The 71191-nt window shown below is 48.8% G+C and overlaps 1 protein-coding gene across 2 annotated transcripts; it reads left to right on the top strand.

Moving 5' to 3' along the window:
* Positions 1-46391: 46391 nt before the first annotated feature.
* Positions 46392-52278, top strand: MSX2 (msh homeobox 2). Of its 2 annotated transcripts, none has more exons than XM_042907222.1 (2): positions 46392-46838; positions 50664-52278. In XM_042907222.1, exons 1-2 carry the CDS (start codon positions 46460-46462, stop codon positions 51086-51088), a joined length of 804 nt encoding a protein of 267 aa, XP_042763156.1. In that variant the 5' UTR covers positions 46392-46459; the 3' UTR covers positions 51089-52278. The 2 variants fall into 2 exon arrangements, with proteins under 2 accessions (XP_042763156.1, XP_042763161.1); XM_042907227.1 differs by having other exon boundaries at positions 46392-46866; positions 50664-50735.
* Positions 52279-71191: the final 18913 nt, after the last annotated feature.

Raw genomic sequence — 71191 nt, 5'->3', positions numbered from 1 at the left:
GGAAGCATTGCGCCCACCCCCGCGGGGCTCAGGTCTAGGAGAAAACTCGAACAAATCCATAAACTACAGCAGGAGGAAGTAATACAGCGCTCTGGGGGGAAGACGTACAGAGGAGTGGGGAGGCGGACTTCCAGGAGAGAGGTGAGCCTTGAATGCAGCTACTCATGAGTGCTGAGGAAGAAGGGGCAGAGGGGACAGCATGAGTGAAGGCACACATGCACGGAAGACCACGGAAGTGGTTTCGTGAGACCCGGATGCAGGCAGTGAACCGAGTGAAATGCTGAAAAGGTGAGCTGGAATGAGGTGAGGTCAGGGGCAAGATCCCTAATACTTACAAGGGTCCGGGTGGGCAGCAAAACTGAAAAGAGGGTATCAGGTGTTCAGTGACTAATAGCATCTATATCTAGCTCAATGTCAATGGACAAAACTAATTGCCTCCAGAGAGTTGCGACCATGCAGGAAGGCTGGCCCAATGTTGCCAGATCTTAGAATTTATCAAGAAAACCTGGAAATCTGAACCTCTGGGTGACATCTCCCAATATGTAAGCAGCAGTAACTGATTCATATCTTAAATACCTCGTGTTACGACACCGTATGCATCAAACAAAATCTGTCGGAAGATCCAGCCTTACGCCGCCTGTTTGCAACCTCTCGGTTTGCTGCAAAGGACTAAAAGTTTAGACTTGATTCCATCGGTAAATAGGAAGCCGTTGACCATTTAAAACTGGACAGAGCGACACGATCAGATCTGAACACTAGCAAGATTACTCTCAAGGAGAGGTTGGATAGGGGAGTTGAGCAGGATCCCGGAGACCAACGAGGATATATTACAAGAGTCCAGACAATGAAAGCCGACCTCTGACAACAGCCTTAGAAATGGAGAGAAGAGAATTGCAAACAAGCATGCTTAAGGGCGGAATAAATAGAAGTCGTGTTTCTCCTCCTGGAGTGGGAGTCCCATGGGGATAAGTCTTCGTTCTGCCTCATTCGCTACTGTATCCCAATACATCCATAAGCACTTGTCAGTTTCACAGATGCTTCTGGTCCCGGCGACAGGACGGACCGTGGTGCCAGTCATTGAGAAGGGGATCGCTGGGAGAGAAGAGGAGGAGCTCCCTGGCTGGAGATGCCCAGGAGACAACTGGACAAATCAGAAGAGAGATCAGTTCTGACTTGGATATTTAACGGAGAATGGCCTTCGAATCAATCTGTAATCATTTAGTGAGTATCTGCAATGTGCAAAACACCGTGAACGGCCCCGGGGCCCAACGTAGCGCAAGGCAGCTGTGTGGTAATGGCTGGGAAGGAAGGGAGACACATTCATTCGAGTGCCTGGCCTCTGCAAACTCTACCCAGAGCTAGGCACTCTCCAGATGTCCTTAAAGGACAGAAGATCTGCATCATTCCTATGATTCATGTTTTCCAGAGGAGACGGCTGAGCCTTAGGGAGATTCAGAAACCTACAGAAGGTCACACAGATAGGAAGCTCTCCGGATTCGAACCCACATCTGCTTTGCTCCAAAGCCCTGGCATTCGTCTACACTCTGCTTCCTCCCATCCAACCAGCCTCCAACTGAGAGGTATTTGCCTTTGGGGTCTGTGGTCAAAGCGTGTCAGTTTCTAGGCATCATTCTGCCTCTCTGGCCTCTTTCTCCCCGTTAGACTCGGTCACAATCTCTTTCTTCCCGATCAACACATGATCCTGACGTTGATTTATGTTTCCTTTCTGGGGGTAGCTGGCACATGACACTATCACTGCTAAAAACCTTCCTTAAAATGTCTCCTCCCATCATGGGGCTTTGGAAGAAAAATAGGCAGAGGCGGTGCCCCCTTCCCGGCCTCCCCCCAACCCCCCGCCCTCAGTCCCTGACTCAGACCATCGCTGGATCACTGACGTCAGCACCAGAAGCCCTAAGAAGTTCACCCACGTTAGCACCAGGACTGGAAATCAAAGGTAGCTATTTTTGGACCTGACTTCAATCGCTTTCCCTTGGAACCCCCTCAAGGCCAAGAGAGCAAATAATTTAATATGATTAGATTGAAACAATCCCAGAAATTGGTCTGTTTACACACCTTGGCACCATTTTTGACAAGGGTATGAGAGTATTCCAAATAAATGGACTTGGCTGGGCGGGTGTGAAGTGTTCCACTTACTGGAGACTGGAATGACATCCCGGGGCTGGGGACAAAGCCTCCTTGCTGAGAAGGAACGGCAAAGGAAAATTCCTAGTGTGGGCAGGAGTGACAAGTCCTGTCCGCTGGGCTCTCCCCTCACCTGCCTTGGATCTGATTTCGGGGACAGCTGCCTCTTTGAGGCCATGCGTGTTCCTCCCACTCAGTAGGTTTTTTTTCCGGCTTTTTTGCTCCTGGTGATTGTGTCCCCACTGAGCTCTCAGATCTCTGTGAACATGCCTCCTTCCCTCCCTCTCTGCTTCCTTCCAAGGTCACTGGGTGCATGGGGATCTTGGGAAGGTTCAGAAGGGATCCCTCTTTTCCTCTCCTCCTGCAGCTGCCACAGTCCTTGGTCCCCCATCCCGGACCCAGACCACCACGGTACCTTTCCCACCACGGCCTCTGACCCTCAGTCTGCCAGTCCTCTCCTGACCAAAGGGACAACCTTCTTCCTGCTGAAGGCCAAGCTCCTTCTTTTTTAAAATTTTTTAACTTTTATTTATTTTTGAGAGAGAGAGAGGGAGAGAGAGAGAGAGAGAGAGAGGGAGGGAGAGAGAGAATGAGATGGGGAGGGGCAGAGAGAGAGAGAGAGAGAGGGAGACACAGAATCCGAAGCAGGCTCCAGGCTCCAAGCTGCCAGTACTGAGCCAGATGCAGGGCTTGAACCCACAGACCATGAGATCATGACCTGAGCTGACGTCGGATGCTTAGCCAACTGAGTCACCCAGGCGCCCCAGCCAAGCTCTTTCTTAGCGCATCTGTCCACTTGAGCCCAGGAGAGGAGCAAGGCCTGGGATGGGGAGTCCTGGCACACTGGAGCTACACGGAGCGCCCCCGACCCCCATGTGCCACCAGAATCCATGGTTCTCCAACACTTCTCTCCCCATCAGAACCTGAACTTCCCACAAATGCTCTCTTCCATTCCCCAGATGTGCCAGGTCTGTCCTCCAGCAGTTCCTATTTTGTTTTGGAAAGTGTTTAAAAACGCATAAAGAATAATATGTTCACCAGCTGGAATTTAAATAAAAACTTGCAACAAACAAACAAAAAAGAACGGTGTGAAAACCTCCCGTACCCCCTGTAATATTTTGTGCTTGCTTTCAGTCTCTTTCTTTTTGTTTTTCTTTCAGTCTCTTTCTTTTTTTTTTTTTTTAATTTTTTTTTAACATTTATTTATTTTTGAGACAGAGAGAGACAGAGCATGAACGGGGGAGGGTCAAAGAGAGAGAGGGAGACACAGAATCTGAAACAGGCTCCAGGCTCTGAGCAGTCAGCACAGAGCCCGATGCGGGGCTTGAACTCACAGACCGTGAGATCATGACCTGAGCCGAAGTCGGACGCTTAACCAACTGAGCCACCCAGGCGCCCCTCTTTCAGTCTCTTTCTTAAAAGAAATGAATCATTACAGATAAAACCAGGTTCCCCTTGACCATCTACTACCATGGCAATCTCTTCCTTCCTTCCGTGAAGCAAAACCCAGCCTGGCAGTTCGTTTCCTAAACTTTCACATACACGCGCGTACCACGGAATCCACGGTCGCATGCACGCGTACACAGATCGCACATTTCGTGTCTTTGCAATGTGGCTTTATGAGGCCGAATGCACGTATCTCAGCCACAATGTAAGACACAAGAGAGCAAGTAGAGAGGCGAGGAAGTTTCCCCTCAGCCTTGTCCCCGAGACCGCTAATGTCTGAGGCCATTTATCTGGCACTTTCTTTTGCCCGGATTCCTCATTTGTCCTGCCCCTGGGTGTCCCCCCTCACTGGCCAGAGGACTCTCTCAGCAGCACCTGTGTGTCCTCCCTGCACCCCGTGCTGACCCTTCCCTCCCACCCACACCCCTGGTCTGGCGGTGGAGAGGGGCTGATGTGTGCCTACAGCAGGAAGAGGGGCCGGCCCTCGCACACTCACTCAGCCTCTCCCCTGCCTCCAACAAAGCTCTTTCTGACACTGGCTTTGAACCCCTTTGCCAAAAGCTATTCATTAGCCTTAGCAAATTGCTTTGCTGACACTTTTCCTGAGTGTGCCTCAAACCCAAATGGCATATGTCTGTATTTGTGCCTTCATTAAATCTGGATCAAAGATTAGTTTAATCCGGCCAATGTTTTTGAGCTCAACTGGGAGCAAGTGAAGAAATCATTTTTAAGAAATGCGTTTGTGCCGCTGCTGCCACCCGGGAGGGAGCAGGCAGCTTTCCGCGGAGAGCGCGTGGGGGTCCGCTGGAAGTATGACTTTTGGGGTGGAAATACCTCTGAGAACTTGTGCAGGCAGATCCCCTCCCCTTCCCCCCTCCCCCCTAGCCTCCTATGTTGCTCTGGATCTTGAGAGAGAGGTCGGTTCTCCAAAAGGGAAGAGACCCTCCTACTATATTAGGTTTGCTAGCACAGAAATTGGGAGTAGTTCGTTAGCACGCCTTGGCTAATGAAAACTGTTACTCATTCAGTGCAGCAACTTTTAAGGACCATCTGCTGTATGTCAGATACTGTGACACATTCCTCCTAACAACCTGAGAAGAATATTAACATTACTGCCGCTGTGACTGTTACTATTACTGTGAATGTTACTATTATGTTGTCGGAAACCAATGGTATGGTTAAGAGTCTGGACGAATCACTTCCTGTCTGTGACTCTTGACGCTCCCCCCCCCCGCCCCCCCCCCCCCCGCCCTCTTCCCCCCGCCCTCCTCCTCCCCCCCAGCCCCCCCCCGCCCTCCTCTCCCCCCCCCCCCGGCCCCCAGCCAAGCAATCATGGACATCACTCAGTTGGGACCACCCAGCCTCGCGCTCTCTTCCATTAATGGCACTTTGATTTTTTTTTTTTCCTTCTGGCCACTCTACGGTCCACCTGCAGTCCTCTCCTTCAAAGATCGTGATGAGGGTTAAAGGCCTAACGCACGTAAAATGCATCTGTCACAACTTCTCGCACAGGGTAAACACTCAGCATGTGTTGGTACTTACTATATAATCATAATTCCGTATAATATGTAACGCAGGTAATATAACGTGTGTAGGTACAATTACCTGAGGCAGGGGGGAGGCGGCGAACTCAAGGCCTTTGCCTGAAAGCCTGGGCTTCTTACTCACAGGTCACAATGGCTCGGGTTGGGCCAATCCGGGTTGAGCGAACCCATCTACCGCTCTCTGTGTGTTCCTGAAGCCAGACGGGTTGTTCCACTGAGCGGCTCCCACTGAGTCAGTCACTGTGGCCATCAACTGCTGAGTGACGAAGGTATCCATTTCCGTTTGCAGCCTTTGACAATTCTGCCCCAGAGATCCGGGGCCCCTGAGATCGCTTTCATTTTCCAAAAGATACTTCCCTGCAGACAAACAGTTCGAATTCCCCTCTGCACCCACGGCCTCCGCATTTGAAATCCATGTGGTTAGTTATGGAAGGAAAGAAAATGATTTTAGAAGGCCCTCCCTAACAAAAAAAGAAACTAAATGGAAGACACGATCTCTCGAGAGCCGTTGCTTAAAATATCTCAGCCTCACTGTTAGCTTCCAGAGGCATTGACTTTGCATGTGGGATTCAGAACCACGTTCCTCGCTCGACCCTCCTGAACCTTCTGGGCCCCCGGGGAGACCCCGTGGTACAAGGGAGAGAAGACGGGCCCCCTGGAGGTGGATGGAGCTTACTGGTGAGAAGGCGGGCCAAAGTTCAGGTTTTGTAGATGTCAGGGTGCTAGATAAACAAGCCCAGAGGCCCCCGAGCCATCCCAAACAGCCCGCTGAGGGGTCATCTAGCCTCCCCCAGGCTGAAATTCACGCATGGGTTGACTGTTTGTGTCCGTCCTGGAAAGTGGATTTCACTGTATGAAATGTGAGCCGACAAAGTCCTCTGTGGCCCTTGCGAACGAACGTCCACCTCTAGCTCACTCTAGAAATGAACTCGCTTAAAAATGACGGAGTCAGCTTTCGGGTTCATCCCCAGAGGAAGGAGCCTGGGATTTGAGGGTAGTCCGCACGTACGAAGTGACGGGCGAAGTGGAGCAATTATCCAGTGAATCTGATTAATGCGGACAGCTGGGGGCAGGGACCCGGCCTCCTTGCCTAATGAGGAGTGAGGACACCGTGAGTGTGAAATGGATGCCCCACCTGGACAACTGCGCAGTGCGTTCCTTCCGAAGTCCTGCAGGACTTTCTCTCCCGTATACAATTTCACGAAGTACCCGTGACAGCTCCAACATCATTACCATCATTACTGAGAACCTCCCGTGTTCCAGGCCTTGGGCTAGGCAATTTGCACGTGTTATTTCCAATCCTATTCCAACCCCACGGGGCCGGGAGGCCCTGTTTCCTGCAGCCTCTGGATGAGGAAACGGAGGCCAATACACGTGGCGACTGCACGGTGGGTAATGGGATGCAGATCCTTTCTGGTTCGTTTTTATATCGTGGCTTAATTTTGCTCTTTAAAAATAATACCAAGGTGGGGCGCCTGGGTGGCTCAGTCAGTTGGGTATCTGACTTCGGCTCAGGTCATGTTCTCCCGTTTCATGAGTTCGAGCCCCACATCGGGCTCTGTGCTGACAGCTGAGAGCCTGGAGCCTGCTTCGGATTCTGTGTCTCCTTCTCTCCCTGCCCCACCCCCGCTTGCACTCTGTCTCTCTGTCTCCCTGTCTCTCTCAAAAAAAACATTAAAAAAAAAATAATAATAATAATAATACCAAGGGGCGCCTGGCTGGCTCAGCCGGCGAAGCATCCAACTTCGGCTCGGGTCACGATCTCACGGTTCATGAGTTCGAGCCCTTGTGCTGACAGCACAGAGCCTGGAGCCCGCTTCGAATTCTGGGACTCCCTCTCCCTCTGTCCCTCCCCTGCTCGCGCATGCTCTCGTTGTCTCAAAACTAAATAAACCTTAAAAAAAAAATTTTTTAAGGAAAAATAAAAATAAAAATAATACATGCGTAAGTTTCTTTTGAAGTAGGAGAGGGGCGCCTGGGTGGCGCAGTCGGTTAAGCGTCCGACTTCAGCCAGGTCACGATCTCGCGGTCCGTGAGTTCGAGCCCCGCGTCAGGCTCTGGGCTGATGGCTCGGAGCCTGGAGCCTGTTTCCGATTCTGTGTCTCCCTCTCTCTCTGCCCCTCCCCCGTTCATGCTCTGTCTCTCTCTGTCCCAAAAATAAATAAAAAATGTTGAAAAAAAAAAAAAAAAAAAAATTGAAGTAGGAGAGAGTACAACTCCCCCTCACTCCTGAACTTTCTTCCAAAAAACATTCTGTGCCTGTGGCAGCGCATGGCCTGTGTGTGTGCGTGTGGACACATAGAGCCCCTGCCTTGATGCAGGTGGCGGCATTCCTTAAAAACTGTTCTGCCTCGTGCATTTTCAAAAACACGTTATCGTGGAAATTTGCCAAGCCTCTGCAAAAGCAGACACATAACAACGTGAGTTCCCATGTGTCCATCAGGCGGCTCCAACAAATGCCAATTCTTCGCCCGTCTTGCTCATTCCACACCTCCGCCCGCCTCCCACCCACCCCACCCTGCCCCAGACTGTTTTGAAGCAAATATCAAACACCATATTACTTCAACTACAAGCAGTTCAGGTTGTGTATCTAAAAGATAAAGATTCCTTTCAGGCATACACCCAACACTACTCTCATACCTTAAAAAACAAGAGTAAGTCCTTAACGGGTCTCGGAGAGAAAGCTAGAGTTCTCGCACTTTCGCAAAGGTAACTCATCCACGCAGAAGCCACAACCGCCCACTTTCCTGTTGGCCAGCACTCAGGTCGGGGCCAAGCCTTTGCCTACCAGTAAGGTGCACTGTATGAAATCATCAATATTTGATCATTTTTTGACTGTGAGCTCTCCTAGGACTTGGATCACCAAGGAACAAACAGCACGAAATTTCCAGTCCTCTTGCCTCGGCCTGGCCCATCTTCCTGCTTCCAAAGTCTGCGTCTAGCTGCTCTATCCCGTCCATGGGATCATCTCTGCTGGGCACACCTCATTATGTCCCCTCCCTGCTTGAAACCTTCCATGGCTCCTATTACCCTTAGAATAAAAAACTGAACCTCCTTAAGCTGGCCTTCAAGGACTTTCACAAGCTGGCCTAACCTGTCTTTCCAGCTGTTTCCAGCCACTTCCCCATATTTCAGCCATCCAACTGAATCACCATTATCCAGTTAAACAAACCTCATGTTAAGATGTTTGTGTCTTTGCCCAGGCTGTTCCCTCTGCTTAAAATGCCCTTCCCCTAGTCTCTGGCTAGAAAACTCTTATTCATCCTTCAAAACCCAACATCTCTGTGCCTTCTTCTGTGAAACCTGTTCTGAGTCTTCCGGGTAGAATCAGGCACATTCCCCTTGGTACGTAACCTGATGTTCAAGAGATGACTATATGGGGTTTTCGGTTTGCGTGTCTATGATATCCAGTGAAGCATTGATCTCTCTCCTGAACAGCAAATCCATACATCCAACACTTTGACTAGAAGGTGGGATAGCCGCAAGCCAATAGATAAAGAATTACGGGTCTTGGATTCAAAGAGGAAATCTAGGAGCTAATGGGGTCATCAGGTTGTTAAAAAACATCCTCATTCCTTTAGGATAGGCACTCAGAGGGCTAGAAAGGAGCTCACCCGAGAGTTTTTGAGGTTTTGATTTGTTGGATTTGGTTTTACTCACTCAGCGGCTGTTTGTGCCCTTTGTAATTCTTGGTTCTGTAGCTCAGTATCTCTCCTCGGTAATCAAACCTTGCCTCCGGCCATCCTGCTTTTCTACTTCCTTTCTTTGTCTTTATTTTAAAAATTACAATATGATGGGGCACCTGGGTGGCTCAGTCGGTGAAGCGTATGACTTCGGCTCAGTTCGTGATCTCGTGGTTCATGAGTTCGAGCCCCCCATCAGGCTCTGTGCTGACAGCTCAGAACCTGGAGACTGCTTTGGATTCTGTGTCTCCCTCCCTCTGCCCTTCCTCCATTTGCACTCTGTCTCTCTTTCTCTCAAAAATAAAGATTTTGTAAAAAATTTAACAATAAAATAAAATAAAATTACAATACGAAACTTGTTGATAGGAAAAAAATACTATCATTGGTCTAAATGACCACTAACGGGAGACAATTCAAATAAATTATGACACATGCATGCCACGGAATAAAATGTAGCCATTACAAGGAATAAGGCAGCTTGGAGTTCCACATAAGTGCATATAGTATGATATTACTGTGTTAAAAACACACACATATGGGGCGCCTGGGTGGCTCTGTTAGTTAAGCATCCCACTTCGGCTCAGGTCATGATCTTGCGGTCCGTGAGTTCGAGCCCCGCGTCGGGCTCTGTGCTGACAGCTCAGAGCCTGGAACCTGCTTCGGATTCTGTGTCTCCCTCTCTCTCTGCCCTTCCTCCACTCATGCTCTGTCTCTCTCTCTCAAAAATAAATAAACGTTAAAAATTTTTTTTCAAAAACCACACACATATAATGTATACGTTTTTATTATGTAAATAAAAATATCCTATTACGCAAATAAAAACAAAGCTTTCTTTTAAACTTTTGAAGATTACACACACACAAAAACTGTCAAGTATATTTAGGTCTGTAGGATAAGAAAGGTGGATCAGAAGAGAGTTTGTTTTGTTTTGTTCTGTTTTGTCTGGTTTTGTTTTGTTTATTTTGAGAGAGAGACAGTGCGAGTGGGGGAGAGGAGCGGAGAGAGAGAGAGAGAATCCCAAGCAGGCTCCATGCTCAGCAGGGACCCCGATGTGGGGCTTGATCCCACAACCCTGGGATCACGATCTGAGCCGAACTCAAGACCTGGACACCGACCCGGCTGAACCACCCAGGCGCCCCTGAAGAGAGGAAGAATTCTGTTTTTCATGTAATGCTCTTTGGCTGCGTCCTTCGAAAAGATGGAAAAACACAATACATTTCTTGTATTCGCTTTGGAAAACGTACCAAAATCCAAGGAAGATATTGCAAATCTCGTGACTCCGTTATTGATTGCCTCCATTAACATTTAATGAAGTAATGAGTTTGCCAGGCCGTAACTTGCAGTTTCCAAGTGCAGATGGCTCATGGACACCTGACGTCACTACGTATTCTTCCACGGCCTCGCTTTTATTGGCTGCTAAGAATTCCGTCCTTTCTTTCCTCCCTCCCTCCTAAGCTTCCAGTCTTTATTCCTTCCAATACCTGAGTTTAGCTGTAGGGGGTGCAGCCGGCTGACCCAGAAGGATGCTATTCCTAATCAGAAGAGCGGGCCTTACTTGCTTACATGCACACCGGCTCACAAACACCCCCAGTTCCATGAAGACAGGTTGTGCTGAGTGTCTCTGAAGTCCCCCCAGGGCTGGCGGTGGGATTTTGCAGCCTGCCTGGACGATGAGACTTGTGCACACTATGCACCAGGCAAACACAAGGAGTCTCCCCAAAACAACCCCAAAATGCATTCAACCCACAAAACGACTGGTGAGTCACCCTTGCACTTCTATTTAAACACCAGCACCCTGGAGGAAAGATTCCCATCTGTCAAAGGAAGAGCTCCACCTCTAGAACCTCCTAAGAGCCTTTGGAGGGCTCCACTGGGGGAGAGGGTTGGTGTTTTCTCTCTACAAGTCTTAGGAAAGACCTCAGCTTCAGAAGCCATAGAAGGTTGGAGTCAGAAGAAAGAAAAGGGGGGACCGGGGGGCAAGCAATTGGTCAGGATTAGCCAGGTGAAGAGCCGTTTCCAACCTGCTGCCAGAAGCAAACGAGTTTCCCAAAGGCCTCAAGTGCTAACGTCAAACCCATGGAAGAGGGCAAGTCACATGACAGGAGACACAGCCTGAGGGTCTGGGGAGACAGCCTGGCTCACGGGATCTGCATGAGTCCGGAATGTTAGCTCGTTGATCCTTTACCCCTCCTCCTTCAGCCTCCCGGACCAGGCACCCAAGAAAGCCTCCTGCAAACCCACTCTCCCTGATAAAACTGGGCTGCATTGAGACCGGTCACCACTACCTCCTGGCCATGTGGCTACTTGTCACACCCATGCACTGAAATCCTCTTGCATGCCTAGCATTGCATTTATCTGGTGTGGCAAGTGTTTACTGGGTCTGCTGATTGCCTCGTCCCTAATGGCGAAGCAGAAATAACATCTGAGTACATACTGGGTGCTTCGAATTAACAAACTAACCAATGGAATGAGCCCGAACTGAGTGCCTACTGTACCCCAGGCAATGTCTGAGGAAACGGAGTCGTTTCGTTCCTCACATGCCCACATGGAAATACTGATAATGACACCCATTTCTCTCTTGGGGGCTGTGTCTTTCTTTCTTTTTTTTTTTTTTAATTTTTTTTTTTAACGTTTATTTCTTTTTGAGACAGAGAGAGACAGAGCATGAACGGGGGAGGGTCAGAGAGAGGGAGACACAGAATCTGAAACAGGCTTCAGGCTCCGAGCTGTCAGCACAGAGCCCGACGCGGGGCTCGAACTCACAGACCGCGAGATCGTGACCTGAGCCGAAGTTGGCCGCTTAACCAACTGAGCCACCCGGGTGCCCCGGGGGCTGTGTCTTTCATTCTCTGGACCACCAGCCTCAGAATCTCCTGGAATACTTATTAAAAATGCAGATTCCTAGAACCCGCCTCCTGCCCCACTAACTCATAATCTCAATGGGTGGGTCCAGGCGTCTTTCAGTCATACGAGCTCCCAAGGGAATCTTGTGCAACATGAAGTGTGAGAATCACCACTCGGGGGCCTGGAGAGGAACTCCTATTCGTGTTAGCGAGCCCAGAGAGGTCAAGAATTCAGTATGCTCATTCACCCACTTTTAGGCTCGGTGATCTCCCTACAACATGAGAATCTGAGACCCCAGCTGATAAGCACAGAAGGGCAAGAACTGGTTATTACCACAGGGGGGAAATCCAACTGGTTTGCTAATACACGGGAAAATCATCGGTACCTCGAGGACTCATAAAATATAACCAGAAAGAAAAGATGACTGTTGCCTACCCAAATCCAAGATCTTCTAAAAAGAAAACCTCTCGTCCTGGCAGTGTGATGGAATTGGAACGCACGTGTCACTGCTGCTGACCTGGGGGGGCATCAACTTTCTGGAGAACAAGGTGGCATTATGCATCAAGGGCCTTAAAAACGTTCCCGTGGTGTAGGAATTCTCTTTTTATTTTTTTTTCAATATATGAAATTTATTGTCAAATGGGTTTCCATACAACACCCAGTGCTCATCCCGAAAGGTGCCCTCCTCGATACCCATCACCCACCCTCCCCTCCCTCCCACCCCCTCCCATCAGGAATTCTCTTTTTAGAACTCCCTTCTGAGAAATGAGATTAATCATAGAGGAAAAACAAAACAAAACCGTTTTTGAATGATGATTATTACCATTACACAATTAGTTATAATGATGATAAGTGGACAGCAGGAAGGACTGATCCAGAAGACCATGGGTATATGCTCTGTATTGTACCTGAAATTGGCATTGGTGGAGAGTTTACAAAGGTGTGAAAGCTGCGTAGGTTCTATGATCCCAACCAAAGCAAGAAAGAATCTACACCCAGGAAAGTTTAGAAAGAAATCCACCCAGCTCTGGCTGTGCTTATTTTGGGGGGAGGAGGGGTTGGGGCGATCTTCTTTTTCTGACTTCATTTTCCAGAGGCTTGCTAAAGACATATATCATTTTTGTAAGCAAACATACAAGCGAATGGGTTTTGTGAAGGATGCAAAGCAAAATCAAACCCAACAACAGTGATGGTTGCTTGAGCCCCACCCATTAGATGCAGCACTGTGGGCCCCCAGGAGGAAAGGTAAAGCATGATTTGCTGGGGTCAGGTGACTGATCCCCTTCTTGTGGCACCTGTCTGAGGTCTCTCTCCACAGTTGTTTCCCCCACGTTCTCAGAACCAGCACCAAATTCATCTCTGTGTTGCCAGTTTGGGGGAGAAGGATTTTGATCAGCTCATCAACAACCTTTCAGTCCCCCTCGACATCTTTCCCTCTGATAAGAGAAAGAATATTTAATAAGAGGTTATGGTATGTGGGGCACCTGGGTGGCTCAGTCAGTCAAGCATCCGACTCTTGATTTCAGCTCAAGTCGTGATCTCGGTTCATGAGTTCAAGCTCTACACCCGCAATGTGGAGCCTGCTTGGGATTCTCTCTCTCCCTCTCTCTCTGCCCTTCCCCTGCTCATTCTCTCTCTTTCTCTCTCTCTCTCTCCCTCCCTCCCTCCCTCTCTCTCTCAAAATGAATACATCTTTTAAAAAGTTGAAAAGGGGCGCCTGGGTGGCTCAGTCGGTTAAGCGTCCGACTTCGGCTCAGGTCATGATCTCACGATCTGTGAGTTCGAGCGCCGCGTCGGGCTCTGGGCTGATGGCTCAGAGCCTGGAGCCTGCTTCCGATTCTGTGTCTCCCTCTCTCTCTGCCCCTCCCCTGTTCATGCTCTGTCTCTCTCTGTCTCAAAAATAAATAAACGTTAAAAAAAAAAAAATAAAAAAAATCCCTTTAAAAAGTTGAAAAAAATAATTTAAAAAATGAGGCTATTCTATGCTAGTTAGCTTCCAATCAACCTGCAAAATGGGTACTTTTAAAATTCTTTTTAAAATTTTTGCTGACGTTTCTTTTTATTTATTCTGAGAGACAGATAGAGAGCGAGCCACCAGGCACGCCATGGTTGTTGTTTTTTTTTTTTTAAATCCACTTTATCTAGGGTGCAAATTGCACGATAAAAATGCACCCATTTTAAGCATACGGTTCAAAGAAGTTTGACAAATGTATGTACCGGTGAAACTCACTTACACGATCAAGACAACATTTCCATTACCCCGAAGAATCCTGTGCCCCCTCTCAGTCATTTCCTGCCCCCTCCCATACCAAAATCACCACTGTTCAGATTTCTTTTCCCGAAGGTTCATTTTCCTTATTTTTGAAATTTCTATACACGGAACCCTACTGTGCATACTCTTTGGAGTGTGGCTTCTTTGGGCCAATGTTGTGTTGTTGTGTGCTTTGGGTTTTGTTCATTCTCACTGCCGTATAGTATTCCAACGTAGGAACCTATCACAGTTCATTTAGGAATCCCCCCCCCCCCCCCACAACCGCCATCTGACTGGTTCCAGGTCTGGAGCTGTTACAAAGAGTGATGCTCTCCGTACTCCTGCCTCCGATAGACACATGGACTCTGATCTCTCGTGTAGGTCTCCAGAATGGAATTAGTAAGTAGGTCATGAGGCTTTTGCTGATATTGTCAACAATTTCCATGGTGGTTTTACCAGCTCGCACGCCCCCACTGGCAATGCGTGAGAGTTCTCTCTGCTCTCCACTGTCTTTTTTTATTGTCGCCATTCTGGCTGCAAATATGCATGTTTTTGAATATCGGTTCTGCCCAGGGGTCAGTTTCGGAGAGAGAATTTCCTAGGCAGCCAGCTTGAGTTGGATTGTAACTGGTTTGCTTCCGTCTTTCAATAAGGAGGGTAATGTGTCTGATGTTTTTAACATTACCTTATTGAGGTATATAATTGGGGCACATGAAAGGAACAAATCTTGTCTACAGCTCAATGGATTTTTCATTGACTTTGTACACAGTCATGACCATCATCTGTGTAGACTTTCAGAACACCATCCCGGAAAGTTCTCTTACAGTCTCTTTCGAGACTATTCCTATCATCTCCCAAGAGATAACCACTGATGTTATTTCTTTTGCCATACATGTATTTTGTCTTTTCTAGAACGTCATACAAATGGTATCATACAGTGTGTGGTCTTTTGAGTATGGCTTCTTTTGCTCACAGTAATGCTTTCGAGATACCTCTGGGTTGTTGCCTACATCACCAGTTTGTTTCTTTTTATTGCTGGGATGCATCTGCAGTTTGGTGATGCCAGAGTTTGCCCATTCACCTTCTGATGGACATTTGGGTTGCTTCCAGGGTTTGGCTATTATATGAAGAAAGCTGCTGTAAACGTTCATGTACAAGTTCCCTCTCTCTTTTTTTTTTTTTTTTTTTTTTGAGTAACAGGTTAGAAATGGAATTCCTAGGTCATATAATAGATGTATGTTTAATTTTATGAAAAAGAAACTGCCGAATTCTTTTCTTCTAAGTCGTTGAGCCATGATACATTTCCTATTGCTATGTGTGAGTTTCCATTGTTTCATACTCTGGCCAGCATGGGTGCCTTTGCCTTCTTTAAATTTTTTTTTTTTTAACATTTATTTATTTTTGAGACAGAGAGAGACAGAGCATGAACGGGGGAGGGGCAGAGAGAGAGGGAGACACAGAATCCGAAACAGGCTCCAGGCTCTGAGCTGTCAGCACAGAGCCTGACAGGGGGCTTGAACTCACGAACCACAAGATCATGACCTGAGCCGAAGTCAGACGCTTCACCAACTGAGCCACCCAGGCACCCCGTTTGCCTTCTTGATTTAAGCCGTTTTAATGTGTGGAGTGGTTTATCATTGTGGTTTGAATTTGCAATTCTCCGAGGATTAGTCATGTTGAGCCTCATTTCATGGGCTGAGCGGCCATTTGATGAAAAGTCCAAATCTTTTGCTGATTTTTTTTAAAAAAGTATATTTATTTTTGACAGAGGGAGTGTGTGTGTGCACAAGGAGGAGAGGGGCAGAGAGAGAGAGAGAGAGAGAGAGAGAGAGAATCCCCAGCAGCCTCGGTGCTGAGAGTGTGGAGCCCGACGCGGGGCTCAATCTCACAAATGTGAAATCATGACCTGAACTGAAACCAAGAATCTGATGTTTACTCCACTGAGCCACCCAGGCACCCTTCTTTTGCTGATTTTTTAATTGGGCTATCTGTGTTATTATTATTGAGTTGAAAGAGCTCTTTATATATTCTGATTACAAATCCCATGTCAAATATATGCATCCCAAATATTTTCTTCCGGTCTCCAACTGCGTTTTCATTTTCTTTTCTTAAATATTTTTTTAATGTTTATTTATTTTTGAGACAGAGAGAGGCAGAGCATGAGCAGGGAAGGGGCAGAGAGAGGGAGACACGGAATGTGAAGCAGGCTCCAAGCTCTGAGCTGTCAGCACAGAGCCCGACACGGGGTTCGAACTCATGAACTGTGAGATCATGACCCAAGCCGAAGTCGGACCCTCAACCGACTGAGCCACCCAGGAGCCTCTGCCTTTTCATTTTCTTAGCAGTGTCTTTCGTCAAGGGTTTTTGTTTGTTTGTTTTCTAAGGAAGCTTGTGGGTGGTTTTTTTTTTTTTAATGTTTTATTTATTTTTGAGAGAGAGAGAGAGAGAGAGAGAGAGAATGGGAGTGGGGGAGGGGCAGAGAGAGAGGGACCCAGATGATCCGAAGCAGGCTCCGCCCTGACAGCAGCCAGCCTGATGCTCACAAACCCTGAGATCATGACCCGAGCCGAAGTCAGCCGCTCAACCAACTGAGCCACCCAGGCGCCCCTGGGTTGTTTTTATTAACCAGCTCCTGCACAGTATTTGTTTTAAGAAATAAATATGTCAAATCCCCATTTTCCAGGTAGGAAGAGTGAGGCCCACCCAGAGAGTGCAAACGCCTTCCCAAACCCACACACCATTATAGGGCAGGACCCTCATTCAAAGTCCAGCCCTCTGTCAGGGCTGCAGGTTCAAATTCCAGTCAAACCTAGAAAACCAAAGGCAATTGTACAAGGTGGTTTGTAGTCAGTATATTATTTAACACAAACACAGAATGACTCAGGGCCAGGAATAAGAAACGCAACGAGGGCCTCCTATACTTTGGGATATATTCTTCACAGAGAAACCGAGCTGTTAAAGGCAGGGCGGGCCCTCCCTTCTTGAAAGAAATCAAAATGTGATCGCTCTCTGCACTGTAATCTCTGATGAGAACATTTAATCAATTAGCATTGCTGTTGTCAAAACTTGCTTCCCACCGAGCTGGGAAGCCGCTGGCGGCCTATCCTGGTGGGGCCCCAGCCTCCTTCCTCCAGGGCTGGGATCCGCCCCGGCAAGAAACGTCATGTTTTCTCTCCCAGACTACGTTCCTGCAGCCCCAGATGTAAAACCAGAGGCCTCTTATCTGGCATTATTTATCTCTATGCTAATAAAATGTCAATCCCCGGGGGGAAGACTTAAAAAGAACCCTGCTTTCTTCTCTGCTCCCAAGGGGCTGGGCACCTTGTTTACTGGCTCACTTCACCCGCACTGTTGGCCTGGCCAATATTTCAGGGCTCTGAGTAGGAATGAGCCTCTGAAGCGGGCAAGGCCATGTTTTCTATTTCCTCTTTCACAGGGTTCCCTGGGTTTCAGGGGTGAGCAAGCGGGAAGGAGACAAGAATCCGTAGTTATCCGGTGCTTAAAGTCCCAAGTCCTTATAGTCAGCTTGGCCATTTTATTGATGAAAAAACTGAGGCCCCAAGAATAATCTCTTTTTAAAAAGGTCGGGGCAGGCGGGGGCGGGGGGGGGGGGGCGGGGAATTATGTGTTACTTAACGTTGGCTGACATTTGTGGACCATTCTGTGCTCTGTACTTTACAGTGTTGTATTCACACCTCATCACAGGCCCATGAAGTAAATAGTGTCATTGCCCATATTTCACACCTGGAAAGAGCCAAGGCTCAGAGTAGGTGACGGCCGGCCGTTCACCTGCTCTTGGCAACTGTGACTTCTCCAGAAGTCTGAGCAGAGCCAACTGAGACGTCACATTTTGATGCCCCTGGTTTTGTGATTTAAGAAAAAAAATCAGGGGCGCCTGGGTGGCTTGGTCGGTTCAGCGTCCGACTTGGGCTCAGGTCATGATCTCACGGTCCGTGAGTTCGAGCCCCGCATCAGGCTCTGTGCTGACAGCTCAGAGCCTGGAGCCTGCTTCCGATTCTGTGTCTCCCTCTCTCTCTGACCCTCCCCCATTCATGCTCTGTCTCTCTCTGTCTCAAAAATAAATAAACGTTAAAAAAAAATTAAAAAAAAAAAAAAATCAGTTCAAGGGCTGAATTAATGTATAAATTCTCCATGACATAAATATGAGAGATAAGCTATTTAAGCAACAAATGTGATCATCATGGCCCTTTGAGATTGATGCCTACGTTATCAGGGACAGTAAATGATCTTACTTCTGTATGACAGTAAGTAATCCAAGCCGGTGAACATGCAATCATTGGGAATCATTGTCAAAATGGTAAATTATCAAAAATAAAACGAACATATGGAAGGGCACCTGGATGGCTCAGTCAGTTAAGGGTCCAACTCTTGGTCTGAGCTCAGGTATTGATCTCAGGGTCCTGAGTTCAAGCCCCACATTGGGCTCCTTGCTGGGCACGAAGGCTGCTAAAAACAAAACAAAACAAAACAAAACAAAAAAAACACACGGAATCAAGCCAATAACAAAAATATATAAATCGTTATAAGAAATTAGATAATAGGGGCATCTGAGTGGCTCGGTTGGTTAAATGTCCGATTTCAGCTCAGGTCATGATCTCATATGGTGTGAGTTTGAGGCCTGAGCTGGGCTCTGTGCTCGTGGTACAGACCTGCTTGGGATTCCGTCTTTTTCTCTCCCTCTCTGCCCCTCCTCCACCTCTCTCAAATTAAGTAAATAAACTTAAAAAAAAAAAAAAAAGAAATGAGATCATAAACAGTAGTAAATAAAATAAAAGTCATAAGTGGTAATGATGAGAAATAAAGCAATCATTGAAAGCAAACTCAAGTCGACAATAGAAATAATAATTAGCAGCTCTGTGCCAGCCACTCTCCTAAGCACTTTTCTTGCATTTGTTCATTTAATTCTAAAAACAGCTCTATGAGGTAAGGAGTGTTGTAAAGTCCCATTTAGTAGATGGGAAAACTGAGGCATCGAGAAATCCGGGGCTTGTTTCTCAGCATGACAAACCCAATAGGGTCCCATTTCTCAAGCCAGGAAAAGTTCGGGAAGGGCAGGACAAAGATTGAGTCCCTGCACTAGGCTAGAGACCTTGGTTTGGGGATCCTCTCAAAATGCTTAGAAAACACAAGGAAGCCCTAAAAGTCAAGCCAGCCAATGCCTATGGGGGACTCTTAAATGCTATGAGCAGAAAGTCCAGTCACAGCCCAGTGGGACTTAGACATTGTCCCCTGAACGCTGAAGAACTGACTGCTTGAGACTGAGGGAATCAGAGCCGAATGGGGGCGGGGGGTGGGGGGTGGCTCTCCTTGTTCCAGAGGAACCTGCACCTCCAGTGACAGATCAGGCAGAGACAATGAAGCTGTGGCAAGCAGCGAGGATGGTGAGATAGGGAGAGATCCAAGCAGGTCAGGAAAGGGAACAGAGGACCGTATCCTGGCCCGCAAACCTAGAGAGCACACAGGTTCTGACCTCAGACCATTCATTTTAACAACAAGTTCTGCTTCCTTGGCTGCTTCTTTCTTTAACATAACCACCTGCCCCTTCATGCTCCTGTCTCTCCCCCCTTGGTTCCCTGCTAATCCCCTCCTACCTCTGTTCCCTCATCTTCCACATGCTCACCTCTGCCCTCCTCCCCTGTTTACAAACTTCTGGCCAGCCCCCACCCCTTTCTTTTTTAATGTTTACGTTTTGAGAGAGAGAGAGAGACAGAGTGTGAGTGGGAGAGGGGCAGAAACAGAGGGAGACCCAGAATCCGAAGCAGGCTCCAGGCTCTGAGCCGTTAGCAGGGAGCCCGATGAGAGGCTCGAACACACAAACTGCGAGATCATGACCTGAGCCAAAGTCAGACCTTAACCGACTGAGCCATCCAGGTGGCCCCAGGCCCCTTTTTTATATTCCCACACTCAGTCCATGTTTTTGGACACCTGCTCTGTTCCAGAGCCTGACCTGATGATGGCAGGGAGTGCGACAATGACAAGGCCCCTGTCCCCTCTGCTGAAGGTCCCACCTGATTCTCTGCCGGGCAGCTGCCCGTTAGTGACGGGAGGAATCCCATCCCCCTGGTCACAGGCACTGCTTTGTGGTTCAATGTCTTCTTCACCGCTTTAAAAAAACCACATGGCTGGTCCTGCACACTGACTGCTCCCCTCCAATGCATGTGGGAATATTAATTTTGGAGTTAAAATATCCCAATGCTTACAGATGATGCGTGGGGGGAAAAATAGTCACTGTGGAGGTCACAGCATAAGGGCACTTAAGTTATTCAAATCCAATGTTAACTTGAGGGACTTAAATAGGGTGGGGTGCCGCTGAGCATGTTGCCCCGAGGGGCCGGATGCTAGTGTTTGAAGATATGAAATATTCACATAACCTGTCCTCTAAACACCAGGTAAGTGTTTCATCTGATGTCCAAAGCAATAGAACATGTCCAATGTGGTCGTTACTGTCTTCATTATGTATATGTGTGTTTATTGCTATACAGCGTTTTGCACGCATATCCACATGTACAGGGCTTTAGGAACAATTGAAGGAATTTCCCAGAGTGATTTGGACTACAGGTGACCCTCTTTCTCTGCTAAATGCAGGATGTAATTTAGCAGGATGTGTACTCTCTCCACACACACACACACACACACGCATCAAGATTTGCTTTTGCAATAGGCATTTGCAGATGAGGTACGACGTAGCCCTTAATTATTCCACAAACTGTACTACAAATAAGAAGCAATACAAAAACTACCTATAAACCCAGGAATGTCATCAAATCAATCCGTGGCTAATGAATCAAAGATTAAGGCAACCACAACCACAGGTTGCTGGGGCTTAAGTAAATCAAAAAGGAAGTAAGATCACTGTCAGTCTTCCCATTAGAGGAAGGGCTGCTCATCTCTCTAACGTGCTCCTCAGACCCTAATGAGGTCATCAGGGTCACTTCCCTCTGGGCCCAGGAGGCTGCCCGTCGTGCACGGATGAGGAAACTGAGTCACGGAGAGAGAAGGTGAGGGCGAGAAGTTCACAGCTCTCGTCTTTGCAGAGGTCCCAGGCGTCGGGCCAAACTGAGGTTAGAAAGCAGGACAGAGATCCCTCCTCAGAAGCCTTTAGAGACGTTGAGAAGGATTTTAGGACAAGGGCGAAACAAGACAAGTGTTCATGGGAACCCAGATAGAGTGACTTCTCAGCACCAGGACCTCACTGGGAAACCGCATCAGAAAGAAAAGACGCCGGTCTCAATCTTTATTTCTTCCCCAAGCATGAAACTCAGGATTTCCATCCAGCTCTTTCTGCCTCTGAAAGAAACAAGAAAAAGATGTTGCAGGGTAGCTCTTCCTACAGTGAAAAAAGAAAGAAAAGAGAGAAGAAAATCATTTGGGGTCTCCTTCCCCTTTATCGATAATTTTGAAAGGGTCGCTGTAAGACACTGACTAATGACACGTGACCTTTGGATTCTCCACGAGGCAGCAGGCGCGGGCCCCAGGCCCAGCGGGGACCCCTCTGCCAGTTAGGGGTCACTCTCTCCATTCAATGCTTTATTAGCTCCCTCCAGTCTCAGGGCGAAGTCCTGCTGCTTGCAGACTTTTACAGCTTTGATTGCAGAAAGCTATTCAGGGCAGGGGAGAGGATCTGTTTGTTTTCAGGAGGAAACCTCTGAGAGTTTGCCCCCTCCCCCCTGTGTTTCCAGAGTTGCTGGAAAGATAAAAGCCATACCTCCTTTTGACCTTCATTGGACAGTAGAAGCCCCGACTCAGCGTGGAATAATAAAGGCATATCATGCTGCATAAATTATCCCGTGATTGACGCGCTTTCTTCCAGCTCCAGCTGAAAGGGGAAAGAAAGTTGGGGGTGGGGGAGGGGGATGGCAAAGGGTTCAATGGATTTAGTCAAGCACCTACTATGCACGAAGGTGCTGGTGGGAACATCTGCCAGTTGCATTTCATTCCCCCCAACAGCCCCATGAGGTAAATGTTATTTATCCCCTGGGGGTGACACGCATGAGGAAACAGGTCAGAAAAGTTAAGTGATTTTCCCAAAGACCCACAGGAAGGCAGTGGCAGGCACAACCTTTTGCTGTAAGAGTATTTTGACAAAGGCTTACAAGGCAGCTTTTTAAAACTGCCGAGTTACCAGTCAACTTCGCCCAGTCCCTGAGCCCCTGGGGGAGAGGTGCAGGACAGGGCTGGCACAAGGCCACCCGCCTGCTGCCTGTTCTTTTGACGGTATGTTTCGAAAGCTCTAGATGGACCAGCAGTGTCTAGGCATGAAGGCCTGCCATCACGGAGATTGCGAGCCGGTAGGGAGACAGTAAATAAATACGCTGGGAACATAATTTTGGGATGATGGTAAGAGCTTGGAGGAAAAGAAGGCAGGAGAGCAGGAGAGAAATTGGATACAGGGAAAGGACACACCTTTGGAGAGTGGTCAGGGAACCCTCCCGGCCTAGGAGATGACATTGACCTGAATGCTGAGAAGGAGGAGAACATAGAGGGGAACATACCCAGGGGAATGGGGGGACCAGGCGCTGGGCACATTCTCCAGAGCCTGGATTTTATTCTTGGCGCAATGAGAAGCAATCAGAAAGTTTTCAGTGAGTCCAATGAAGCAAGAAACGAGACTGGGATCAGGGAGACCCCGGAACTGTCCGTGGCCCCCAATCCACCTGTGTTCCGACCTGTTAGTTGAGCTTGGCCAAAGCTTCTGTGCTCAGATATTCTCTCCTTAACTGGTACAGCAGGGACCAGTTCAGGGAATCACCACTTGCTGTTAAATTTGTCCACCGCCCCCCCCCCCAAAAAAAAAAAAACAACCATTCCCCCACCTAGGGATAAAAACCTCCAATGACTGGGGAGTCCCTGGGGAATGTGCACCTGCAGTGGGTGCCCGGGAGCTGTGGCAGGCTGGAGAGCGGCACTTGGTCCGTAGGGGCCACTATGGGAGGTGGAGAGGCCCAGGGTTGCCAGACCCTCTGATTTCGTAAGAGAAGCCAGAAGTCCAGATGTGTGCGAAAACCCTTGGTTTTTAAATGTCAACATCAAATCCAAATTAAAATAACATTTTCTGAGCTCTGTCGGTGAAGCCTGAGGCTAAAGAGTTGCACAAAGCCAGATCTCAGCCTCCAGGAGCCTCCAGGCCAGAGCTGCCACCACCTCTTAGAGATCCAGAGCACAGAGGTCAAGGTAAAAAAAAGATGCGCAAGAACAGCGGGGGGGCCCCTTGTAGAGATCTAAACCTATCCTGTGCAGTGAGCTCCCCTGGCCATTTCTCAAGCCTATGGATTCCTGTTTCGAATGCACGAAAGCAAATAACCACCTATTTAAATACAGTTCTCAGAATGTTGCAAATGTGTTGATATAGGTGCTTCTTTGTTAATGTGTCAGTAACATGATCTGGGACTGAGCCAATGACTTTCATTATTTTAAAGCCGTGATGAATAGAAATGAAGTGTCAAGATCTCTGTAACAATCGCAGCGTGGCTTGCAGACGCCTGGTGCCTACCAGTGGCAAAATCAGTTACTGGTATCTTTGTTCTGGGCTGTGGACTGCATTTATAACGAAAGTAAGTAGTACGTTTCAGTTAGAGGACGGCAAGTATAAAGATACGTTTTCCCACTCAGCTCCAAAGACAATCTCCCTTCCTCGCCACCAGAGCGGTCCGGGGACCCCGGTTTTAGAACTTTTACATTTGATGGGATTTCTTGAACAGGCAGATTGGCAGAGAGAAAGCTTCCCCACCCTCGCCTCTCCGGCTCAGTGAACGGCAGCCTGTCTTCCCCCAATCCCACCAGTTGCCCAGGGAGCCTTCTCAGGAGGCAGGCTGGTGCCAGGCAGGGGCAGGCTCCTGTCTCAAATCTGCAACTTATTAGCTAAGAGACGGTGAGCCGGCCACTTGACTTTTCAGCCCCAATTTCCCCCAACACCCACTTCCCGTGGTTGCAAGGATTCCACAGAGCCATATTATAAAGTTTGGGGCACATTTTAAGCCCTCAGGGCATAGAAGGTGCAGGGCCACTCCTTTGGATCCCACGAAAGCACTTCAGCTCTTACTCATTGTTCAAGACCGAACTGACCACCCCCACAACCCCCACTCACTTTATTCAGATCTCTCCTCATCGTCACCCTGTCATCCTGCCGAGTTAGTCAGGATCTGAACTGACACCACAAGCCTCTCTATTGCCTCACCCTGCTTTGCTTTTCTTCTTCGCGTTGAGTGCTCTCTGGTATAGTTTATACTTTCTTGTTTCTTTATGCTAGGTTCCGCCCACACCCAAAAGAATATATTCTCGGGGGGGGGGGGGGGCAGCAAGGTTATTCTTTTGTTCACTGCTGTATTCCCTGCATCTAGAAACAGGACCAGATCCACAGAATGAAGAATGAATGAATGAATGAATGAGCCTTTGCAAATGTGTTTCTTTTCTTTTCTTTTTTTTTTAATGTTTATTTATTTTTGAGAGAGACAGAGCACCAGCGGGGGAGGAGCAGAGAGAGAGGGAGACACAGAATCCGAAACAGGCTCCAGGCCCCGAGCTGTCAGCACAGAGCCCAACGCGGGGTTCGAACTCACAAGCCGCGGGATCATGACCTGAGTAGAAGCCAGACGCTCAACCCACTGAGCCCCCCAGGCGCCCCGCAAGTATTTTTCTGATAAAGACTCAGTGAGATAACATAGCTCAGTGTCTGACATATAAATATTCATTTCTCATTTTTTTCCCTTAATTTCTCTCTATCAGAGTTTACTCATCTATAATAAAGGAGTACTAAGAATATTGCTACCATTACTACTACTCTTCAAAATTATAATAATAATAATAATAATAATAATAAATAACAACAATAGTAACAGCACCAGGCTTACTTATGTCACAGAGCTATTGGAATGTCCCAACCCAGACAGCGTTTTGGAAGTTGTAAATCCAACAGACACGAGTTACTATTGCTTTATAAGAACAGAAGCAAATAACTTCCTCTTCTCTAAGCTCCATCCATAAAATGGAGCTAGCTACCTCTGTACTTCCTGCCTAGCTGAGTTATTGAGAAGAAGGGATAAGCTGTTTCAATGCTTCGGAAGCCATGAAGTACCGTGTAGACAGAAAGAGAATTGTTTAGAGGCAGCATAGGAGCGGTAGAAACGCTCCGGGCTTGGGATCCCCAGCACCTGGGTTCGAGTCCCTCCCCTGCCACTTTCCAGCCCCGCAAAAGAATCTCCGGATCTTGGTTTTTCCCTCTGTAAAATGTGGATATTGTACATGCCTCACAGCGCACATGTCCAGCTTAGCGCCTGTTCAGTGTGGAGGGAGAGCTCATTACCGCTTGCCAGGGTTATGGACAACTCTCGGAGGGCCTTCTTCCTCACCGGGCCAACTGGTGAGGCTTCTATTTCTTCTTCAGCTGAATGGTGATAATTATCCCAGGCCCTCTGGGATACCACGTCTTTTAATGAATAATGGAAGGCACTCGGAGATCTTCCCTTGAAAAGGGTGGGTAACATACACTGATTCCAAGCCTCCTGCTGGCTTCTCTGGGTGGAGGGGGGGCTCCAGGTGGCGCGTCCCGGGGTCTAAATCTGGGCCTCGCTTTTGGTGGTCGGGAAGATGCCATTTTTCTAGAAAAGCTGAGCTCCACTCGCCCGGCATGGGAGTCTCATCACACAGTCCTGTCCTGATCACACACACAAGAGGCCCGGAACCCAGGTCCCTCTGGTTCTGTTGTGGAGGAAGTCGTATGCGAAAGGCACAAGAAATGCAACTCCGGATCTGCCCTCCCCTGTCTTCACTCAGGGCTGCCCTCGGGAGGCAGGTTGAGGCCACCGAGATGGGTCCAGGCAGGGAACAACGCCGGGAGAGGACCAGCCCAGAAGACTGCGGACCAGCCCATGGGGCTTCAAGACGGAGCCAGCCAATGGTTCTCAGTGAGCAGGGCCTGGCGGCGAGTGGGAACGCCAATGGCCATACCATCCAGGCAGACACAGGAGATCTCAGATGAGTACTTTGTCACGGAGATTCCCGCTGGGTTACCGAGGTCACCGAATGAACTCAAATTACTCCTGGAATCATCGCCTGTCCGCTCATTACGTTACCGTTAGGTTTTTCTTTTTTCAACGGAGAAGTTTAAGGTGGTCACATTCCTCTTACTCCTCACATCCCTGCCCCTTCACATGGTTCACCCTCCTATGCCCTTACTCGGCTCTCCTTTTCTCCACAGCACTCACCGCGATTTAACATACTAGTATAAGCATATTGTTTCTCTACTCCCTGATCTCCTCCGTTATTAGACCTGGGTCCTGAGGACAAGGTCTCTGGTGACTGTCTTCTTGATTCTTAGTGGCTAGAAGGGTACCCGAGAGGCGCTCAATAAATATCTGTTAAACAATAAAAAAATAAATAAATAAAATAAATAAATAAATATCTGTTAAACAAATATCTGTTTTATTTATAACAGGGATCATTACTTCTGGCTCCTTGTTTTTGTTTTTTTTTTTTCCGCATAATCCTGGTATTTCGCTGTATCGCTCGTTGGATCATCATTTATTTAACACATCCCGACTGATGGCCAGTTAAACTGTTTATGCCGTTTGTTATTACAAATCTGCTGCTATGAATATCCTTGCGCACACATCTTCGCCTGCTTTTGTGAGTAGATCCTTCAGGCAAATTAAGACCGCAGAGGAGAACTGCTGAAGTAAAGAACGTGCGTAGTTTACATTTTGGTCGATTTTAGCTAACCGGTCTCGATTTGCATCCATTCATTCTCCAGCCAGGAGAGTAAGAAAATAATTGTTTCTCAAAACCCTTCTTTTTTTTTTTTTTTTAATTTTTTTTTAACGTTTTTTATTTATTTTTGAGAGAGAGAGACACACACACACAGAGCATGAACAGGGGAGGGACAGAGAGAGAGGGAGACACAGAATCTGAAACAGGCTCCAGGCTCTGAGCTGTCAGCCCAGAGCCCGACGCAGGGCTCGAACTCACGGACCGCGAGATCGTGACCTGAGCCGAAGTCGGACGCTTAACCGATTGAGCCACCCAGGCGCCCCTCAAAACCCTTCTTAATGTTTTACTGTTACTGAAAACATGTCAGGGGGATAACAGTATTGGAGTTTTGTTTCCCTTTACATTTCTTTAATCATAAAAGAAAATGAAGAGCCACTCATATGTTTTGTACCCCTTGTATCTCCATTTCCGCAAATCGCCAGCTTACATCTTTTTCCTATTTTGCTATGGGATTGTTTTTTTTTAATTTCAGCCTCTTGTAAAACAAACCAAAAAAAAATTCTCTTTCGCCTTTATGCTGCAAATTGCCTTTGCAGGTTTGTGGGCGGTATTTTTATGTTGTTTTTTGTTTTGTTTTGTTTTGTTTTTTCTTAAGGTATTTTTTATTTATATATGACTAGGTTCTCAATCCTTTGTGTTACGGCCTCTGGATTTGCATCTTGTTTTCAAAAGGCATCTCTCGGGGCGCCTGGGTGGCTTGGTCGGTGAAGCGTCTGACTTCGGCTCAGGTCATGATCTCGAGGTCCGTGAGTTCGAGCCCCGCGTCGGGCTCTGTGCTGACCGCTCAGAGCCTGGATCCTGTTTCAGATTCTGTGTCTCCCTCTCTCTCTGCCCCTCCCCTGTTCATGCTCTGTCTCTCTCTGTCTCAAAAATAAATAAACGTTAAAAAAAAATTTTTTTTTAAAAAAAGGCATCTCTCAGGAAGCTCCTAGATGTGGATTCGTGAACTCTACCCACAGGACTCTGATTTGACAGTCTCACGTTGGGGGTGGGGAGCAAGAGGGTCCTGAAGATGTGTCAGAATCAGTCACATTTACACCACAGTGAGCAGTGCTCTCAGGCAGAGATGTGACTGCTGTCCGTGCCCTCAGGGCATGGTGGGGCTGGAGGTCCAAGCCTCTCAGAGGCAGCAAGAGCTATAGGGACATTAGGGGGGTACTCAGCAAGGGCTTGCATCCAAGCTGGGGTTCAGGAGGGCCCGACAGACAGGGGGAGGTGGCAGCCCGGTCCGTTGAGTTCCCAGGGCTAAGTCTCCGTGACTCATTCTAGACCTACGTGCATGCCCGTGAGTTTGGGCCTGTTGAAGGCCCAGCCTGCTCATTAAGGATGGGCTCCAACGGGGTCTGCTTGGACTGCATTCAAAGGCTGCCAAACCCAGGAATGAGAGAGGCTGAATGAAGCTGGAAGTGACCTTGACCTCACTCTGCCTTCGCATTGCCATCTGGGAAATGGGAAGCGTGGGGACAAATGCAATTTTGGTTCTTCTTGTCTCACCTGTGAATTTGTAGGATTACAGGTTGGGTTCTGAGAGGGACCCAAGCATCCACCTGGTAAGGCATCCCGTTCCTAGCAGTTCAAGAGAAGGCAAAACTGAAGGGCTAGAGGAAGGCGGGACCTGAGCTCTTCCAAGGGACAATGGACGGTCACCAGGAAGGAGAGCGTAACAGTCTGCTCGGGTTGTTATAACAAAGTACCGCAGACCGGGGGCAGGGCTTAAATAACAAAGATTTATCTTTCAGAGTCATGAAGTCTGGGAAGTTCAAAATCAAGGTGCTGCAGATTCTGTTCCTGGCAAGGGCTCTCTTCCTGGTTTGAAGATGGCTGCCTTCTTGCTGGAGCCTCACATGGCTGACAGAGAAGGATCTCTCTCTCTTCTTATAAAGCCCCTAATGCCATCACGAGGGGCCCCCCCTTCATGATCTCCTTCAACCCTAAGCACCTCCCAAAGGCCTCATCTCCAAATGCCATCACATGGGGGGGTTAGGGTTTCGGCATGCGAATTTGGGACAAACACAATTCAGCCCATAAAAGACGTACATCCAGACTCTTCTTGATCCTGAGTGCCCCTCATTCAGTGGAGCCAGCCCAAGGGAGATAAGGGTATTAGGCCTGGGTGAGCCGTGAGGGGGACACTCAGGCCTGGGGAAGGGTGTGGTTTGGCTTTCCGTAAGACTTGGGACTGAATCTAACCCGCCACTTACTACCTTAGCGATTTGGGCGGGTGGTTTCACCTCTCGGAACCTCCGTGTCCTCATCCGCTATGTCTCCCTCACAGGCTTCTTGTGATAATTAGATGGGGGTGGGGGGGTCTGGGGTGGGTGAAGCACAATCCCCGAGTACATTCTCAATCAAACATTAGTTCCCGTCTCCCCCAGCGCAACTAGCTAATAGCACGAAGGGTGACTTGGGAGAATGGGAATTCACTACAGAGAGCTTTCAGATTATTGCATCTGTTGGATAAACTAGAGTTTCTCGATCCATTTAGTTTGACACTCAAGGCCTTATCTAAGTGCAGTGGGCACACCTAGGCCCCAGCGAGTAGGGAGGGGACGGAGGCTGACATCAGACAGAGGTAGTCAGGGAGAGTGGAGTTGGTGCTTGGAGAGGGAAGACAAGTGTCCAGGAGCCGGGGACAGTGTATGACAGGGAGACAGGGGCTTGACCATGGCAAGAGATTCGGGCGTTATCCCGAGGGCGCTGGAGAGCCCTTGACAAAATCTGCGAAGGGAAGTGACTGAGTCAGATCTGCCTTTGTAGGGAATCCCTACGGCCTCCGTGTAGAGACGAAATTGGTGTTACCTTTGACATTTCTCTGAGGCATATCCGTTTCACCGTTTGCACGGTCGCCACCACCATCTCCTGGAGACCCACAGCCTCCCCCACTTGTCCACAGTGCCCCTAAATCTACCGGCGCTGCCCGCCCTGGCCCCCAACGTGCCCCCAGTTCACATGGCAGCCGGAGTGTTCTTTTGAAAATGCAAGTCAGGATCTCTCTCTTCCTGCCTGAAACATTTCAATCATGTCTCCAACCCGTTTACGATAAAACCTCAAGCCCTGACCGTGGCCAACAGGCCCTGGGCCAGCTGGGCCTGCTGTTTCTGCTTTGGCTGCTCCAAAACACTGTCTCACACTCGGTTTCCCGATCCTACCCCGGGGCCTTCTACCGTTCGCTAGATCCAGAATGATCCCCCCTCTTCTTGCTAAAGCCTGCTCAGCTGATGTGTGACTTCCCTAGAGATGCCCAACACAATCTGATTTCTGTCGTCTCCGTTTTTCTCTCCTGTAGGTCCCTGCTCCGCGCCCCAGAAGTTTTTGTCACAGTGCAGTGTATCTATTTCCAGAATGGCTGGGTCCTCCAGCAGAGAGCAAGCCCCATGAGGGCAGGGGGTCAGCAGTGTTGCCTGAAGGAGCGATTCAATCAACCTGTGTCCAAAATGGAGTTCTACTTGTAGATGCATCTACAGGTGTTATTTTCATTGCGCCGATTTGTGCATAACACGTATAGACGCTATTCTGAGTACCTCGATGGGCTCGTCTGACTCTCACAGCAGCCCCGTGAGGCAGATTCTATTACTATTTCCATTTTTTTTTTTTAATTTTTTTTAACGTTTATTTTTTTATTTTTGAGACAGAGAGAGACAGAGCATGAACGGGGGAGGGTCAGAGAGAGGGAGACACAGAATCTGAAACAGGCTCCAGGCTCTGAGCGGTCAGCCCAGAGCCCGACGCGGGGCTCGAACTCACGGACCACGAGATCGTGACCTGAGCCGAAGTCGGACGCTTCACCGACTGAGCCACCCAGGCGCCCCTCTATTTCCATTTTTGAGAAGGAACCGGAGGCACCGTGAGGGAAAGTAACTTCTCCAGGGTTGCCCAGCCGGCAAGGGGTGGAGGAGGGACCGGACCCAGGCTGAGTGACGGCTCCGTCTGGGCCACGAGGATGCCCACCTCCCAGAGCTGCTCTCCTTCTCTAGCTTCCACACCAGAGCTACCCAGTGGGCCACGCCAGGAACCGGGAGTCCTTCTCAAGCCCTTCCCTCCCTTCACCTTCCCTGCTCCTCCCCCACCTAGGATGTGGCACCACATTCGACCTACCCTGGCTCCTCCCCAGTCCTCCCTCCCCGGCCCCACTCCCCACGCCCAGCAGCTCCTGTCCAGTCCTCCCTTAAGCCAGCCCGGAATCCACACACCTCCCTGCATCGCCTCTGCCCCTTTCTCAACCCAGCCCACCGGGAGCTCACATCCGGGCAGCTGCAACTGCCCCCCTGAAGGATCCCCCTGCTTCCGCAGTGCCCCTCTCGATCCATCTTCCACGCGGAGACTGGAAAGATCTTCCAGAGAGAAGATCTTTCCCATCATTCCCTGCCCTGCTGAACATCTTTCCATGGCTTCCCTTGCACACAGGAGGAAAGCTAACATCCCTTTTCACCACCTGCCTGGGCCCTCCTGGGTGCTAGATATTATCTTCAACCACGCTCCAATTCCATGCAGTCCAGAAAGGGAGGCCTTCCTTATGTGCCCCCCATACACCATGCTCTTTTTTTTTTTTTACAATGTTCAATGTTTATGTATTTTTGAGAGAGAGAGAGAGAGAGAGAGAGAGACAAAGCGAGAGTGGCGGAGGGGCAGAGAGAGAAGGGGACAGAAGATCTGAAGCGGGATCTGCGTTGACAGCAGCGAGCCCAGTGTGGGGCTTGAACTCATGAACCCTGAGATCCTGACCTGAGCCCAAGTCGGATGCTCAACCAACTGAGCCACCCAGGCACCCCCACACCACACTCTTCACCGCCTTCCCACCTGCTTTCCTCTTTTCCTGACTTTTCTTCTTCCCACACTTGACATGAGGCTCCTTTTCTTCTTAGCCTCAGCATCTGGGAGTCAATGTTGCCTCTTGAGGCCTGGTCTTCCCAGGCCAGCTCATCTAGAGCAACAGTCCCAGTGCCTGCACCCCCTTTACTGTTTTTCCTCCACTTCAACCCCTTAGTGCCCATCGAAGTTTCTGTTTTTTCCAATCCGGTCACACGCAGGCTTTGTGTCTGAGTGTGTGCGCACGTCAGCCCCATGAGAACCTAGACCGCATGGGTATTTTTGCCCACAAATCTCCAGAGTCTAACACAGTGTCTGGGACACAGTAGGCGCTCAGTAAATATTTGTTGAAGGAAGAATAAATGCATGTCTGGGATTATAGCCTCTATAACTTTGCCCCAAATATCTGGTTAGAGGAGATCAAAAATAATACAGAACAAACCAAACCAAAGAGGAAAACCCATGGGGGCAAAACCCATAGTTTCCAACAGTAAATTCTTGACCTTTTTGTTTCTCTTTCCAAGTTTGTCTGTAAAAAGAAAAAAGGTTTTCAAAAAAATCCCCACCAATTACCTCTGAGATGAGACTTAATATGCCAAGTTTTTGCCTAGAGCACATTTTTACAGCTGAGTAATAAACCCCAGAAAAACATGCCTTACGATGGAAACATTGAACGTCGTCTGTTCCAACAGGGCCACTGCGGCTGCCGAGATGGAAGAACATTCTTGTCGAGGGAAGAGAGAAAAAAGGAAGAAGACTTGGATTAGGTAAATATTTATCTAAAGAAGCAGTGTTGTTGATAATGAGGAATTTTGGCTTTCCTTCCCAAACCAGATTTTTATTTGTTTTCTATCCAAATCACTTTTATGACACTTGGGTTTTCTCAACAATGGAAATGGCTGGTTGACCGAGAGGGTGGGAGAGATTGAGAGAACGAGATTTTTATGTTCGCCCCCTTTGCAAGCTGTTAGAGGGGCCCACAAGTCATGTCTGCGACAGGGGGTACACTGCCATCTCAATCCCTGTTTTGCCAGGAAGACTCTAGAAGGAGACTTTTTCCGAGAAAGAGAATTATTTTAGGCTACGAGAGAACTTGACCACCCCCGGAGACTGAAGTTGGAAACCTACTCTGTCCTGATAACAGCTGATTAGGCCTGAGCAGATGATTGGTTGCTCTTTAGCCTCAGTTTCCCCTCCTGTAAATAGGGATGATAGAGTCAAGGCTGTGAGACGGTGGGCACGCTGCCCGCCCCCCACCGCCCCAAAGCCTTACAGCCACATGCACTGCAAACAGCCAGCAAGGGAACCCTCTCTGAAATAGGTACCCAGCTTCTAACTCAACCTGATCACCCAGGCAGATATGAAATGGGTTTTGGAGAGATAGAGGGCTAAAAGTAAAAGCTACTGCAGTCCTTTCCCAGAGGAAGCGGAAGGATGCATCTCACAGGAAGTCGCACCTACAGACTACGTTAGTTCCAGCTGAATTCAACGTAGGGTGGATTCCGTTAAACTTTTTAAAATTGTAAACGCAGCGGAACATTCAAGAAGATTTTGAAAACAAATTCACGGATTATCCCACGACCCCGGCACCCCCAATTATTCTCCCGTCTGCATATTTCCTCTCTGCCCATGTGTGGCCTGCATTTCCCTCTTGTAATGGGAAACATGCCCCGTGAAGAAACGGCCAGGATCGGCCCCCAAACACTCCGAGCCGCTTCCCTTTATATATTTATGTTACTGTGTTTATAAACAAATCTGAGGGCTTCCCCTCCCCTTGACACAGACCTTTTTTTGCTGTTTAACTGAATCTAATTTTTAATTTAAAAGATTTGGATGTATTTGTTTCTGTTTAAATGTGACCCCAACTGATTTTGAGCTGCCTTTCACCATGGGAGTTGAGCCCCTTGTCCCAACAACCTCTGCCAGTCACAAGGGCTGACACTGGCCGTGTCAGGAAACGGCTACACAAGCCGTCCCGGAGCCTCGGTAGCTGTGTGTGTTCTAGCCGCGCTGGGCGTCCACGGCCTGGCATCGCCTGGGTAACCGGTAGTCGATACAGAAATGGAGCTGGGCGGGGGCGGGGGGGGGGGCAAGGAAGCAATTCCCGTCGTCCCTCCTCCTCTCAGAGCCAGCGGGACTCTCGGTCAATAGCTTATGAAATTGACGCTTCCACGTATTAAGTGCCTACTCCCGTGCCAAGAAGTGTGGCAGGTCCTTGGTCACTTCGACACGATAATCCAACAATGTATTGAGGTCAGTGTTGTTACCATCCTATTCTACAGATGCGGAAACTGAGGTGCCGAGAGATTAAGTGACTTGCCCAAGGCCACACAGCCCCCACACTTTGGTCTGAGTGACTCCGAAGCCTGTACCCTTCCTCTGGCACTCTGCAACCATGTACCGGGTCAGTGCTGATGAACTAGAAGATGCTCTCCGCTTCTTCTAAGAGAAGACCTGGCCGTTGGTTTGCAGACCCACCGTCAGAGCCAGAACGGAGCGTGAATTCCCATTCCACCCCTCACGTTCTAAGCCACACTCAGGACGGCTACATTCTTCTACTCGATGCCCCTAAGGTTGGACATCCATGTGACTGCTCAAGAGTCAGTTATGAGGTCATGCGAGGATAGAAATCTCAGCAATTAGTCTCTCGCTGGCCCACATTCTGCTCCATGGAGAACGGAGCTAATTGTGAAGTCAGATGGCTCCATTGTCCGGGAAAGCTTACCACACTCTCTTGGACTATTTAAGAGCTGAACAAACACGCTGGCCGGACAGGCCGTCCCGTACTGATGACAATCTCAGATTCTCCTGAGGCCCTGAAGGGCTGCCTCAGCTTTCCGCAAGGTTGGGGAAACCCTTTAGAACACGATGGCCCCATCCCTGGGCTTCCTGGCTTCCCAGGGGCTTTACAGGTCCCATGCGGGCCTGTGCGGAAAATGAGTCTGCTGTTGAGGTGAGGGCTGGGGAGAAAGACACAGACGGAGAGAGAGAACACTAGAATGAAAGAATGAGGGGAGGAGGGAGCTGGAAAGAGACTTCCAAGGGCACCCCGGGAGCATTAGCAGGGGCTCCCACCCCAGTCTCAGCAGGCCGGACCTTCCCAGCCCTTTTCTAGGGATCCAACACGTCTGTCGCCAGGTGCTGCATAGGTGAAAAGGCAAACCGGTGAGGATTAGATGAAACGACACTGCTAATTATCAACCTACACTGTGAAGTCACCAGCAATTTCATTGGCAAGGCTGGCTCCAACTGCCCCGCAAGGAAGCGTCTGTCCACCCGCCCCGCCCTGCCCACTCACCCAGGCCCCGGGTGGAGGCAGCCAAGGTCACACCTCTGTTCTATGTGGCCTGCTGCCTGGGCACAGGGCTCCAGACATGGGAAGCTGTTGAAATCGACCTTGGAGGACAGGAGGCTGGGTGGCTGGCCACGAAGGAAGGAGCATGAGAAAGGGGAGGAGGAGAGCATGAGGCTAGGCCACAGGGGCACCCCTCCAGCCCCGGGAGGCATCGTGTGGCCTGTGTACTTCTCCACGATTCACTTTTCAACCCCCTCCCTGCCTCTCCCTTCCCAGCGCTGTGCCTCACCCCACAGCAGTCTCGAAACAGCTTTCTCACGGGCTCTGGCACACCTCTCCTTACCCCCGCGCCCCGTTTTCCATGATGTTCTCCCAGGGAGTTTCCCAGATGGGTCTGGAATGGCATCAGTCCCCTGCTCGAAGCTGTCGGTAGCAGAAAGGAACACAGAGCGCTGGGAGATATCTAGCGCTGGGAGAGCCAGAGGAGAAATGGGTCTGCTACTGGAAATGGACATTGGAACAGGTTTTTAAACAAATAATCTGGTGGGGTGCCTGGGTGCCTCAGTCAGTTGAGCATCTAACTCTTGATTGCAGCCTGGGTCATGATCCCAGGTTGTGGGATTGAGCCCCATGTCAGGCTCCGAGCTGAGCATGGAGACTGCTTGAGATTCTCTCTCTCTCTCTCTCTCTCTCTCTCTCTCTCTCCCCCCCCCTCTGCCCCCCCACGTGCACATGCACGCTGTGCACCACCACTCGCTATAAATAAATAAATAAACAAATAAATCCCTCATTTAAAAAAAACACACAAAAAACAAAAAAATATAAATAAGAAATAATCTGGCGATAGCTGTTCAGATTAGAAGTACACCTAGCTGGGGGCACCTGGGTGGCTCAGTCGGTTGGGCGACCGACTTCGGCTCAGGTCATGATGTCACAGGTCGTGAGTTCGAGCCCCGCGTCGGGCTCTGTGCCAACCGCTCGGAGCCTGGCGCCTGCTTCGGAGTCTGTGTCTCCCCTCTCTCTGCCCCTCCCTGCTCACGCTCTGTGTCTCTCTGTCTCTCAATAATAAATAAACGTTTTAAAAAAAATTTTTTTTAAAGAAACAAAGAAAGAAATACACCTAGTTGGCTCCAGGAATATCAGCTTTAGAAATTAAACCTTTAAAATAAGAGTGTGAGTCTGAAAGGTTGCAAGGATTTTTTTTTTTCCAAGACTTTTTGGTAGTGGGGCACCTGGCTGACCTGGTCGGAAGAGCATGTGACAAGAAAGCAAGTGATGGAGAGAGAGATAGAATGATAGAGTCACACACACACACACACACACACACACACACACACACTGTCAATTTCTGCCTTTCTGTATTTATATATGCTGTTTTGTATTTATACATAATAAGGAATATCCAAGGATTCACATGAAATTGCTAATCCTAGTTACATTAAGGGAAGAGAACCGAGGAGATTATTCATGCTTGTTTCATTGGTTATGGTGAATATCTATTGCTTTTGAAATTCTAAGAGAATTTAATAAAAGGTGACAGAAAGCAAAGAAAGGAAAGCAAGAAAGACCCTTCAGGGTCCCACTGCTGCCCTCAGGGTTCTGGCTCTCCACTCCATCACCTTTTCCCCCAGCCTGTGTGCCCCCCCACTTCCTCCCTACTCTCTTGACACAGACCGGGGTCATTTCAATTCTTATTCCTTGTCTCCTACAGCCTCCTTTGCCAGCAACTAGTCCCCCTTCACAACCCGGCAAACCCTTCTCTGCTCAGTGCAAATACGTCTCCTCCAATAGCCTTCTCCTTCTCCCCAAGGTTGAATGGTCAGTCTCCCTCTGGGCATCCCACCATCCGACACATGCTCTGTACCTTCGGGGACCATATTCCATTGTATCCCGTCTTTGGGACACATGTCCCATCTAAAGAGAACACACCTGGGGCCTCTTACCTACAGACTGATGTAGAGAAGCCATGATTCCAGACTTCTACGGAAAGTTTCCTGGTTTGTAAATGTTGTTCAGCTGTGTCATGAACTGTGTTCAGGTGACACCATGAGAGTGAAGGGAGAGAGTTCTGCAAGCCAGGGCTGGCTTTGGGGCAGTCCTTTGACACATGGGGTGGAGGGCAGGTAATGGGGTACTTGATAAGCTGTCTTCCCACTGGAGTGGGGGACTCTTGAGGGCAGGACCGATGAGCATTTGTTTTCCAGGAGTAACACTGAGGAAAAACCACCTGAGGGAAAGGAGGAGACATGAAGGGAGGAAGGGAATAGAATAGGGAAGAAGGTTGAAAGACAGGAGAAAAGGGCAGATTAGGCAATGTGTTTAATCATTTTTGAAAAGGACAAGTGAAACCATTTTCTGCCCCATTTGCAAGTTACAGGTGTCTTAATTTTGCCTACAGAAGATCGTGATGTTCTACGAAGATTCTGAAAGTGTCCTCTAGGGAAGTGACAGTGTGCTGATTGAACAGAACTCCCGCTTTCAAAACAGAACTAAACAGAACTCCCGCTTTCAAAAAATTGTCCTCTTTTACAATTACTGTTAAGCTAGCAGAGAGCCTGATGCAGGGGAAATAAGTCAGTGTTTTGACCAAATTCTCCTATCTATTGTTTACTAATGATACCAACAACCCCTTGCTTCCAATGCGGTGTGGTCCTCCATTTACTATCTCTGTGGTCGATTCTTCCTGCAACCCTAGAAGATCGGAATGATCACTATCCCCATAGCTTTACAGATAAGGAATCCAAGGTCCAGAGAGGGTAAGTAAGTCGCCCAAGGCCATCCAGCTAGGAGGAGGTGGAACAGGATTCCAACCAGATTTTAGGCTGTTGGAAATGCAGTATTCCCCCCTGTAAATCAGTGTTAACGCAAATTTCAGGCATCCACCTACATGATTGTTCCCTTGTCAAAGAACAATCATTATGATTGTTGGCCTTATCCCAGCACCAACAGTGGTATTCTTTAATTAATGTTTAACTTTAAAGAAACTTGTTTTCAAACCAAACAAACAAACACAACAGGACCTCTAAAGGGAAATTTATGTCACAGTACTAGCTATCATGGACCAGAGAGGGGTTAACTCCAAAAATAAGTAGAGTGGAGGCAACACGATCTTGTTGTTTTTTTTTCCAGCTACATGGCTGTTGCCTCCCAAAGATCGCAGCCTTGCGCGTTGTCCACAGGACGTTAGCCATCGTTGTCGAGGTGTTAAAGTTGTACCGAGACAGGCTCCTGAGTCTAACGGGAAGGTGAACAGATCCCCGAAAATGGAAAACGTTTCTTGTCATGTGCCTAGACGCCACTTCGTGCTGGGTCCAGAGACCCCTCAAATCTTTTCCCCGAGAAGGGCTATGCCACCAGTTGGCAAAGCTTCCTTGTGCTGCCCGCAGGCCCTGACGACTCTTAGCAAGCATAATTTCATAAGCCTCTTTGCAAGTGTCCTCACCAGCAGTGTTAGCTCTCACTATATCATTAACAATGATCCACAGGGTTTCCTCCTAGGCCCCTCTTCTGCTGATTCAGGTGCTCTCCTTTCTCACACAGGCAACCAGCACAGGGGGAGCGTGCAGATCTAACAGCTCCTTGAATTTTACATCTGGGAGCCTGTGTACTCCTCCTAACTCCCAGAGATGGGAATCATTAGCCCCAGTTTTCAGACAGGGAGCAGGAGGCTCTTAGCTCAGAAAAGTGGGAGAATGTCCCAGGACACACAGCTGGTCCAGGATAAAATTGGGGTTCCAACAGCGTCCCCCACACACACACCCCCCGGCCCGACCCCCCCTCCTCCTGGCCTCCTGTGATCTTTCCATTCTATGTCTCTATTTTCCTGGAGACCTCACTCAGCCTGGGGGTAGACAGAACTAAGAGCAGACTGAGCTTTTTACTCACTCCCTCATCAGAAAGCCACAGAACCAGGAGGGACAGGAAATTAACTGTACCCCCTTCATTTTGCCCATGAGGAAAGCCGGGGACCCTGAGAGGGAAGGGACCTGCTTAGTCACCCCGCAAGTGAGGGACACAAGAATCCTTGCTTCGTGGCTGCGGTCAGGGGCCTGTCCCTTCACTCTCCTGTCCTCCCCACAGAGACTGCAAAGAGCCCCCGTGGGAAAGGTGAAAAAGGAGAAAAGTCCCAATTTTACCAAGCTACAGGACACACAGGCTATTAAAGTTATGAGCAGAGGGAGGCCTAACCGTATTTAAAGTTTGCGGATCTAATAAAATTATTTTTCCTATTGAAATGGCAGTGGCTATTATTTGTTAGGTTTGGAGGGGGGTAGAGGATAGGGAGAGAATGACCTCTTTTTAAATAACATAATTAAAAAAAAAATCCTATTTTTCTAGATTTTCCATATCTGAGAATCGGGTTTCCCCACAAGGTAAAGATGAAAATACTAGCTAGTAGATACAGTTCTAGTGAGGATTCAGTGAGTTTGTTCCTGTCTTGTGCTGAGTACAGGGTCTGGCACATAGTAAGTGTTCAATAAGCACCCGGGTGTGGCTCAGTCAGTGAAACCTCCAACTTCGGCTCAGGTCAGTCATGATCTCATAGTTCATGAGTCCGAGCCCCCTGTCCGGCTCTGTCCTGACAGCACTGAGTCTGGAGCCTACTTTGGATTCTGTGTCTCCCTCTCTCTCTACGCCTCACTCACAGCCTCTCTCTCTCTCTCTCTCTCTCTCTCTCCCTCTCAAAAATAAATAAACATCAAATTTTTTTTTACTTAAGCGTGAACTACTATTATTAGAAGGAAGAGAAACTCAAACTCAGTTTGAGGATACATTCAGGTATGCTTTTCCTATTGTGTAAACACACTCCTGTTTTATAAAATCTGGGAAATGCAACAAAATCAAGCTATTACTAAAGGGAGCAGGTGAAGATAACAGCGTGATGCTGAGTGGCTCCCTGGGTCAGGCCAGGGACAAGAGAAATGCAATCTGCAGAAAAATAAAGGGAAACCAATTCGGGGTTTGGAGTCAGTTTCACCTGGGGTCAAGAGTCAGTTTCACCTGGGGTCCAATGCTGACTGGGTCACTTAGTTGCTGCGGGACCTTGCCCGGGAGACAGCCTCCCCAGCCCTTGTGAAATGAGCAGCTATTTACTGGGGAGTGCGAGGGTTAACTCAAAGTCTGGTGAGTTCCCGGCACCGGGTAGAAGGAGCGCTATTTTTCTTTGCGGGCAAACTCCAATGGTCAAGACGCAGAGACCGCTCGTCACAACTCAAGGTTCGCTCCAAGTCACGTGGGGAAAGCGGTACCTTCCGAGAGTCAGTGGCGTGAGCGGCCCAAAGTTTTCCGCCACTTTGATTGCTGGGCTTTTCATTTGGTCAGCTGGTGGTGTTTATTGAGCCCTTCGCTGTGCTAGGGGCTCTTCCGGGCGCTGTACACAGTTCGTATCGCAGGGACTCTGACATCAGACCTCCGTGGATCCAGGAGGCCGGGTGTCTGCATCAGAGGGTCCCCGAGGCGGCTCCGGGGCCCCGAAGCGCCATCCAGCCCGACTCCTTTCGTGGCCGCGCCTCTCTGAGCTGCAGTCGCGCCTTCAAGGAAATGGGGTGTGCGACTTCAAGGGCGGAGGCCGAGAGGGATTCGGAGAGATCGCGGAACGTCCGCACCCCAGTGCAGTCCTGAGGGGCAAGTGAGGTCCCCGACTCAATGCTCTTTGCCACGCCTACAGCCGGACCGCAGTTTCTGTCACCCAACCCCCACCGGTCCGCAAGGGTCCTCCTGCCCGTGGTGACCTGCAGCCCCCTCCCAAGACTGACACAGGTCTGGGGCCCAGCTCCGGTGTCCCAACCCCCTTCCCTTCCAGAAACGACCAACAAATTGTCTTCGTCATACAGGTAAAGCAAACCTGGCTTATACCCCACCCGGCGACTAGGGGTGGAACAATTGAAAGAGATTCTGTCTTCCTTAATTAAAAATATATATGTCATTATCTCCATTAAACAACTCCCCACATTTCCTCTTCCCCTCATCCCCCAGGCCCAGTTGGTGGAAACAATTCGGGGAAGCCACCAAATAAGAGAGATCGGAGATTCCTGTGTAACTATTTGGGAATCCACCATCCAGGGTGCCCTTGCTGTGTCCCCTTGCTGGTTATTTAGCCCATCCCGGACTCAACGCCCCCCATCTGTCAAGGTGGAAGAAAATGGAAATAGTGGATACTTCATTGCTGTGAGCATTTCCAGATGCCTCCCCTCCCACCTTTACAGCAACTTCTGCCTCAGGCAAAATACATAAATTTAAAATCAGCAAAACCCTGGTATTTACTAGTTGTGAGAAACTCTTATCGAGACTTAAGGTTCAATTTTCTCCTCCTTAGGGAGCCATCAGGGCCCCCTACATCATAGGGTTCCTTGAGGAATAAGAGAGAGCTGACAGTTACTGAGCCCTGGTTCTAACCTCACCTCAGCCCAGCCCAGTATGGGTGGTTTTCCTGGTTTTAAAGATGGGCAAACCAAGAAGGGGTAGGTGGGCAGAGATTTGTGAATGGCAGGGCAGGATCCCTGGGTCCCATCCTGGATGGCTAGACTGGTTCCATAGGCCGGCAGCCACCCAGCTTCCTGGAACTATCTCTTACAGGGAGCCCTTTGGTCTTTCCGTGCAGAAAAATCAGAGCCTGGGCCTTGCTCCTGGGAACCTTCCTCCAGTGCAAGGGGGGAGGGGGGGGGTTTGGGAAGGTGCCAGTGAGCTGTACCCAGGGGCTGGGAAACAGAAGTGACTCTGAGAAGAACCATTTGTCTAAAGCAATTCTTTTTTCAGTCCCTACCCCTGACTCAACAAGAGTTGCCAATCTGCTTCCCTCTCAAAAGATGGGTAGTTATTCCCATTTTACCAACGGGAGTGGGGAGGCGGGGAGGGCCAAAGCTAAAAAAAAAAGTCGCAGAGTCATGCCTCAAATCATCCAGTGTTGGGTCATTGGCCCCCGCGTGTGCGTGATGCCAGGCAGATCTATTGAAAAGGAGGTAAACGTATCAGTAATGATTTAAGAAACAATAATATCCGATGCTTACTGAATGTTGGACATTTCCATAGTACCGAAGAGGAAACCCAGGAGATGAAGGGATTTATCCACTGTCCCATGAGAAATACGGGGCTCAACCCTGTTTAAAGCCAGGGCGTCTCCAGGACGCTGGAAGATGGGACGGCTGCAACCACTTGTGAGTATGGGACCTAATGCAGCCACACTCTGTGCTATGTGTTTTTCTGGTAAGGCTTCTCATCTAGTCCTCACCAGCAACCTTGTAAGCTGGGCACTAGTAGCCTGCTTCTGAAGGAGGTTACTGAGGTCCAGAAGGATGGCAAAAGCAGGGCCTGGATTTGAATATACAACTAGAGAAGGACTGGAACTCATAGCTCCCTCCCCTTTTTCAGCCCTGGGACCTGCGGGGACGAAGAACAACGGGAAGTCTCCACAAACTGGCCCATCCCTCTCTGGACTGTGGGACCTTCCCCTCCCCGTGGAGGACATCCTTGCTGTGGGCTTCTTCCAGGGTACCTTGTCAGATTGGACCTGTCCCACCGGAGATCTCGGGGCCAGCTTCTCTCCTGTCTACGCCTCGACTTCTTCGTCTGTAAAATGGGAAGCTAATGAAAGTTCAGGCTTCAGGCAGACTTGTGCAATCCGCAGAGCCCTCTGGCAAAGGACCCTTCTCTCCCATGCCCACTGGGGCTCAGGTTGTGATCTCAGCGGGCAGGGGCCGTAGCTCACCCGGTTTGAGCGTCTAGAACTTCAGAAGCATGGGATTCGTCCCCCCAGACAACCTCAAGCAGCAACCCTGAATGCCACTCTCCCCGCCCCACCCCCACCCCCAACTGCCAGCTCTGTAACTCTGAAAATGATCTCTTAAATGCCTGGAAGTATGCCCACCCCACTAAGGTCGGATTGCCCTCATTCCTACTTCTCAGGGCACAGGTAAGAAAAAAAGCTCAGAGAGGAGCAGCCTTTTCCTCGAGGTCACACAGGGAATGATTGGGGGGGGGGGCGTGATGGGGGAGCTGTGTTGTGGAATTTCCAGGCGGACATTGGCGCCCGCGTGTCTGCCCGCTTCTGATACCGGGTTCGGGAGAATAGGCCGCTAACGAGAGGCCCATTAGGAGGAATTGTCACTCCTCTGGGAGCGAGGTTGTCCCATTAGGGCGAATTGTCATTCCTCCTGGAGCGAGGTTGTCCCGGCTCCGCGCAGGCTGAGTGCCGGGGCCGAGAGCAATTAACGCGGCTCCGGCGCGGGCAGCCGCCTCTGCCCGGGGCAGCGGGGGCGGGGCGGGGCGGGGGCGGGGCGCCCGGCGCGGCTGGAGCCGGTCACCCGGCGCAGCCCCTTCCCCTGGAGCCCGCCTTTCATCTCCCCGCGCCTGGCGCCTGCCCGCAGCCCTGGCCCGTCTACAGCCCCCTCCTCCGCCCCTCCCCCGCCTCCTCCTAGCCGCCGGGATCCTGCGATCGGTCCTGGGCGTTGCAAACGCAAGGGTCCGCGCGTGGTCCACCACAGTTTGCAAGTAACGTTTTTTTGCCCTGGGACCCGCGGTGCGCGTGCGCGGCGGCTCCTCGCAGGGTTCCTAAACGTGCTAAGTCCCCCGGGGAGCGCAGGAACTTGGAAGGGTGAGGTCTGTGTATAGGGCCCAGGGCTGCGCGTGGGGATCCCCGGGTCCTCCACTTCCAACCTGCGTGACTTCGGGTAGCATAGTTGGTTCTTCCCAGCCTTGGTCTTTTCCCCGTAAAATGTGGGACATGATCTCCGCCCGGAGCAGTGTGTAGGAAGAAACGAATGAGATCCTGGAGGACAGGTAGTAAACTATCATGCAGAGTTGACTCTTCGTGCTGTGTTCCCTTTGAAACCCCACTTTCCTGCCTACAAATACTGCAGTCACGTCAGTGTCACCGGGAACTAACCTTTACTAAATGTCCCTTAAGCGCCAAAGGCAAAAATTCTCAGCCCCGGAGATTTTACAAAGAACCTATCGTGAACTCCGTGAAGGCTGGCGATGAGCCTCAATTCGGGTATCTAGCAGAGAGAAAGCATTCGATAAATTGCTACTGCTTTTGATATATAATATTTTGTATTGATACCCTATACCTTCTGGTTACGTTCTGTTACCTATTTAATTTAATCACTATAAGAGCGATCCCAGGTAAGGATTATTATCCTTCATTTTGGAAGTCAAAAAGCAGGTTGAGAGACGCAAAGTAATGCGCCCAAGGTCCCGCGGCCAGGAAGAGGTGAATAAAATGTTCAGCCAATGCACAGAAGGGGCTTTCCGTAAAAGGGCTAGAGTTCTGTTGAGGTTCTACCTGTTTACCAGCAGAAGTGAGACCCTTTCCCGAATGTTCCCCACCCCAGCAGGGAGAAGACAAGGTGAGCCGGCTGGTTGCCCTCTGGGCATCTCTCCTGCTCATTTGATGGCCAGAGCTTGGCATCCTGGTTTTGAACACCAATTATTTTGTTTTGTCTCTACTATTTTCCTCTTCCTAGCTTCATAATTTTCTTTCCCTCTCTGGACATCAGGGCCTGAAAGTAGTGAGGGGAACCCAGCTTCTCCTGTCCTAGAAAAGTTCATTAAAAGAGCTCTAGTAGTATTGACTTTTAAATTTTTCCCAGGAATGAGCCTGTATGCCCCTAAATTAACAAATATGAACAGTGTGTTTTCAGGAACAATTTTAAAACAGTGCCTGAGTACAGCCCAACTGAAAGCTGGAACCCTTTTGTACACTTTGGCAGCTTAGGGCTAAACGAATTTCAGGTTTGCTTCCAAAATATATAGCCTGCACCTTGCTGGGTACCTCTAGAAGGCACAGAACTTAATCTGGATTTACCTGTATTGTATTTGAGATGCATATCAAGCCAACTATCATCAAGTATGACTCAAGGGGAAAAAGCATACATCTCCAGATAGTTTAATTTTTTAAAAAACGTTCTCTGAGCTTCCAATTTGTTGGGGGGTGGTGACAGGATGTGCTTGGTGGGAGAGGGACCCAGATGTTTTAGAAGACTGTGGTTAGGACTCCCTTTACTTTTTAACTTTTTGAGAACATTTCTAATGGTCTAGTCAGACTGAATTAATTGACCAGGGCAGACTGTTTGTGCCTCCCTAAGATTCAGATCATGCCTATTCAGGACATCCTCAGCCAGCACAGTTTCACTCCAGGCAGATGTTTAGGGTGAAGAAAGCAGTGCCTCAGAGACATGGGTTTGGGGGGGGGGGTGTCATGTCTCTAAGATTCTTGAACTGGGAGATAGCCTCCAAGCCTTGATCATTTCAGTAACTGAAAACAAAGTCCCTTCCTTGCAAGACCCTGGGAACTGTTTAGCAAGCATCTGCTGCGTACAGGCCCTGAGCTGGAAGATTTCTATTTATCTCGTCACTCCCGGGTAATCCTTGAGATATAGGGGGGAGCAACTGCAGCTTGGAGAGGGTCATTTGAAGCTCTTCGGTCTTGGGCCGGTGGCCTGCAGAGGGATCCGAGGCCTCTGCACCCTCTAAACTCCCTCTCCCCTGTCCCAGGGCTGGTACAGTCATCACTAAGGCTTTGAGATGTAATTACCCAGGGTATAATTTGGGGCTGGGTGGGGATATATATGCTTTTTTTTTTTTTTTAACCAGGTGCAATGAATAAAAAATGTGCTTCTCAAAAATGTACACAGGCCTGGGGTGTGCAAACTCAGAACCTAGTATTTCTGAGATTTGCAAGAGGAAGGGAAGGACTAGGTACTATCAGCGCCTTTTCCTTCCTCCTCCCCCTTGAAGGCAAACACTGGCACCAAAACACATGACAAACATAGGCTCAAACAAACGCACGAACACACAATACACATAGTCTTGGGGAAAAGGTCGGATCCGGGTGTCGCCCAGAGAAGAGATTCAAGGGAAAGAAAACGCGCGGGTTACACTTTCTAAGAGTGCGCTGGGTTTGTCTCAAGTGGAAGAGATGGGGACCACTGCTTTAAAATTTCCAACTATTTGGAAAACCAGCTCCTGACCATCTTTCGGGCTCCCCATGTCCCTTCTTCCAGGGGAGTTACAGTAACAGCTTTCGCTGTGGAGCATTTGCCAATAGCAAGATACTCTTATAAGCGCCATGTATGTATAATTTCCTTTAGCAAGGATGCTGGCCCCTGCTTTCAGTGTTGTCTCCTACAATTGTAAAGTTAGCCCAGTTTCCACGCATAGTAGGAGCTTCACAAATGTTTTTGCAGTGTGAGTTGGAGATTTTAAACTTGTTCTGGCGGTGGGGGTTGGGGAAAGTGGTATGGGCGCGAGGTGCCTTTTTAAAAAGGGGTCAAAAGAGAGAAGAAATGGGACTCGGCGAACTTCCTCTTTAAATAATCGGCCTTAATTACGCCATGGACTTTTCAGTTTTGGCGTGATTATAACCCTTGAGGGATCGCCTAATAACAACTCTGCTGACTGCTCCTGTAATTAACTCCTAATTTATTTCAAACAGGAAAAAAAAAAAAAAAGGCCCCAGCCTCTTCCTGGAGAGCCAATCAGACGCGAGCGTCTGTGGCGTCAGCGCCAGAGCCGGCGCGGATTGGCTGAGCCGAGTCTCCCACTTCCCCTTGGAGGAAAGGCACGGCTCCCGGCGCGCCCCTCCCGTCTCCCCCCAAAAAAGTTTGAGTCGCCGCTGCCGGGTTGCCAGCGGAGTCGCGCGCCGGGAGCTACGTAGGGCAGAGAAGTCATGGCTTCTCCGTCCAAAGGCAATGACCTGTTTTCGTCTGATGAGGAGGGCCCGGCGATGGTGGCTGGGCCGGGCCCGGGGCCTGGGGGCGCGGAGGGGGCCGCGGAGGAGCGCCGCGTCAAGGTCTCCAGCCTGCCCTTCAGCGTGGAGGCGCTCATGTCGGACAAGAAGCCGCCCAAGGAGGCGTCCCCACTGCCAGCCGAAAGCGCCTCGGCCGGGGCCACCCTGCGGCCGCTGCTGCTGCCGGGACACGGCGCCCGGGAAGCTCACAGCCCCGGGCCGCTGGTCAAGCCCTTCGAGACCGCCTCGGTGAAGTCGGAGAACTCAGAAGACGGAGCCGCGTGGATGCAGGAACCCGGCAGATATTCGCCGCCTCCAAGTGAGTGAGCGTCCGAGCCGGACAAGGGGTAGGCGGGGGCCGGTGTCACAGGCTGGGGGAGGGGGGGGGACGACGGAGACCCCCTCTGCACTACACGCCCGGGAAAGCAAGCCTAGGAGTTCTGGCTTCGTATCCGCGCATCGCGTGTTCGCGATCCCCTAGCTGTGCAAAGTATCCGACACAATTGAGGAGTCGCTGGTCTTTGAAGGGCGAATCCTAGCTGGTTCGCCGGGTCGCTCGGTTATCGGTTTCTCTGGTCCTCGGCCCCGCGCTCCAACCATTTTGCTCACTTTTGGTTCACCGTCCAGCGGGTTTCTGTCCCAAGAATGAAGGGGAATACACTTTTAATGAGCACGCTAATGTGTGCCGGGCAGAGGCGGAGGTGCCTTACCTCCTTTCAAAGTTTACAACCCAGCGAGATGTGCCCTCATCTTAAAGATAGACTGGCAGAAATCTAACCCCCGGCATTGGGTAGAAATCATTACCGTCCTCTGGGTCCCGATCCCCGGAAGGGATGGCGGCAGAGGCTGGTGCCAAGGCGAAAAGTCTCCCTGTCGTCCCCGCAGCCAGTACCTTCGCAGGGAGCGGGCTGGGGTCAGGCGCGCGGGGCGCGGGCTCCGCTTGGCTCATAGTAATAATTAACAGCATTCCAGCAGCGCTTGAGATTTCTACAAAGTGATGCTCATTAGTTCACCAGACCCTGATCATTGCTGGAACCCCAAGTGTAGGCGGAGGCACAGGACCGGTGGTTACCCCCTTTACAGACAACACCAGTCTTTAGGAGGACTGGACTTGCTTGACCCGGGTCACCAACAATGGCTGAATCGGGCAAAGGGTCCTGGTGTCCAAACTCTGCTCCTCTGCATGGTGCCCTGACCGCCTTTGATCCCTTTCCCCAAAGAAACCAAGAGGAGGTCCACACACCTGCACCCCGCTTCCTGCCAATGAGGCAAGACTTGGCCATGCAGGCCTAGGAGAATTTATTTCTCCTCCAGCCTTAGCATTTATTTTTGGGCCTGGGTCCTTTTGCATTTGGAGAAGTCATTCCCTATAGACTCTTTTATTTTTATCTCCTCGCCTTTACTATTTCCCTACCCAGTGCACCTTTAGAAAAGGTGAGAAAGAGGGGGTCTGCGGAGGGACCTTTTCCAAAGCCAGTAGAATCACACCTTTCTCCATTCTCATCAGTCAGCCCTCAGGACTCGAGATGCATAGTATTTTGTGAACAAAACAAGGCCATATACCCAGGCCTCAGTGGCTGTCCCCTCTGGCATAGCTCTCCACCCTGTTAGAAACTCTGAAAGATTCAAAGGGTGTGGAGATTCAGGACTCAAAGAATTTAAACTCAAGTTTGCACAGTGCTTTATAGCACTTTTCACCATATTATCTTATCTGATCTCTGTGTGGCTGCAGCCGGCCTCCGGGTAACAGAGAAGGACATTTCAGCAGAGTTCAGAGGAATCTGCACACACTGTGTTTGGGCTTGACCAAAAAACAAAAAAACAACCTTGGGAATATTTGATGATCACCTATCTGGTGTGGCAGACAGGGCTCTGGGCATTCTAAAATTTAGTACTCTGAGCCACACTACACGGTATTTACCCATTTTCTTGATGGTGAGATAGAGGCTCAGAAACTTTAAGAAACTTAATTTGTTAGACAAATATTGAGTGCCCATGGATTTCTAGGCCTGGGTCAATGTCCATGAACACACCAAGGATTCAGGCCTTACAGAGAGTGGTGTCCAGAGATCAGAAATCCTCACTTCCTTAGGCCTTCAGGTCCTGGGATGGCAATTCCCCACTTGCTCTGTAAACAACCCTCCCTCCCCACTCTGTGGAGATGAGCTTCCCTGCTAGGGGGTAAGGCAGTTTGGGGCTCTGGGTATGACCTTCAGGAGAGAAAAATCCAAGATTCTGGAGAAGGGATTTAATTTAAAAACAAAAAGTGGTTCATTTGGTGCTTTGGGCCTAGAAATGGCAGTGGGAGCCCTGGGGCAGGAGCCTGGGGCAGGAGCCTGGGGCAGGAGGGAGCCACCTGCCTGGCCAGGTTTGTTATTTGGAGGAAGTAGGGTAACTGCTGTTTTGCTTTGTATAACCGCATCCATCCTTTGACTGGTTTAGAGAGGGGAGGCGAGGTAGGGAGTGTTGAGAGGAAGCCTCTGGACTTTATGGCTATGATACACGTGTGCAATCCCTGTAGCTCGGGTTTTATCATTCAAATGCAGCCTCTAGAGCGGCCAGGATGACTGTTCGGGGCACAGATTTCTTCCAAACAGAGAGTAGGCTCAGGCTTAGACTCTAGGAGCTTGGTTTTGAGTTGCGACAGCTGGGTCCTCCAGAGAGCTAGGTCAGGTTTGGGAAGGGTGAAAGCGGGTCTCTGAGTCTCCCCACGGTGTTGTTAGTTTATTTGTAAATTACGAAGTAGGTGCCCCCCCCCCCCGTTTATTTAGGGATTTGCCTACGCAAAAATCTACACTCCTGTGGTAGTTTCTTACCCATCCCTCACCCAGATTTCTGGTTTTGATTGATTGCAGAACCTACTACTTGCTTTTCAGTCCCGAAAATGATGCTTCATAATGTCACATTAGGACAAACCCAGTTCTTGTTGGAAATGGAGGCTGGGTGGGACTTGTTGTATCACCCTCAAGTATGAAGTGTAAACTCTTTCTTGGGCCATCGAAGTAACTAAACAAGAAATGTGACATTCTCCCCGTGAGTACTTTGGAGTTACTACTGTGGCTACTTTGGGAAAATTAGCATAGCTCGTAAAAGCCAAATGCAGAAAATTAATTGTTTAGCATTCTGCCTCTCAGCTCCACACTCTTGCCCCCGCCTCCCTTTAAGGAGAAGAAGCCCCAAGTTAGTTGAATACCATGGAATCACAAAGATGCCCCGTGCTATGACTTCCTATAATTGAATCCATTTTAAATATGGAGTTTGGATGCCTTTGGCATACCTTTGTTTTGCTTGTTACTCCCTCTTTCTAAATCCTGGCGACAAACTAATCGTTTACACATTTGCTCTAAACCAGAGAATGGGTAGGGATGATAAGATGTCATCACATGCTCTCAACTCAGAGGCAGCATGATTTCCCCTGACATTTACATTTATGAGCGAGCTAATTTTTCCCTCCTTCTTAGTAAACTTTATATTACAGAAGCACCAGGCCAAGAAACTTACCCCACGTTCAGGTCTGTAAAATGATGTTCAGGTTGTATAATCTGTAGACTGGATGGAATGACAGCTGCATGGCTGTTTATTGCATGGGGCTGCTCCCAATCCAGAGATGCTATTAATTTACCGCAGACCTTATCTGCACGATTATCCTTCATAAATATGCTGATGCGCTCCAACTTTTCCCGGTGTGGAGAGGGGACCAGCGCAGTTTATAGGACCCTTTTCATTTTTCTTCGTATGGGATTATCTCAGCATTGTAGAGAAGTGACGATTATCATGAATCCCGCCCCCCCCCCCCTTTTTAAAGACCAGAGAAATGAAGCTCAGAGGACGTGGGTTTTGTTTCTCAGAGAACATTCAGCTCCCTTGGCTTAGGAAGGGTCCGCTTATAGATAATTCTATTTCCATTATCCATTATGCTGTGGGTTCCCATATAGATAGTTCTATGCACTGTTAAAATCCCAAGCTTTTTGTAAGAAGACTCAGTTTTTTAAATCAAGCAATTTATCCACTTAAATATGGTACTTCTCCCACAGTTTTGACAGAGGTCCCTTTCTGAAAGATGAAGAGAGGAAGGCCTGTGCAGGGGTGGACACACCTGGAGAGAAAGCCACGTTTGCTAATTCCCTCCCTCTCTGTTCTCTAGGACACATGAGCCCCACCACCTGCACCCTGCGGAAACACAAGACCAATCGGAAGCCACGAACCCCCTTTACCACGTCCCAGCTCCTCGCTCTGGAGCGCAAGTTCCGCCAGAAACAGTACCTCTCCATTGCAGAGCGCGCAGAGTTCTCCAGCTCTCTGAACCTCACAGAGACCCAGGTCAAAATCTGGTTCCAGAACCGAAGGGCCAAGGCAAAAAGACTGCAGGAGGCAGAACTGGAGAAGCTGAAAATGGCTGCAAAACCTATGCTGCCCTCTGGCTTCAGCCTCCCTTTCCCCATCAACTCACCCCTGCAAGCAGCATCCATATACGGAGCGTCCTACCCCTTCCATAGACCTGTCCTCCCCATCCCGCCTGTTGGACTCTATGCGACTCCAGTCGGATATGGCATGTACCATCTATCCTAAGGAAGACCAGCTCCATAGACTCCACGATGGATGTTTGTTTAAATGGGTCCCCCCTCCCTCTCCAAGAAGGCTGTACCAAGCCGATACTCCTGCTCCGCAAACTTTGCATGCACCACCCTAAGTGGCTAGGCCCACAGGGCCACCGACATAGTTCGAATTTCTTTAGGCTGGAGGCACCAAGTCCCATTTTCTTGGTGTAATCTTCTAGATGCCCCCTTCTCCTTTCACAAAGATTGGCTCTGATGGTTTTTATATATAAATATATATGTAATAAAATATAATACATTTTTATACAGCAGACGTAAAAATTCAGATTATTTTGAAAGGCAAAATTTATATGCATAGTATCTATACTTTTTTTCTATGTATCACCTTCCTAAAAGAGTCCATTTGTTCTTTCTTAGAGGAGGCACAAATTATTCGCTAAAATTGCTGACATTGGGTGATTTTGATGGGATGATTGCCTTCTGCTTATGGAAAACAAAGATTAGAATTAGAAACACGCCTAGGAATTAGATAATGGAGAGATTCCTCAAGAAGACGGGGACACATCATGTTTTTGCATTTTTACACGCATTAAAAAACACATTAGGTACTACCATATTTGGCCCTGTATTTTTCCCTCTTTCTACACTGTTACAGATTGTTAAAGTTTTAACTTTTTTTTTTTTTTTTTGTAAGATCGATGAAAGGGGGTTGGGGATGAGAAGAGTCCTAAGGATGCCTTGGGGTAAGGTGGGACTTGGAAGTAACTTCCTAATTCCTCTCAAGGCTGTTGCTTAACTCCATTTCAGATAATTGGAGAGTACAAAGTTAAGGCCTGTCGGGGAGAATTGACGGGTTCTGTGAAATACTAGGTACGAGTCAGTCCTCACACATTGCAAAGGTGACTGGGGGGCGGGGAGTGTAGTTAATTCTCTGCTTAAAAAAAAAAAAATATCTTGTAACCATTACCTATATGCTGAATATTCTTGAACAATGAATAGATCCAGAAAGAAAAACAAATCCTGCTTTCTCTGTGTACCTGTTGTATGTGCTAAACTTATTAGAAAAATTTATATACTTTTTAACATGTTGGGGGCAGAGGGGAAAGCCATGTTTTGACTTGCTAAAAAATGGTCTTGTCAAACAGCCCATTTAGCTCCTGGTACTTCCATCTTTCTATCAATCTCCCCCCTCCCCCCACCCCCACCCAGTATACTTTTATCCCTTTGAAAGGGTGCCTTGTATAATTTTATATATTTTATTGAAGAGTTATTTCTTATCTCTTATTCTGAATTAAATTAAACATTTGTTTTATTGCAGTAAAGTTTCTCCAAACAATTATTTTAAAGGGTGCTCTCTGTTCTTAGCTGGGTTCAACTCCAAAATGCCCCCAAGACTGGGGGAGGGGGCTGGTGATTTTTATTAGGATGTTAGTGTGAATCAATGAAGAGTTGTGCCCAGATTCAGCCTGGGTTGGGGGAGTCGATCGCAAATAGCGAACCAAGTACTTGGAGATCATTCCTCTGGCAGCTTGTGTTAGTTGTGGAAAAGAAATGGAATTGCTGTTCGGTTTTTCAAACTCTAGTGAAAGATGAGCTTAGAAGAAGTCGGGGGAGTGGGGGGGTCCAGGGATCTGAGAGGTTGGTAGATGATCAAGGGAAAATCTTGAACTTGAAATCTGCCAGCTACCAAAAGGGCAACCGATTTAAAACTGGGGGGAAGGGACCTATAGCTCTTTGCAAATGGGGATTGTAACTAGATGCATTCCCTGGGTTGGGAGGTGGGGGTGGTTGCCTGCTGCCCTTTCAGGAGTGTGTCAAATCGCATTCCGTTTACCATTCCTCACTCCTTCCAAGGAGATGGACCCCGAACAAATGCTCTTTTCGGTTTGAAGGGGGAAGGTGGTTCATTCAAGCCCCGTTTGCTTTGCAGCCTCCCTTTCCACTGGGTACAGAACGGGGTCAGGCTTGGGTTTTGAGGCATCACCATTAAAGAAAGAAAAAAAAATCGCAGTGGGTGAGGGAGGCCGAGACGGATCTTAAATTCCGCTTTTTATTGCACAAACAAATCCGAAGTGGCTACTGATGATACCTTTCTGAGGTCTGTTTTCGGATGAGAAACGACGGTGGCCCCGGGAACGCGGGCAGAAGGGAATCGAGAACTTCAGGCTGCGGAAGCGGAGGGTAGGCAGATAGATACCGGGCATCGACTAGGACTGGCGCTTTTCCGTCTCACGTTTTCACTGCGCCGACACCCCGTTTGGAGGTGGGCGCCAGAAACTGCATTTTCCCGCCCGGCGGAAGCTCCCGCGGGTCGGGCGACGAGTCTGAGATCTCCCAGCTCCAGCGCGGAGCGAGAACCGAGCCCACAGACCTGCTTCCAAGCTGGGGGCCGATTTCTGGCCGCTGCACCGCTGCGCTCCGGAGCTGAGCCCCGGGAGCGTCCCAAACCTCCCCAGTTTTCGCCTCTGCCATCCCGATGGGCCTCCTAATCCCAGCCCGGAATCCAACCGCCACGTTGGGTCCCTAATTAGCCCGTCCACCGAGCTTCCTTCCCGGCGCCGCTCGACCCCGCAGCCTCGGGCGATCTCAATCCCGGTTGGGGGATCCGGAGACCGCAGCTCCGGGTTAAGACAGCTTGCCCTCTGGAGGAGGGGTTCGCACGCAAACCAGGGTGCGATCAGGAGAATTGAGACTGCGACCTGCGTGGCCGATGGGGTGGATTGGAAACGGTCTGGGCGACTGCGCATTAGCCCAATCGCCCCAAATCCCAAAGGAAAACTGAGGCCGGGAGCGAGAAAAAAAGATGTGGCTCAGGCTCAAGCATACACATCCCAGCGCTACCAGGTGGATGGGGTTACCGAGGCGAGGATGCGGCAGGGCTGCGGGGACCTCGACCACAGCCAGAGGCCCCCGGGGCCCAGGCGGTGCGGCTGACTCTGCGCCTCCCTTCTAACCTGCCCCGTGTTCGGGTTAGCGGTCGCCTTGGTCCCCACCTCGGTCAGGCTCTGTGCGCCAGGAGTTCCAGAGACCGGACTGACAACCTGAGGCAGCAGGAGAACCCTGATTCACCTGGGACCCGCGAAGCCGTGCCTTGGGACTTAAAGCCGAAGATGCCAGTCCTCCCGTACTTTCAACGCTTTCACCAAACTTTTCTAGAAAGACAGCTCTGCTTTGGGGAAAGAGGGGAAGAAGAAAGGAGAGGAAATCACATTTATTGAGCTCCTGCTCAGTGCGGACAGAAGTAGGCATTTCCTCGCACATTTCATCGAATCCTTGCACACCCCTTGGGGATGTGTTATTGATGCCATTTCATAGATGAGAAAACTGAGGCTCAGAGAGGGTACTCACTAAGGTCACAGAGCCAGTAAGTGACAGCAGCAGAACTGAGGCCTAAGCATGAGCCTGGTGGAGGGCACGAGGGCTCGCAAAGACAGGCTCTGCAGAGGCTGTCTTAGACATAACGTGGGGGTCTCCACAGCTCCCCAGATTCCCAAACCCGGAGAGCTCATCTCCGGAGCATTACTCTCCATCCCTTTCCCCACCTCACTTTGGCCAGCGGGGCTTTCCCTATCCCTGGGGACCTGGGACTCAGCCTCCCCACCCTCCCCATCCCTGCACCCCTGCGGAGGCGATGCTGGGGCAGGGCCGGCAGGAGGTAGGCAGCGAGGGCCTGGCTGGCTGGGAGCAGGCATTGGCAAAACGTCTGCCTGACCTGACTGAAAAGAGGATCCTTGCCTTTGAGCAGAACCTTGTCTGACCGAATGAAAACTCCCACGGCCATTCTTTGCTATAAAAGCCGCTCATTTGCCACGGGTTGGAGAGGCCATTCCCCAACCCCCACTCCCTCTCCATTGCTGGGTTTGGAATAAACATAAACCTCATTTATAAAAGAACCCACGTCAGACACACACACACACACACACACACACACACACACCCTGAAATCACAGGGCCCAGTTGGTGAAGTTGATTGTGCCTGTGTCCTTCTTCAGTGTAAAAAAAAAAAAAAAAAAAAAGATTTCCAGATTGGTGATGCTGTAGGCCTCTTTAATGAAATTGGTCAGACAGCAATGAAGAAAAGTCGGCTGTCAACTCCTGGACCCCTCTCCCCCTGTCCTACCCTACCCCACCCCCTCACCTCCTCCTTACTAGAAACTAAATAAAAAGCAGTAAAATTACTTTCCGAAATAGCCCGCTTCAAAGCAGAACAGAGTACCCGGCTTCGGGAGTCCTGAGTCTTGCCTTGATAAGGTTCATAATAATCAAATCCGAACTCCATCCACCTCCTCTGACTCTTGCCAACCTCCTCCGGACCCCTCTGCATTTGTTGATGAAAACACTTTGATGTCCTGAGTTCTCCAAACAATTATTATTATAATTTTAAACAACCTGGTATTTTCCATTACTAACGGCTCGGGCTTTGAAGTTACACCTCGTAATTTCCTAAATTAAATAAATCATTTTAAGTTTGCACTGGGAGGCTTTTAATAGCGGAGAAAGGAATATCATTATCTTATTGAGACCCAATTGTGGTGGCTCCAGCTTGGCTGTAGCTGGGGGCAAAGTAGGCTCACTCTAACAGACATACTTTATTAACCTCCCATAACTCTTGAAAGAACATTTTTATATTTTCTTTGATTTCCCCCCTCCCTCTCTTGTTTTAAAGCTGTCCCAACCTTTAATTAGTGCCTAATATGAAAAGCATTATTTTTTTAATGCTATGTAATTTACCAGCGGCAACAGGCCAACTTAACAATTGTTTATTAGACTTGGTTTTTCACACAGGGCAAAGAATGCCTCTCCAAACCCAACTTTTCATGGGTGGTTGCACTAATTAATACAGTGTCTGAGGCTCCTAGGGGGTTTTTTAATATTGAAGCCTATGGGGGCGGAAGGGGGTTTTAGAAGTCCAGCTCCTGCCGACGACGTTCTCGCTCTGATTTCTTTCATGCTGTTTTGATCCTGTCTGTGGAGTCAGCACAGACAGAAAGTGTTCCCTGGCTCCGGAGACTCCGGGGATCCCGAGGCAACGGCCCCCAGGAACCCCAGACCTCCACTTGTGATTCATGGCCCGTGGGGCCCAAGCTTGGGATGCAGGGAGCCCGTTGATCACCCTGGGCTTGGGGCGTGGACCCCCTTATCCAGCCAGGAGGGAGAAAGAGCTGGCTTGGGGCTGGGGCTGGGCTGGAGTTGGGCTGCTGGGGGCAAATGCCCGGGGCCTCCCAGGCACCAGGTGATGCTTGGCTCGGGGCACCGAACTGGCAGAAAAGGAGGCAGGGCCTGGGATGGAAGAGGGTGAAGCTGGGGAGGGACCCAGGCCAGCAGGACATCCTCTTCGTCCTTCTCACTTCTTTCTCTTCTGTCTTCCCCAGTCTTTGTCTCTCATTCCCCATCTCTTTAGTTTCTTCCCTCCCCTGTTGCCCCCTCTTTCTTGTTCTTTTCTTTGCTATCTCTTTCAGTTCCCTCTCCTCAACTTTCATTCTTTTTCATGTTCATCCCACTTTACATCTTTAATTTTTTTTCTTCTCTCTACTTCCCTACTATCTATACAATTCCTCTTCCGTGCTCTCCTTCTAAACTTTATTTTCTTCTCTTTCTGCCACCTTGCTCCCCTGTTGCATCTCTCCATATCCCCGCCCCCCCCCCCCCCCCCCCGTTTTCGATTTATATTCATTCCCACTGTCACCTATGTGTCCCCTTCTGGCCCTTTGTTGCCCTTCTTTCTGCCCTGGTTCTAGCGTTCCTGCGGGATTCCCAGAGTCCGCCCCAGCGGTTGGCCTGGCTTCTCTGGGCGCTGCGCCCTCACGCAGGGGGCCCCTCGCCACCAGTCCCTTCTGCCCCCTTGCCTCCCCCGCTGCACCTGGAGAGGGAGCAAGGGAGAGACCCCTGGGCAGGAGGAGGACATATCATCCGTTTTCTCCCTGACCATGGGCGTCGCGGGCGAGAAGGGCAGAGCCAAGCGGAGAAGGGCCGGGTCCCCGCGCGCGGCCCCCTCTGCCCCGCCCGCCGCCGGCCGCCCGTTTGATGTCGCGGGCCCGGCAGGAATGCGGCCGGGTTATCAATCACCCAGCTGGATCCTGAAGGTCTCGGCCTAATCACATTTAATTGCTCGTGGAGGCCCACTCTCGCCCCGGGCCGGCCGCCGCGCTCAATTACTCCCCAAATACCTGCCATCAATAAATGCGCGCTGACACCGGCCCGGCCCGCTCCGCTGGCCCGGGAGACCTCAGTCGGCCAGGCGCCCGCATCCCACCTCCACCCCACCCCCACCCCCATCATTAAACTTACACCTCGACGCCACCGGAGGAGCAAGCCAAGCAGATAACAGTCCCCTTTTAGCGCTTCCGAGGGCCAGGCACGGGTGCCCAGCGATCTACACGCATCAGTTAGGTGGGGTCTCAGCACCGTCCGGAGATGCAGTTACCATCTGCGTTTGGGTTAAGGGAACTTTGGTTCCTCCATTAACGTGCCCGGGGTGGCAGAGGTAAGCAGTGGCCCCACTGGGATAAGACCTAACGACCCGGCAATTCCACAGGGCTTGAGTGAAAGCACGAGGCAATAGTGCCTCCCAGAGGCCGGAGATTTACCTGGGGCCCCTGTGCTAAGGTGTGTGGGCCGGCACCTTAGGCCAGGTACCTCTTATAGGATCTTCTTTATTCCTCCCTGCAGCTTTGTGAAGTATCCCCGTTTTTCGTGTCCCCATCTCCTAGATGAGGACACGGGGGCCTGAGCCCCCACCTGAGCTGTGGGGAGCCTGCCCTCAGACCAAGGCCCTGGCTTGTCTGCGGTCTGAATGCCATCCTTCGCTCCCATTTTCTCTTTGCCTTCCCAGAAACTTTGACATTCAAGCACCGTGAGCTCTCCCATTTTCACAGAGCAGAACGGTAAGCCTCAGACAGCAAGCTGCCCAGAGAGGTGGCAGAGCAGGGCTGAAATCACACAGCCCGTGGCTCAGAGCCCAGGAAGCCATGTCAGGGGAGCTATTTACATGATATTCTCCTGCTCTGTCCAGAGCCTTTACTTAAAAGAGCACATCACGTCTGCGTTTCATGTGGTTTGCCATTCATGGGGAAGTAATAGCTGTACATTGAAAGAAAGATGAAGAGGGGCTCACTGATGTCTCACTGCGTGAGGCCAAGTGGTCAGATTAGCTTAGGTCGGTTTGCAAATAATATTGACAGCGAACGTCCAGTGAAGAAAAGCAGGATATATATATATATATATATATATATATATATATATATATATATACACACACACACACATATACATATATACACGCATATATATATATACACATATATACACACTTATATACTTACTATATATATACTTATATATACTTATATATATACTTATATATACTATATATATACCACACTTATATATACTTACTAAATATATACATATAGTAAGATACTGTATATATAGTAAGAGTTATGTTAAATATATATTTCATCTAATCGAAGACACCATCAATATAATACACATTTTATATGTCACTAAAAGCAATTGCCAACTATGATGTAATGTTTAATCACCTAGGATTTTATTTTGCACCTATTTTAATAGCTCTTATTATTAAGAGTTCTTCTAAATTAAAAAAACAAAGACGAAGGGGCAAGAGTCATCTGAAGTCCGCCTTTGACTTTCTTTAGTCCCTTTAAACCCTCCTTCGATCCTTTATTATATTTATAAAATGTATTCCAGTGTCCAAAATACTCACATCCTCATTTGGCCCTCAAGGTAAAAGACGGGATACTTTCAGTATCACCACGTCTTAGAAGAGAAAACGGGTACCCAGAGAGGTAAGGTGACTTCCCTGAGATCACACAGCAAAGGAATGGAGGCAGGCTTGACAACTAATTATATTTCTTCCCACCTGGGTGAGGTTAAGTCCTCCCAGGACCAGAGATCTGCTTTGCTGGTTCCTTTTTTCTCTTTCTTTCCTTCTTTCTTTCTGTGGACTCAAAAAAAAGTGTACAGTTTCCTGAAAGGGGTTTCTGGGTTGCAGAGCCTGATATAAAAAGAGCTTTTTTAAATAGCAAAGCTCTGCCTATTTTTATTTCAATGCTGAGAATGCTTGATGATGGAAAAACTGACTTTGTAAAGAAATTGTATATAAGACGCTAAGTGCCTCCTGAAATCCCATCGCAGAAAATCACCTGAAAGGTGGTGGTGATGGATGAGGCACTTATTGATGTGAAATTGGCCAATTCAGGGAAAGTCTGAGGGCTGCAAAATGTTCATCCCTCCTCCTTCCCACCGCATCGGCCGTTCACCCCGTCTAGTCTTTCCAGTTGGATTTCTCTTTGTTTAGCAATGGGAACAGAGAAGAGCCAAGAAGACCACATAAAAAGTCCCAGGGGTGGGTGTGGGGAGTAGGATCTCGGACTTGAGAATTCCCCGGAAGCAACTGGACAGTGAAGTCATCCTGAATGGATGCGGGGTGGGGGCGGGGCAAGGCTATCTCACATCAGCGTCCACGTACTGGCACAGGGCAGTGTGAGGTGGTCCTGCCTTTGGGACCAGACCTCCAGACGTATGTTATTCCTAGGGTTAGGGACATCTCTGCCCTGCACAGATATCACTAAAGGACAGCCCACTTTGGTGAGAAGGGAAACTGAGTTTTCCCTTGTAAGTAGCAGGCAAGTGCCAATAAATTAGGTCTTGGGAAGAAAGAAGCAATTAGAGAAGGCAGATTTCCCAAGTCGGGGACGGACGAAAGCTGAGTCGCCTCAAATGTCTTTTTCAGGGGCAGTAATGCCCAAATTTCCCTTCACACACAATCCCTGGCTAGGTTGGGGCTAGACAGTGGCAATCATGTGCTTTTTAGAGCAAATTAAGTGAAACTGATGTGTGAGGAGTAGGTGGGGTTCAAAATGGCAACATTAGAAGCACACCAACTAAACCTTCCTTTTCCCTGAATCAGCAGCAAGTGAAGACTATTTTCAGGGGCTCCTGAGTGGCTCAGTTGGTTAAGCGGTTAAGCGTGCAACTTCAGCTCAGGTCATGATCTCTCAGTTTGGGAGTTCGAGCCCCACATCAGGCTCTGTGCTGACAACTCAGAGCCTGGAGCCTGCCTTGGATTCTGTGTCTCCCTCTCTCTCTACCCCTCCCCCATGTCTCTCTTTCTAAAAAATAAATAAACCTTAAAAAAAAAAAAGACTTTTTACTGAGGTCTCAGCACGCACGAGGCATCCTGAACATTGATCCCCTCTCACCCCAGGACTTGTCTGAACTTCTCCAAACAGAATTACTCAAATTCTCTACAGCTAAGAAGAAAACAATGATATTGTTCATCTCGTTGGATCATAAATGGTTAAATGAGCACTTCCTACCTGCCGGGCAGGATCTGGTCTCTACCTCATTTCATTTTAATCTGCAGAATAACACCGTAATGTGTCATCCGCACTTTGTAGATAAGGAGACTGAGACCCTGAGAGATTATGTTACTTGCCTTTGGTCTCACCACCGGTGAATGGCAGAGCTGGGATTTGAACCGTTGGACTCCAAGGAACATGCTCTCAAAAGTACTCTTGCAGAGCGTTCACTTTCATCAAAAATTTGGGGTTTATGTCACCTACAAGAGCAGAAACCAGGACGAAGGAGATGGTCCTCGGGCCCATTGGGTTTCTGAATTGATTTAAAATTAAGTTGTCACCTGAAGCTAAATGACATTTCAGGTTAATATCTGGAACCGGAGGTAGGATAACAGTGAAGGCCCACACGGTAGAATCTCAAGGCAGAAGGGAATTTTGTGATGATATGGTACAAGAACATTCGAGTGGAAGTGAGTTGCCCCAAGTCACATAGCTGCAGCTAGGTAGAGAGCAATATCGAAAAACGAAAATGGAAAAAGAAAAGACAAAAAGGGGAAGAGTTACATGTCTAGTTCAGTTCAGCTGATCAGAGCTCAAAGGGGCCTTAGCAATTTTGATTTCTTAGCGACCTGAAATCCAGGCCTATTATACCTTTAATGTTAGTAGCTCATTAAGAGAAGCAGCCTGGACCAAGGGCACCGGGATGGGGGCGGGGATCGGTTTCGGTCCCCAATAATATCCATCTCCCACAGCCACTCCAAATTAAAAACATGTGTGTATATTATTTGATCTCATCAAATCATATTTTCCCAAGCTTAGAGAAAGTGTGAGTAAAAGCATTTTTTTTTTTAAAGAAAACTTTGCTATTTTTATTCATCTTGTAACATGCCATCTTGGTAAAAATAGCATGCTGGCTGGGCATTAAGACAAGCCTCCAGCCTCATCATATTCCCTTCTGAATAGATTGCTCTGCTTATGTTCTCCTTTTATTGATATGTCGGTGCTTCCACCAAAGACCGCCAAATGAGATACCCGAGTTACCTAGTTCAAGTTCAGACTAGCCACTGGTGGCTTTCTGGGTCTTGACTTAACTCCTGTAAACCATGGCAGGAGTTAGCAGTGGGGAAAGATAGGAAGCCCGTGGAGGAAAACGTTTCGTTCCGTCTATTTTGGAACCATGTATCTAGTGCTTAGAACAGTGTCTGGTCCAAGTAGGTGCTTGGTAAGCACGGTGTTTATTGAATAAGGGAGGTGAATGTTTTCCCAAATGACATAACCGTTCTGGAACACTGTGGGGGCTCTGGGTTTAATGGATTTTGAAAGTTTCAGAAAATGTCGTGAGTTCCAACTTTTAAAGAGTCGGTTCAGTTCACAAGACAATAAAAATGATTTGCATTTGGCAAGATGGGTCAGGTAGTGCTATCAAGGCAGTTATAAAGAATTCTTGATTGGTTCAAGTCTCTGATGACTAGTCACAGAAGAATATTAAAGAAACTTTCACGACCTTGACTGGCGTGTTAGCCAGACTCCGCAGAGCCAATTGTACTTGTCCTTACGTTTCATGGGCAAAAACGCATTTAGAATATTGCATTAAATGGAACCCTCCTGAATTATAAAATTGTCTAGGTGGACGTAGGACACTTCTTTAGAGTTTGTTTTACAGTGTGGTCCAGAGGTTAATTAAGGCACCCGCTGACACGAGTGCAAGAGGCGGAGTCCTGGCTCTGAGCTGTAGCTAGTTTGGAAGGAGAGGAGAATCTCCAGAAAATTTTCTTTTATTGTCTTTAAGCCTCGGGTTTCTCTTCTGTCATGTGGCACTTTTCCTGGCTTCGGTAGCCCTCAGAGGTGTTTTTCAGAGGCATAATGAAGGCATGATTAGCTTTCTAGAGACCTTGGGATCAGCGATAGGATTTAAAGCAAAAAACTTCTAGGAATCAGGTGGGAAATTTAAAAAGTAGTAGTTTCAGAGTAAAACGGGTCATCCCTGCCACACTGAACTGCATTCAATTCGAAGTCTCTTTAGGGGTCGGGGGACGATGACTCTCTCCATGACGTAACAATGTTAATAATGCAGGTCGCAGAGCCCAGAGCCGGGGGTGCAGGAAGCCTTTGTGAAATTTATCTTGATTTTTGCAGTTATTGTAAAGAAACCTGACCTCTCACGTATTACTAACTCGTAGAACGTAAAAATCTCCCCCAAAGTCTGACAGTTGCCTTACACTTATCAGAGCCCAGATTTCTAAACTCCGGGCCAGCGTGAGGTCTCACGTTACTGGGGCTTCATCGCTTTTTTTTACAAATATACTGCAGGTCATTCGCTGGTAGGTTATGAAATATGATCGTAAATTAAAACTAAACGGCTCACATAAAACAAATGGACAAAGAGCACTTTGTAATGTCGAGGGCTCCAGTTTGATTGTGTTGGTTCATTTATTTGGGTATTTAGAGGATTTCAAGAAGCCCACTACACTAAACGTATGGCATGATGGTAGGCATGTGGTAGGCATGTGGTCCCGCTACCGTAGAGCTTTGCCCCAAAGCCCATTTCAGAACCAAGGAGTAAGGAGCGACCTGTGACAACCTCACAGGTTAAAGGCTCTGTCACCTACATGGCTTCTTCGAGGCAGGCAGCATCATGGGGAGGAGGAAAGAGAGGCTCATACCGAGGGGTAGGGTCATAAGGTCCCCAGAAGAGTTGGGACTCCCGCTGCAAGCAGAAAATCCACGCTAAAGGATGTAAGATTTAGTTTTCAGAGGAATTAGGGGTAGGTCAGTCCTGGAGCCGGGAGACGGGTGGTGTGGGGGGATAATGTGGTAAGATTGGTGTAGCCTTTGGAGGTTGATCCTGGCAGGTGGGTGGCGGCGGTGGGTGTTTACTGCAATTGTAACTCTTCCAGTCAGGTCAGCGTCTTACATGCCCAATTAATTTACAAACTCCCCAGGCAAAGTAAGCAAATCCTGGAGTAGGAACACACTCCACCGCACTCGGGGGCTGCCAGTTGCTCTGTTGGGATTTCTTTTCAGTGCCACTAGATCTATTAAAACTGAGGGGGAATGGTAGAGAAAAGAGTGTTATGTATGATGAGTCCTTGTCATAGAAATTACTTCTTTTCCTTACATGTATTTCTTCCTCTGTTCCTTCCATCCTTGGTCCCTCCCTCTTCCTCCTTCCCCCCTCCCTCCCTCCTTCCTTCCTTCCTTCCTTCCTTCCTTCCTTCCTTCTTTCCTTCCTCCTTCCTTCCTTCCTTCCTTCTTTCCTTCCCCCTTCCTTCCTTCCTTCCTTCTTTCCTTCCCCTTCCTTCCTTCCTTCTTTCCTTCCCCCTTCCTTCCTTCCTGCCTTCTTTCCTTCCTTCCTTCCTTCCTTCCATCTTTCTTTCCTCCTTCCTTCCTTCCTTCCTTCTTTCCTTCCTTCCTTCCTTCCTTCCATCTTTCTTTCCTCCTTCCTTCCTTCCTTCCTTCCTTCCTTCCTTCCTTCCTTCCTCCTTCCCTCCCTTCCTCCTTCCCTCCCTTCCTCCTTCCCTCCCTCCTTCCTTCCTCCCTCCCCCCTCCTTCCTTCCTTCCTTCCTTCCTCCTTCCCTCCCTTCCTCCTTCCCTCCCTTCCTCCTTCCCTCCCTCCTTCCTTCCTCCCTCCCCCCTCCATCCTTCCTTCTTTCCTTCCTTCCTTCCTTCCTTCCTTCCTTCCTTCCTCCCTCCCCCCTCCTTCCTTCCTTCTTTCCTTCCTTCCTTCCTTCATTCCGTGGCAAAACACCCATAACATAAAATTTACTATTCTAACCATTAAGTGTACATTTCAGAGTAGCATCAGGCACATTCACAATGCTATGCAGCCATCACCACCATCCATCTCCAGAACTTTTTCATCTTCCCAAACTGGAACTCTGTACCCAGTTAAACACTAACTCCCCATTCCACCTCCCCCGGCCCCTTGGAACCATCATTCTACTTTCTGTCTCTCTGAATTTGCCTACGCTACATACCTCATGTAAGCGGAATCATTCACCATGTGTCCTTTGGTGTCTGGCTTATTTCACTAAGCATGTTTTCAAGATTCATTCATATCGTAGCTTGTCTCAGCACGGTCTTCCTTTTTAAGTCTGAATGATATACCGTCGTGTGTATACCACAATTTGTTCATCCATTCAGCCCCTGATGGACGTTTGGGTTGCTTTCACCCTTGGCGACTGTGAGTAATGCCGTTATCAACATGGGTCTGTAAATATCTGTTCGAGCTTTGGCTTTTCAGTTCTTGCCCCCTTCACCTGTTTCGCCTACCCCCCAAAGCCCCCTTTTGAAGTATGTGTTTATGTGGGGATTTACGTCTGTCTCCTCTCCAGGCTGTGCCAGCCCTCTGGGGTCTCGTCTTCAAGAAGCTTCCGGTTTGGTGGGGAAAGAGCCAGGGACTTGCACAATTATCGCCCAGAGGTGCATGGCACAACCCCCCAGGGAGGCTTCAGAGCCCTGGGAGTTGGCAGAAAGGGGAAACCGAGTTGCCAGGGCTGATGTGGCGGCTTCACGGAGGAGGCAAACTTCTAACCGTGTCTTGAAGCACGAACATCTCTTTCCGAGTAGAGGAAGAGCACGGAGACTAACGGAACCGTGCAGGCGGTCGGGTGCTCAGGAGGAGCAAATGGGCTTTGAGGGGGGTCGGGAAGGGTGCAGACTCTAGCTCAGCATTCCTGGGTTCAGATTCTCACTCCACTAACCTTGGGCAGGGCACTTAACCTCTCTGGAACTTGATTTCTTCGTATGCAACTTGTGGGGGACAATTTCACTTCTCTTGGATGATGTTGTGGGGATAAAGTGAGATGACATAGAAAACGCGACTCAGGATGCGTGGTGTGGAGAACACCCTCAGGGCTTGGAGGTGAGCCTTGTACCTCGTGGTAAGGATTCTGGTCCTTTCTTTGGGCATCGAGTAGCAGCGAAAGCTTTTCAGGCAGGTAGTGACAGGGCCTTGTGGGCTTTCACTTGCAGGGGAGGCCTGGGGTGCAGACAAAGGGCTAACCGAGCTGTCTTCCCTGGTGTTATTTTGGATAATACGGGGAATAAAACCAAACCTCTCAGTGTTGAGGCGGGTGGGCGTGACTGAACAGCGCTTTCAAAATGACCCATTTTGCTCATGAACGGTGGGGCAGAGAGTACTTTTAATCATTTATCTAGCACTGGTCCTCCCTCATTGTCTCCTCCAACACCTCACATTGTCACCAGAGTAACGGGCACAGAGCAACGTCTCATGGATTCAGAGAATTCTACCACCATACCCTCTGCCTTCCCTTCCTTCCTCCGTCCCCTCCCCCCCCCCGGCCAACATCGTCTCGAGTCTTTCCCTTTCCTTGTGACAAGGTGGCTGACGACGGTCTGAAGGATTCTGGGGTGGAAGTGAACGCGTGCCAGTTGAAAACATAGAAACAAAATGCCTGCACCAGGAATCTCCAGACCCTGGGCTTTTACAACCTCTGAAAGACAGGCAGTGCCCCCCCCCCGCCCGCCCCCCGCCCCCCGCCCCCAAAGACTTCCACTCTGCCTCAGCTTTAAAAGTCAGTCTCATGAAAGCCTTTCCAACATGCATTTAAAATCATCCATCCAAAAGATAACTAAATCATGGCCATTCATTGCTCTCAGCCCATCACACTGCAATGAAAACATGTATTTAACTGAGAAAACACTGAGCCTTCACTCTCCCCGGCCCCTGTCTCCTTTCTTCTCCCTTTCTTTGACGGCTCCAAATGTTATGATTCATCTCAGCACTGCCTAATGCAGCAGTGAATTACAGGCCCCAGAGATTTCCAAACCCGGAGGGGTCCGGGGAGAGGACGTCCTTCAGTTCATCCCGGGCATTCTCTCTCCAGCCCACTGTGTTTGTTCCTTGACTCCTTTTGACCATTCCTTATAACAGTAGCCAAGCAGAGGAAATTAAGCTTTTGTAATGAAACTAATCCATGACCCTGGATAATTTGTAAGAGACATCTATGAGGGGTTAAAAATGAGCCTCCAACTGCTTGATGTGGAGATGTCCCAGAAACACCACGGCTCCCTTGGTGGGATCACAGAATTTCAGTGTCGGATGAAAGGATGTCAGACCACGCAGTGCCCCTTGGGAACATCTGCCTAGTCCAACTCTCTTGGTGTGAAATATGGAGAAACTGAGACCCACAGAGGGGAAGGGACCTGCCTGGGCCCCTAGAGGGATTTTGCGGCCAAGCTGGAATTTACCGTGGGGTTTCTGACTCCCTGTGCCTAGGAGGGCTAGATAATTGAGAACAATGTAGCCCTGCAGTTATCTGATGTTAACCTGTTAACCTGTTATCCAATGGTCCCCGTCAGGTGAGCATTCCATCAGTCTGTCCTCAGAATCCAGCCTCCGGGCCAGCTGCCTTCAGAAGCGCCAGCCCCCTGTGCAGTGAAGTTATGTTTTCCAGTGGCCTTTTGAAGGGTTTAAGGCTCTAATGTCAGGACTAAGGTGTGAGGCTGAGAACGTGTGTGCTCTCTGGGCCTTGGTCGCCCAGGGCGGTGGTTAGTACTCACCTCTTGGGTTGTTGTAAGCATTAAATGAGCTCGCGGTGGTAAAGTGCTCAAAATGGCATCTACTCCTAAGACACAGGAGCTGTTGCTATGATCCCTGCTTCTCCCATTCCCCGTCTTTCTCACGGAGAACACCTGAGAAGGACAGCTACCACGTACTTATAAACGCCAGGACCCGTAGACCTCATTTCAGCTTTCTGCACCCGGTTGAGATGCCCTGACCCAAAAGATATTAAATGGGAGCCTTGTAGACACTGGAGTATGAATCCCAGCCCCACTGCTCACCCGCCACGTGACCCCAGGCAAGAACGTCAGCTCTTTCTGCCTGCCTCAGTGTTCTCTTCTGTGAAATGGAAATATTGGTCTTGGCCTTTCATGTGAGGAGCAGTCAGTTAACAAGGATTTACAGATGATGGCACTCAGGATAACCAGTGAACAAAACCCAGATCCCGCCCTTTGGGAGCTCACATTCTAGCAGAGGAAACAGACAATAGAATTAACACAAACAAATAAATGGACACATTCTTTCATTATGTGAAATCAGCCCCAGCTGGTGCTGAAAGTGAGGACATCCCCTTACATCAGAGGCGCTGATGTCCAAATGTCTCTTCTAACTGACCGGAGCTGATACCTGCAATGTTTTTTCCCCCTTTTAATTGTGGACATTTTCATAGTAATTTTTTTTTTAATTTTTTTTAACGTTTATTTATTTTTGAGATAGAGAGAGACAGAGCATGAACGGGGGAGGGTCAGAGAGAGAAGGAGACTCAGAATCTGAAACAGGCTCCAGGCTCTGAGCAGTCAGCACAGAGCCCGACGCGGGGCTCGAACTCACGGACCACGAGATCGTGACCTGAGCCGAAGTCGGACGCCCAACCGACTGAGCCACCCAGGCGCCCCAATTGTGGACATTTTCAAATGTATCTAAATGAGAGAAAATAGTATAAAGAGCTTCACTGACCATCACCCTGTTATTAATTCATTCCCAAACTTGTGCCATCTAAACTATCCCCACCCACTTCTCCTCTTTCCCAGGGCTATTTTGAAACAAATCTCGGACATTGTCATCTAACCCATAGGCATTTTAGCATGTATGTTTAGAGATAAAAAAATTATTTAAGAAAACATAAGCAAAATGTTATTATCTCATCTAAAAGGTGACAATAATTTCTTAATATCATTAAATATCCAGGCAGTGTTTAGATCCGTCTCCTAGCTGTTTAAAAAAATGACAGTTTACTAGGGCTCCTGGGTGGCTCAGTGTGGTTAAGTGTCTGACCTCGGCTCAGGTCATGATCTCACGGTTGGCGGGTTCGAGCCCTGATCGGGCTCCCCGCTGTCAGTGCAGAGCACAGAGTCTGCTTGGGATCCTCTGTCTCCCTCTCTCTCTCTGTCTCTCAAAAATAAATAAACATTTAAGAAAATACAATTTATCGAAAATAATATGGAACTAGGGTCCATACATTGCAAACTGTTCATATGTCTCTCAAAATTCCTTTCAATGCCTAAGCGTCCTTCTCTCTCTCTACTGTTTTCTTCCAATAAGTTTGTTGAAAAACACCAGGGCTTTTGTCTGTATGTTTTCTCACAGTCCGCATCCCTGTGGTGTTATACAATAGGCTCCTCTGTCCCCTGTTACTTTTGTTTTCCTAATGTTTATTTATTTTTGAGAGACAGAGAGAGAGAGAGGGAGAGAGAGGAGAGCACACAAGTGAGCACAAGCAGGGGAGGGGCAGAGAGAGGGAGACAGAGGATCTGAAGCTGGCTTTGCACTGACAGCACAGAGCCCCATGTGGGGCTTGAACCCACAAACTATGAGATCATAGTTTGAGCTGAAGTCGGTCCCTCAAACGACTGAGTCACCCAGGCGCCCCTGTCCCTTGTAACTCTTAAAAATTGTTAGTTAGGTCTTGAGGTTTGATCAGATTTAAGTTCAATTTTTGGAAAGACTATTTTATGGATGACATTATGTTCTTTCATCACAGGGCACTCCATGGCTGTTTTCCTCTTTTTGGGGATAATCAACCAATTCCTAGATTCATGACTGCTTCAGAGGTTGTGAAGTAGTGACCTCCCAATTCTATCATTTGCTATCCATTTATGAGCCATAATACATCCATAACAAGAAGCTTCTCTCCATCAGCTGTTTGGTTGCCCGTGGTACAGTTGATATGGAAAGGCAGGAAGAATGTTTGATCCGTTCTCTTTAGCTGCCATCTTTCAGAAGAAGGAGCTAGTCATCTAGCCTTCTTCAAAGGTCAACAGACTCATCGCTTTAAACATATTTTGTGTCTTTTAGTCTATTCCAGTTATTTTTTTGAGGCACAAATGGTCCCTCTTTGGCCAGCGTGAGCTTTTTAAAGTGGGCTTCTTTTTTATTTTTTTTTATTTTTTTTATTTTTTAATATATGAAATTTACTGTCAAATTGGTTTCCATACAACACCCAGTGCTCATCCCAAAAGGTGCCCTCCTCAATACCCATCACCCACCCTGCCCTCCCTCCCACCCCCCATCAACCCTCAGTTTGTTCTCAGTTTTTAACAGTCTCTTATGCTTTGGCTCTCTCCCACTCTAACCTCTTTTTTTTTTTTTTTTTTCCTTCCCCTCCCCCATGGGTTTCTGTTATGTTTCTCAGGATCCACATAAGAGTGAAACCATATGGTATCTGTCTTTCTCTGTATGGCTTATTTCACTTAGCATCACACTCTCCAGTTCCATCCATGTTGCTACAAAAGGCCATATTTCATTTTTTCTCATTGCCACGTAGTATTCCATTGTGTATATAAACCACAATTTCTTTATCCATTCATCAGTTGATGGACATTTAGGCTCTTTCCATAATTTGGCTATTGTTGAGAGTGCCACTATAAACATTGGGGTACAGGTGCCCCTATGCATCAGTACTCCTGTATCCCTTGGATAAATTCCTAGCAGTGCTATTGCTGGGTCATAGGGTAGGTCTATTTTTAATTTTCTGAGGAACCTCCACACTGCTTTCCAGAGCGGCTGCACCAATTTGCATTCAAAGTGGGCTTCTTTTTAATACAGCCTCACTCATCTTTGAAAGTTTCCTTGCTTTCTGCTAAAAGATGATCCAGGCTCGTCTTGTACATTTCTTGCCTCAGGCATGGGATCGGTCATTTCTCTAAAGGAGTGCTTGTCCCCTTGAGTGGGCAGCAGAATTCAAGGCCACAATCAGCATAGCAGAGATGCCCACGGCTAGCACAGAGCTTACATCGGAATGAACACGACTGATATGTCATGGCTCCCTAACCAGACTTGGGAGACAGGAGTAGGGCACATAGTTAGAGAAGTGTTAAGTGATAGGAAGTGTAAGCACAGGGTGTCACGTCCGTGCTATGGCAGGACCTGGTCCAGCATGAGGGTTCGGGAGAGGCCTCTAGAGAAAAAGGAGGTGGGGATGGGGTGTCGGGGTGGGACTAGAGGAGAAATACTTCTTTCTTAGCCTGTAACTAGATGTTGCACCCTCAGAGGGAGGGTTAAGGGAGTAGGTCATGACACTGACGTGTAAAGTATGACGTCATAGACAACAAACCTCTAGTGGTGAAATTCAAACCACCCAGCCTATGGGAAAGGGTTCGCTTCACAAGACTCCCTCGAGGCAAGGACTCCTGTTATTCCCATGTAAGAGTCTGTGGTTTATGTGAGATTAAGGAATTCGCTGAAGGTGACCTAGTGAGTAATTGGTAGAAACGGGATTTGAACCCAGGACTTTCTTTTTTTTTTTTTTTTTTTAATTTTTTTAATGTTTATTTATTTTGAGAGAGAGAGAGATAGAGTGCGAGCAGGGGAGGAGCAGAGAGAGAGGGAGACACAGAATCCGAAACAGGCTCCAGGCTCTGAGCTGTCAGCACAGAGCCCGACGCGGGGCTCGAACTCACGGACAGTGAGATCATGACCTGAGCCGAAGTCGGCCGCTTAACCGACTGAGCCACCCAGGCGCCCCAAGAACCCAGGACTTTCTGATGCCAGAGATGAGCCTCTTAATCACTCGGCTGTGCTGTGCCCTCACACCCAGTGTGTATTCACATACGGGTTTTTGTTTTGTTTTGTTTTGTTTTGTTTTGTTTTGTGTGCTTTGCTTGGTTTTGTTTTCCAAACAAAAGGTCTCACAGAACGCTGAACCAACCCACCAACAGAAAAATCATGTTTTTGTCCAATTGCTCAGGTGGTAGTGACGCTTACAGAGCGATACGGTGCGGGCAAGTGAGACTGACAGCAGGGATACATGCGTCATCTCGAGTGAGCT

Source organism: Panthera leo, chromosome A1, assembly GCF_018350215.1.
Source record: "Panthera leo isolate Ple1 chromosome A1, P.leo_Ple1_pat1.1, whole genome shotgun sequence".
NCBI classification, from domain to species: Eukaryota; Metazoa; Chordata; class Mammalia; order Carnivora; family Felidae; genus Panthera; species Panthera leo.
Note: the sequence above shows the minus strand (reverse complement) of the source record. Positions and strands in the feature narration are given on the sequence as shown.

Coding starts and splice junctions, on each gene's coding strand:
- MSX2 (XM_042907222.1), top strand. CDS start 46,460: ATGGCTTCTCCGTCCAAAGGCAATGACCTGTTTTCGTCTGATGAGGAG. Junction 46,839..50,663: donor CAGATATTCGCCGCCTCCAA/GTGAGTGAGCGT, acceptor TCTGTTCTCTAG/GACACATGAGCCCCACCACC.